Genomic DNA, 68,683 nt, shown 5'->3' with positions numbered 1-68,683 from the left:
GATGAAGGGATGGATGGAGGGAGGGGTGACGGGTAGAAGGGAGGAGCAAATGAGCAGGTGAGGTCAGAGGAGAGGCCCCAGTCCTAGTGCCAGTCAACTGGCTGTCTTGGCAGCCCCACACGGGGGCCTCTGGTAGTCGTGGTGGGTGGCTCTCCAAAGCTGAGGTGCTCAGGCTCCTGGCCCCGGAGACTGGCCGAGGTCATGGTGGTCTTGTGGCAGGCAGCCCAGGGCTTCTTCCCGAAGGACGGAAAAGAAAGCAGAGCTGATGGGGGTTTTGAGGCCACTGTTGTCTGAGCAGGAGCCAAAGAGGGAGGAGACAGCGGGGAGTGTCAGCAGAGCACCCTGTCTTCCTAGTGCTCGGGCCCTCTCTTCCTTTGCTCTTCTTCATCCTGGGCTCCTCTTCATGCTCCCCCTCCTCCTCCCATGTCCTGATCCCCAGCCAGCAGAGCGGCCTCCCAGGGCCCCTGCTCTCCTCAAGCTCTCCCTGTGCTTCTTGCCTGCTTTTCACCTCTCCCATGTCTGTAATCACTGGGGCTTTGGACTTGGACTAGGTATGCTCTGGGCCTAAGGTCTCAGTGGGTCCCCTTTGCAGGACTGGATCTTGTGGCAACACAGTGTCTCTGTCCCTGCCTCCCGGCAGGTCAGTAGGTGTGTCTCCCTCTGCCTTTTCTTTCTTCTTGTTCCTGACTTGCCTTGTCCTTCTGTTTCCTTTTCTTGCCAAAACGGTCATCCTGACTGGCCCAGGGTGCCCTCGGTCCGAGTCCGAGGTGAGCGGCAGTTGAAATCACTAGATGTGTTCGGGAGGGCAGGGGAGGGCACGGTGGTGCTGGGGAGGAGTGTGCCCTGGGGGTGCTTGCGTCCAGACAGGGCTTGGAAGCCAGTGGTGAAAGTCACTGCTGGGTGACGGGTGTCTGGGGGCTTGCTCGGGTCTCATCCTGTCATGTGGTCTCCCACACGCAACCTCTCAGCTCTTTCGTGCTTACCTGTGAGGGACAGGTGGCGGGAGAGGGTCGTGCCGGAGGGAGGAGCTGTGGGAAGGGGAAGGGGGTGGGGTGAGCGTGAGCTGTGTTCTCCACAGGGTGTCACAGGGTGCTGGCTCTGGTGGCCATCCTTAGCTAGGAGGTGTGGTGTGGTGAGGTGTGGTGTGGTGTGGTGTGGTGTGGTGTGGTGTGGTGTGGTCCAGGTCCAGGTCCATCCAGGTCCAGGGCGCCCACTCCACCAGCCCTGAACAGGTCCCTGCATCCAGGCAGTCACTATTGGACACCGTGCGGCAATCCTGAAGCCACGGGTGGCTGAGGAAGCCCTAGGCTGGGGAAAGGGGTGCTCCCGCTGAGCCTGCGGGCCCCCTCCCCCTTGAGGAGGTGTGGAGAAGTAGCAACTGTCAGGGCAGAGGGCTGGTGGAGAGAGTTTGAGGTCGTGCAGTTGGTGGGTCCTCCCTGGCAGCGAAGAAGGGCCAAGGTGGCTGTGAAGCAGCAGCAGCAGCAGCAGCAGCAGCAGCAGCAGCAGCAGCAGCAGCAGCAGCAGCAGCGTCGGCGCGTGCGGGAAGGGCCGGGTGCTCGGTGGCCGGAAGGCGGGCTGCGAAGTGGGTGGGTGTGGAGGGCGAGAGAGGGCAGGAGCAGGAGGAGCAGCGAGGAGAGACGGGCGCTGGGCGAGCCGAGGTGCTGCAGGGTGGCAGAGGGTTGGGGACGGAGTGGGCTCTAGGTGGACAGGCGAGGGGAGGGGCGGGGAGGGAGGGAAGGGAAGGGGAGAGGAGAGGAGGGAGGCCAGTGTCCGGGCAGCGGGCGGCGGGCGGCGGGCGGCGGGCGGCGGGCGGCGGGCGGCGGGCGGCGGGCGGCGGGCGGCGGGCGGCGGGCGGCGGGCGGCGGGCGGCGGGCGGCGGGCGGCGGGCGGCGGGCGCGGGTCCCGCCTGAAACGGCGGCGGCGGCGAGTGTGAGTTGGCGATGGGAGCGGGCGGCGGGGGTCGTTCGCGCGCCAGCGTCCGGGTGGGGCGAGGCATTGAGCGCAGAAGCGGTGCAGGTGCGGCGGCCGAGGCATCGGCGGTGGTGTTGGTGCGTCGGTGCGTCTGGGTGTATTGCGAGAGGAGGCGAAGGCTGTCGGAAGAGGGCCGGAGGCGGGTGGTGGTGTGTCGTCATGGCGCGGTAGGTTCGAGTAGGGCTTTGTCGGCGGCAGCTTTCGCCGGTTGTGGTGGCGCACACCGGTAGGATTTGCTGAAGGAGGCAGAGGCAGGAGGATCACGAGTTCGAGGCCAGCCTGGGCTACACAGTTTTTGCTCGGCCTCCGAACCTCCTTCTGCCTTGCCCCTCTTTTCCAACTCCCCGCCCGCCACCTTTTGCTTCTGCCCCTTCTCCAGGCCCACCCTCCTCCCTCGCCACCCCCTTCCTACCCTCTCCACCTCCTCAGTCCACCCTGCCCGACTCTCACACCCCACCGTGCTTTGCTCTTCTACCTTCGCCCTCCCTCGCCTGCCTCCCTCCCTCCCTCCCTCCCTCCCTCCCTCCCTCCCTCCCTCCCTCCCTCCTTCCCTCCCTCCACCACCAAGCAAACCCTCTCGCACCCATCCCCCTCCAAACACACACACACACACACACACACACACACACACACACACACACACCAATGCCAGGCCACGCCTTCTCCTCACACAGGCCCCTCTGAACCCCTTCGCCCACCTGGGCGGCTGGCAGCTCCCTTGCCCAGAAAGGTGCCAAGACGGAACCTTTCCCACCGCCCCAAACCCCTTCTTTGCCCCGTCTTGGAAGACGCCCTGACCCGCCCTGACCCGCCCCCTGGGTCCTCCTCTCCACCTCCTTTGGGCTCTGGCTTTGCTCTCCTTGGGGTCTCCCTTTCAAGCCCGGCAGCCCCGAGCTCGGAGGCAACAGGGAGACCCTCGCCCTACTTTTCTTCCACCTTCTTTCTCTCTCTTTTGAAAGGGAACAAGGTTCCTTCTCAGACTTTGCCGGTTGGAGGCGAGTGGCAGCTTGGAACGGTGCCTTCTCGGCCTTGCATCTCTAGAGTGTCCCAGCGACCAGAGGAAGAAAGTCGGTAGAAGGAGCGGAGCGATCGACCCGATTTACAAGGGGGACTCGCTGATCACATCAGAACCTCATTCCGTCACCGCTAACCGGGACCGGGACCGGCTAACAGGACTTTGAACACGGAGTCAAGTCAGAGAGAGCTTTGGGTCAGTTGGGTGGGTGGTTCGTGGTTGGGTGGGTGGATAGGTTGGGGGGGGGTGGATAGGAGGGGGGGGGGGCAGGGGGAGGGTCGGCTGGTTGTTTTCCTTTCCTTCCAAACCAAAAGGCCTTGGCTCAAATTCCCCGGGTGGATGTTCACTTCAGCTGGCCGTGGAAATTCGACAGTCCCAGGGCCCACACTCGCTGAAGCTGACCAAGCAGCCTGTGGTGTGTCTTCTGCTCTGCACTAGCCCGGCTGGGCCGTGGGATACCCTTCCTTAGTCGCTGTTCCTTCCCTGCATCACTTGGAGGATTGAGGGCCATGGGGGACGGAGGGGGAGGCCGGGAGGGGGACAGGGAGGGGCTCGAGTCCCTGGCCCTGCAGGACCCAGCCATTTCCCACACGCCCTCCCGACCCAGGTCCTTTCCTGCCCTCGGTCCGTGGGTTCGTCCTCCTGTCCCCAGTGCATGCTGTGGAGGAGTAGACACGGTGGAGTATACAGTGTACTGTGTAGACTGGTGTAGACTGTCCACCTGGCTTCACCTTTCTCCTACTGCATGCATTTTCCAGGTGAGAATCTGCCACTGCCCCTGTTGCTGCTGCTGCTGCTGCTCCTCCTAAGTTCCTGCTGCTCTCGTCCCCTGGGCTGCTGCTAGAGCTGCCCTTCCTTCTGCTGCCGGCCTCCTGCTGCTGCTGTCCCTGCTGCTCTTGCTGCTGTTCCTCCTGCTGCTATGCCTGATGCTCCAGCCTCTCCTTTCCCGCCGGCCTCCTGCTGGGGCTGTTCCTCCACCTCCCGGTCCTGCAACTAACGCTGCTCTCCTCCCTTGGGAAAGCACCTTTGGTGTCTCACCCAGCTCCCCCTATGGGGACGAGGAGAGGAGGTTCCCAAGCGTGTCCTTCCCCTGCCCTCAGCTGGGCTGTTGTACTCAGCTGAACTGGCCATCAGCAGATGGGCAGCTCAGGGAGCCCTCTCTGTCAGCCATAAGTGTCAAGAGGGTCCGGGGCACCCAGGCAGCCTGGGGTGGTGGGGTGGGGTGGTGGTGGTGGGGGTGGTGGTGGTGGTGGTGGTGGCTGGCAATCGGTCTCGTCCTAGGCAGCAGTGGTCTGGTCTGCTCTGCTCAGAGAGCTGAGTCGCCCGAGGGCTGGATTGGCCTATCTGGCAGGCCTTCTCCTTAGCCTCCCTCTTAGAGAGTCTCCCTAGCCAAACTGGGTGGTGGTGATCGAGGGTGACCCCGGCTTCCTGTGTGTGTGTGTGTGTGTGTGTGTGTGTGTTAGTGTCCACGTGTGGACCTCACCATTCACACGTCCACTTCAGGGTGTGCTTTGGGCCTCTAGCACGGCTTCCGATTGCACCGAGAGCAGCAGGACCCTTGGTCCTGCTCTCTCAAGCCACGGTGGAGCCCGGTCCCAGGCTCACAGCCTAAGCCGCTCCCGAGCCCCTCTGGCACCGTGGCCTGCTGCTCCTGCCCCTCTGCTCCCCCGCAGGCTGTCAGACGCCACACGGGTGCGTGAACACCCTTTCTGCTCCCCACCTGTGAGTCCTTTAGGTCCGATCCAATCCCCTTGCTCCCTGGTCCCTGGGTCCTCCCCCAGGGCCCTGGGTCCTCCCGCCAGCTGCTGGCCCATGGGTTGGACACGAGACCCTGCCAGCCTTTCTCGGCCGGCTTCTTGGCCTACTTCCCTCTTGCACAGAGCCTGGGCCCCTTGGCTCTTGCAGGCTGCTGGCGGGACAAGTTTCTACCAGCTTCGGGACCTCTCAAGCCTCGGGAGCCTCTGCCCCCTCAATCCCTTGCAGACCACTGCAGCCCTGGCCGCACAGCCAGGCCCTCTAAAGCGGCGGTGGTGGGGTGGCGGTGACCACCACACCTGGACACACACAGAGAGGGGTCAACTCCTAGCTGCAGGCCCGAGAGCAGCGGTCCGGGCTGAGGAGGCCAGCGGACCTGGCTGTCCGGGTCCTGCCAGGGACAGGCCTATCCCAGATGCTTGGTGCAATCGGAAGCCGTGCTAGAGGCCCACAGCACACCCTGAAGTGGACGTGTGAAGGGTGAGGTCCACACGTGGACACTAACACACATACACACACATACACACACACACACACACACACACACACACACACACACACACACCTGTACGGTGTGCCAAGAGCTCCATACCTTCCATGGCACAACCCTGTTGCTTGAATTCTATGTGTCTTGTTCAAAGTGCTTCTGACCTGTCTTGGGAAAGCCGAGACAGAAGAGTGGAAACGCATGGGCAGGCAAAGGGACCTTCACGCCCCCAGGATTCACCATGAAAGTCATGGAAGCAGCTTTCAACAGAAGGTTACCTGGAAGGATGGATGGATGGATGGGTGGATGGATGGATGGATGGATGGATGATTGGATGGATGGATGGATGGATGGACAGATGTGTGGATGGATGGATGGATGGATGGATAGATGAAGGGATGGATGGAGGGAGGGGTGACGGGTAGAAGGGAGGAGCAAATGAGCAGGTGAGGTCAGAGGAGAGGCCCCAGTCCTAGTGCCAGTCAACTGGCTGTCTTGGCAGCCCCACACGGGGGCCTCTGGTAGTCGTGGTGGGTGGCTCTCCAAAGCTGAGGTGCTCAGGCTCCTGGCCCCGGAGACTGGCCGAGGTCATGGTGGTCTTGTGGCAGGCAGCCCAGGGCTTCTTCCCGAAGGACGGAAAAGAAAGCAGAGCTGATGGGGGTTTTGAGGCCACTGTTGTCTGAGCAGGAGCCAAAGAGGGAGGAGACAGCGGGGAGTGTCAGCAGAGCACCCTGTCTTCCTAGTGCTCGGGCCCTCTCTTCCTTTGCTCTTCTTCATCCTGGGCTCCTCTTCATGCTCCCCCTCCTCCTCCCATGTCCTGATCCCCAGCCAGCAGAGCGGCCTCCCAGGGCCCCTGCTCTCCTCAAGCTCTCCCTGTGCTTCTTGCCTGCTTTTCACCTCTCCCATGTCTGTAATCACTGGGGCTTTGGACTTGGACTAGGTATGCTCTGGGCCTAAGGTCTCAGTGGGTCCCCTTTGCAGGACTGGATCTTGTGGCAACACAGTGTCTCTGTCCCTGCCTCCCGGCAGGTCAGTAGGTGTGTCTCCCTCTGCCTTTTCTTTCTTCTTGTTCCTGACTTGCCTTGTCCTTCTGTTTCCTTTTCTTGCCAAAACGGTCATCCTGACTGGCCCAGGGTGCCCTCGGTCCGAGTCCGAGGTGAGCGGCAGTTGAAATCACTAGATGTGTTCGGGAGGGCAGGGGAGGGCACGGTGGTGCTGGGGAGGAGTGTGCCCTGGGGGTGCTTGCGTCCAGACAGGGCTTGGAAGCCAGTGGTGAAAGTCACTGCTGGGTGACGGGTGTCTGGGGGCTTGCTCGGGTCTCATCCTGTCATGTGGTCTCCCACACGCAACCTCTCAGCTCTTTCGTGCTTACCTGTGAGGGACAGGTGGCGGGAGAGGGTCGTGCCGGAGGGAGGAGCTGTGGGAAGGGGAAGGGGGTGGGGTGAGCGTGAGCTGTGTTCTCCACAGGGTGTCACAGGGTGCTGGCTCTGGTGGCCATCCTTAGCTAGGAGGTGTGGTGTGGTGAGGTGTGGTGTGGTGTGGTGTGGTGTGGTGTGGTGTGGTGTGGTCCAGGTCCAGGTCCATCCAGGTCCAGGGCGCCCACTCCACCAGCCCTGAACAGGTCCCTGCATCCAGGCAGTCACTATTGGACACCGTGCGGCAATCCTGAAGCCACGGGTGGCTGAGGAAGCCCTAGGCTGGGGAAAGGGGTGCTCCCGCTGAGCCTGCGGGCCCCCTCCCCCTTGAGGAGGTGTGGAGAAGTAGCAACTGTCAGGGCAGAGGGCTGGTGGAGAGAGTTTGAGGTCGTGCAGTTGGTGGGTCCTCCCTGGCAGCGAAGAAGGGCCAAGGTGGCTGTGAAGCAGCAGCAGCAGCAGCAGCAGCAGCAGCAGCAGCAGCAGCAGCAGCAGCAGCAGCGTCGGCGCGTGCGGGAAGGGCCGGGTGCTCGGTGGCCGGAAGGCGGGCTGCGAAGTGGGTGGGTGTGGAGGGCGAGAGAGGGCAGGAGCAGGAGGAGCAGCGAGGAGAGACGGGCGCTGGGCGAGCCGAGGTGCTGCAGGGTGGCAGAGGGTTGGGGACGGAGTGGGCTCTAGGTGGACAGGCGAGGGGAGGGGCGGGGAGGGAGGGAAGGGAAGGGGAGAGGAGAGGAGGGAGGCCAGTGTCCGGGCAGCGGGCGGCGGGCGGCGGGCGGCGGGCGGCGGGCGGCGGGCGGCGGGCGGCGGGCGGCGGGCGGCGGGCGGCGGGCGGCGGGCGGCGGGCGGCGGGCGGCGGGCGGCGGGCGGCGGGCGGCGGGCGGCGGGCGCGGGTCCCGCCTGAAACGGCGGCGGCGGCGAGTGTGAGTTGGCGATGGGAGCGGGCGGCGGGGGTCGTTCGCGCGCCAGCGTCCGGGTGGGGCGAGGCATTGAGCGCAGAAGCGGTGCAGGTGCGGCGGCCGAGGCATCGGCGGTGGTGTTGGTGCGTCGGTGCGTCTGGGTGTATTGCGAGAGGAGGCGAAGGCTGTCGGAAGAGGGCCGGAGGCGGGTGGTGGTGTGTCGTCATGGCGCGGTAGGTTCGAGTAGGGCTTTGTCGGCGGCAGCTTTCGCCGGTTGTGGTGGCGCACACCGGTAGGATTTGCTGAAGGAGGCAGAGGCAGGAGGATCACGAGTTCGAGGCCAGCCTGGGCTACACAGTTTTTGCTCGGCCTCCGAACCTCCTTCTGCCTTGCCCCTCTTTTCCAACTCCCCGCCCGCCACCTTTTGCTTCTGCCCCTTCTCCAGGCCCACCCTCCTCCCTCGCCACCCCCTTCCTACCCTCTCCACCTCCTCAGTCCACCCTGCCCGACTCTCACACCCCACCGTGCTTTGCTCTTCTACCTTCGCCCTCCCTCGCCTGCCTCCCTCCCTCCCTCCCTCCCTCCCTCCCTCCTTCCCTCCCTCCACCACCAAGCAAACCCTCTCGCACCCATCCCCCTCCAAACACACACACACACACACACACACACACACACACACACACACACACACCAATGCCAGGCCACGCCTTCTCCTCACACAGGCCCCTCTGAACCCCTTCGCCCACCTGGGCGGCTGGCAGCTCCCTTGCCCAGAAAGGTGCCAAGACGGAACCTTTCCCACCGCCCCAAACCCCTTCTTTGCCCCGTCTTGGAAGACGCCCTGACCCGCCCTGACCCGCCCCCTGGGTCCTCCTCTCCACCTCCTTTGGGCTCTGGCTTTGCTCTCCTTGGGGTCTCCCTTTCAAGCCCGGCAGCCCCGAGCTCGGAGGCAACAGGGAGACCCTCGCCCTACTTTTCTTCCACCTTCTTTCTCTCTCTTTTGAAAGGGAACAAGGTTCCTTCTCAGACTTTGCCGGTTGGAGGCGAGTGGCAGCTTGGAACGGTGCCTTCTCGGCCTTGCATCTCTAGAGTGTCCCAGCGACCAGAGGAAGAAAGTCGGTAGAAGGAGCGGAGCGATCGACCCGATTTACAAGGGGGACTCGCTGATCACATCAGAACCTCATTCCGTCACCGCTAACCGGGACCGGGACCGGCTAACAGGACTTTGAACACGGAGTCAAGTCAGAGAGAGCTTTGGGTCAGTTGGGTGGGTGGTTCGTGGTTGGGTGGGTGGATAGGTTGGGGGGGGGTGGATAGGAGGGGGGGGGGGCAGGGGGAGGGTCGGCTGGTTGTTTTCCTTTCCTTCCAAACCAAAAGGCCTTGGCTCAAATTCCCCGGGTGGATGTTCACTTCAGCTGGCCGTGGAAATTCGACAGTCCCAGGGCCCACACTCGCTGAAGCTGACCAAGCAGCCTGTGGTGTGTCTTCTGCTCTGCACTAGCCCGGCTGGGCCGTGGGATACCCTTCCTTAGTCGCTGTTCCTTCCCTGCATCACTTGGAGGATTGAGGGCCATGGGGGACGGAGGGGGAGGCCGGGAGGGGGACAGGGAGGGGCTCGAGTCCCTGGCCCTGCAGGACCCAGCCATTTCCCACACGCCCTCCCGACCCAGGTCCTTTCCTGCCCTCGGTCCGTGGGTTCGTCCTCCTGTCCCCAGTGCATGCTGTGGAGGAGTAGACACGGTGGAGTATACAGTGTACTGTGTAGACTGGTGTAGACTGTCCACCTGGCTTCACCTTTCTCCTACTGCATGCATTTTCCAGGTGAGAATCTGCCACTGCCCCTGTTGCTGCTGCTGCTGCTGCTCCTCCTAAGTTCCTGCTGCTCTCGTCCCCTGGGCTGCTGCTAGAGCTGCCCTTCCTTCTGCTGCCGGCCTCCTGCTGCTGCTGTCCCTGCTGCTCTTGCTGCTGTTCCTCCTGCTGCTATGCCTGATGCTCCAGCCTCTCCTTTCCCGCCGGCCTCCTGCTGGGGCTGTTCCTCCACCTCCCGGTCCTGCAACTAACGCTGCTCTCCTCCCTTGGGAAAGCACCTTTGGTGTCTCACCCAGCTCCCCCTATGGGGACGAGGAGAGGAGGTTCCCAAGCGTGTCCTTCCCCTGCCCTCAGCTGGGCTGTTGTACTCAGCTGAACTGGCCATCAGCAGATGGGCAGCTCAGGGAGCCCTCTCTGTCAGCCATAAGTGTCAAGAGGGTCCGGGGCACCCAGGCAGCCTGGGGTGGTGGGGTGGGGTGGTGGTGGTGGGGGTGGTGGTGGTGGTGGTGGTGGCTGGCAATCGGTCTCGTCCTAGGCAGCAGTGGTCTGGTCTGCTCTGCTCAGAGAGCTGAGTCGCCCGAGGGCTGGATTGGCCTATCTGGCAGGCCTTCTCCTTAGCCTCCCTCTTAGAGAGTCTCCCTAGCCAAACTGGGTGGTGGTGATCGAGGGTGACCCCGGCTTCCTGTGTGTGTGTGTGTGTGTGTGTGTGTGTGTTAGTGTCCACGTGTGGACCTCACCATTCACACGTCCACTTCAGGGTGTGCTTTGGGCCTCTAGCACGGCTTCCGATTGCACCGAGAGCAGCAGGACCCTTGGTCCTGCTCTCTCAAGCCACGGTGGAGCCCGGTCCCAGGCTCACAGCCTAAGCCGCTCCCGAGCCCCTCTGGCACCGTGGCCTGCTGCTCCTGCCCCTCTGCTCCCCCGCAGGCTGTCAGACGCCACACGGGTGCGTGAACACCCTTTCTGCTCCCCACCTGTGAGTCCTTTAGGTCCGATCCAATCCCCTTGCTCCCTGGTCCCTGGGTCCTCCCCCAGGGCCCTGGGTCCTCCCGCCAGCTGCTGGCCCATGGGTTGGACACGAGACCCTGCCAGCCTTTCTCGGCCGGCTTCTTGGCCTACTTCCCTCTTGCACAGAGCCTGGGCCCCTTGGCTCTTGCAGGCTGCTGGCGGGACAAGTTTCTACCAGCTTCGGGACCTCTCAAGCCTCGGGAGCCTCTGCCCCCTCAATCCCTTGCAGACCACTGCAGCCCTGGCCGCACAGCCAGGCCCTCTAAAGCGGCGGTGGTGGGGTGGCGGTGACCACCACACCTGGACACACACAGAGAGGGGTCAACTCCTAGCTGCAGGCCCGAGAGCAGCGGTCCGGGCTGAGGAGGCCAGCGGACCTGGCTGTCCGGGTCCTGCCAGGGACAGGCCTATCCCAGATGCTTGGTGCAATCGGAAGCCGTGCTAGAGGCCCACAGCACACCCTGAAGTGGACGTGTGAAGGGTGAGGTCCACACGTGGACACTAACACACATACACACACATACACACACACACACACACACACACACACACACACACACACACACCTGTACGGTGTGCCAAGAGCTCCATACCTTCCATGGCACAACCCTGTTGCTTGAATTCTATGTGTCTTGTTCAAAGTGCTTCTGACCTGTCTTGGGAAAGCCGAGACAGAAGAGTGGAAACGCATGGGCAGGCAAAGGGACCTTCACGCCCCCAGGATTCACCATGAAAGTCATGGAAGCAGCTTTCAACAGAAGGTTACCTGGAAGGATGGATGGATGGATGGGTGGATGGATGGATGGATGGATGGATGATTGGATGGATGGATGGATGGATGGACAGATGTGTGGATGGATGGATGGATGGATGGATAGATGAAGGGATGGATGGAGGGAGGGGTGACGGGTAGAAGGGAGGAGCAAATGAGCAGGTGAGGTCAGAGGAGAGGCCCCAGTCCTAGTGCCAGTCAACTGGCTGTCTTGGCAGCCCCACACGGGGGCCTCTGGTAGTCGTGGTGGGTGGCTCTCCAAAGCTGAGGTGCTCAGGCTCCTGGCCCCGGAGACTGGCCGAGGTCATGGTGGTCTTGTGGCAGGCAGCCCAGGGCTTCTTCCCGAAGGACGGAAAAGAAAGCAGAGCTGATGGGGGTTTTGAGGCCACTGTTGTCTGAGCAGGAGCCAAAGAGGGAGGAGACAGCGGGGAGTGTCAGCAGAGCACCCTGTCTTCCTAGTGCTCGGGCCCTCTCTTCCTTTGCTCTTCTTCATCCTGGGCTCCTCTTCATGCTCCCCCTCCTCCTCCCATGTCCTGATCCCCAGCCAGCAGAGCGGCCTCCCAGGGCCCCTGCTCTCCTCAAGCTCTCCCTGTGCTTCTTGCCTGCTTTTCACCTCTCCCATGTCTGTAATCACTGGGGCTTTGGACTTGGACTAGGTATGCTCTGGGCCTAAGGTCTCAGTGGGTCCCCTTTGCAGGACTGGATCTTGTGGCAACACAGTGTCTCTGTCCCTGCCTCCCGGCAGGTCAGTAGGTGTGTCTCCCTCTGCCTTTTCTTTCTTCTTGTTCCTGACTTGCCTTGTCCTTCTGTTTCCTTTTCTTGCCAAAACGGTCATCCTGACTGGCCCAGGGTGCCCTCGGTCCGAGTCCGAGGTGAGCGGCAGTTGAAATCACTAGATGTGTTCGGGAGGGCAGGGGAGGGCACGGTGGTGCTGGGGAGGAGTGTGCCCTGGGGGTGCTTGCGTCCAGACAGGGCTTGGAAGCCAGTGGTGAAAGTCACTGCTGGGTGACGGGTGTCTGGGGGCTTGCTCGGGTCTCATCCTGTCATGTGGTCTCCCACACGCAACCTCTCAGCTCTTTCGTGCTTACCTGTGAGGGACAGGTGGCGGGAGAGGGTCGTGCCGGAGGGAGGAGCTGTGGGAAGGGGAAGGGGGTGGGGTGAGCGTGAGCTGTGTTCTCCACAGGGTGTCACAGGGTGCTGGCTCTGGTGGCCATCCTTAGCTAGGAGGTGTGGTGTGGTGAGGTGTGGTGTGGTGTGGTGTGGTGTGGTGTGGTGTGGTGTGGTCCAGGTCCAGGTCCATCCAGGTCCAGGGCGCCCACTCCACCAGCCCTGAACAGGTCCCTGCATCCAGGCAGTCACTATTGGACACCGTGCGGCAATCCTGAAGCCACGGGTGGCTGAGGAAGCCCTAGGCTGGGGAAAGGGGTGCTCCCGCTGAGCCTGCGGGCCCCCTCCCCCTTGAGGAGGTGTGGAGAAGTAGCAACTGTCAGGGCAGAGGGCTGGTGGAGAGAGTTTGAGGTCGTGCAGTTGGTGGGTCCTCCCTGGCAGCGAAGAAGGGCCAAGGTGGCTGTGAAGCAGCAGCAGCAGCAGCAGCAGCAGCAGCAGCAGCAGCAGCAGCAGCAGCAGCAGCAGCAGCAGCAGCAGCAGCGTCGGCGCGTGCGGGAAGGGCCGGGTGCTCGGTGGCCGGAAGGCGGGCTGCGAAGTGGGTGGGTGTGGAGGGCGAGAGAGGGCAGGAGCAGGAGGAGCAGCGATGAGAGACGGGCGCTGGGCGAGCCGAGGTGCTGCAGGGTGGCAGAGGGTTGGGGACGGAGTGGGCTCTAGGTGGACAGGCGAGGGGAGGGGCGGGGAGGGAGGGAAGGGAAGGGGAGAGGAGAGGAGGGAGGCCAGTGTCCGGGCAGCGGGCGGCGGGCGGCGGGCGGCGGGCGGCGGGCGGCGGGCGGCGGGCGCGGGTCCCGCCTGAAACGGCGGCGGCGGCGAGTGTGAGTTGGCGATGGGAGCGGGCGGCGGGGGTCGTTCGCGCGCCAGCGTCCGGGTGGGGCGAGGCATTGAGCGCAGAAGCGGTGCAGGTGCGGCGGCCGAGGCATCGGCGGTGGTGTTGGTGCGTCGGTGCGTCTGGGTGTATTGCGAGAGGAGGCGAAGGCTGTCGGAAGAGGGCCGGAGGCGGGTGGTGGTGTGTCGTCATGGCGCGGTAGGTTCGAGTAGGGCTTTGTCGGCGGCAGCTTTCGCCGGTTGTGGTGGCGCACACCGGTAGGATTTGCTGAAGGAGGCAGAGGCAGGAGGATCACGAGTTCGAGGCCAGCCTGGGCTACACAGTTTTTGCTCGGCCTCCGAACCTCCTTCTGCCTTGCCCCTCTTTTCCAACTCCCCGCCCGCCACCTTTTGCTTCTGCCCCTTCTCCAGGCCCACCCTCCTCCCTCGCCACCCCCTTCCTACCCTCTCCACCTCCTCAGTCCACCCTGCCCGACTCTCACACCCCACCGTGCTTTGCTCTTCTACCTTCGCCCTCCCTCGCCTGCCTCCCTCCCTCCCTCCCTCCCTCCCTCCCTCCCTCCCTCCCTCCCTCCCTCCCTCCCTCCACCACCAAGCAAACCCTCTCGCACCCATCCCCCTCCAAACACACACACACACACACACACACACACACACACACACACCAATGCCAGGCCACGCCTTCTCCTCACACAGGCCCCTCTGACCCCCTTCGCCCACCTGGGCGGCTGGCAGCTCCCTTGCCCAGAAAGGTGCCAAGACGGAACCTTTCCCACCGCCCCAAACCCCTCCTTTGCCCCGTCTTGGAAGACGCCCTGCCCCGCCCTGCCCCGCCCCCTGGGTCCTCCTCTCCACCTCCTTTGGGCTCTGGCTTTGCTCTCCTTGGGGTCTCCCTTTCAAGCCCGGCAGCCCCGAGCTCGGAGGCAAAAGGGAGACCCTCGCCCTACTTTTCTTCCTCCTTCTTTCCCTCTCTTTTGAAAGGGAACAAGGTTCCTTCTCAGACTTTGCCGGTTGGAGGCGAGTGGCAGCTTGGAACGGTGCCTTCTCGGCCTTGCATCTCTAGAGTGTCCCAGCGACCAGAGGAAGAAAGTCGGTAGAAGGAGCGGAGCGATCGACCCGATTTACAAGGGGGACTCGCTGATCACATCAGAACCTCATTCCGTCACCGCTAACCGGGACCGGGACCGGCTAACAGGACTTTGAACACGGAGTCAAGTCAGAGAGAGCTTTGGGTCAGTTGGGTGGGTGGTTCGTGGTTGGGTGGGTGGATAGGTTGGGGGGGGGGTGGATAGGAGGGGGGGGGGCAGGGGGAGGGTCGGCTGGTTGTTTTCCTTTCCTTCCAAACCAAAAGGCCTTGGCTCAAATTCCCCGGGTGGATGTTCACTTCAGCTGGCCGTGGAAATTCGACAGTCCCAGGGCCCACACTCGCTGAAGCTGACCAAGCAGCCTGTGGTGTGTCTTCTGCTCTGCACTAGCCCGGCTGGGCCGTGGGATACCCTTCCTTAGTCGCTGTTCCTTCCCTGCATCACTTGGAGGATTGAGGGCCATGGGGGACGGAGGGGGAGGCCGGGAGGGGGACAGGGAGGGGCTCGAGTCCCTGGCCCTGCAGGACCCAGCCATTTCCCACACGCCCTCCCGACCCAGGTCCTTTCCTGCCCTCGGTCCGTGGGTTCGTCCTCCTGTCCCCAGTGCATGCTGTGGAGGAGTAGACACGGTGGAGTATACAGTGTACTGTGTAGACTGGTGTAGACTGTCCACCTGGCTTCACCTTTCTCCTACTGCATGCATTTTCCAGGTGAGAATCTGCCACTGCCCCTGTTGCTGCTGCTGCTGCTGCTCCTCCTAAGTTCCTGCTGCTCTCGTCCCCTGGGCTGCTGCTAGAGCTGCCCTTCCTTCTGCTGCCGGCCTCCTGCTGCTGCTGTCCCTGCTGCTCTTGCTGCTGTTCCTCCTGCTGCTATGCCTGATGCTCCAGCCTCTCCTTTCCCGCCGGCCTCCTGCTGGGGCTGTTCCTCCACCTCCCGGTCCTGCAACTAACGCTGCTCTCCTCCCTTGGGAAAGCACCTTTGGTGTCTCACCCAGCTCCCCCTATGGGGACGAGGAGAGGAGGTTCCCAAGCGTGTCCTTCCCCTGCCCTCAGCTGGGCTGTTGTACTCAGCTGAACTGGCCATCAGCAGATGGGCAGCTCAGGGAGCCCTCTCTGTCAGCCATAAGTGTCAAGAGGGTCCGGGGCACCCAGGCAGCCTGGGGTGGTGGGGTGGGGTGGTGGTGGTGGGGGTGGTGGTGGTGGTGGTGGTGGCTGGCAATCGGTCTCGTCCTAGGCAGCAGTGGTCTGGTCTGCTCTGCTCAGAGAGCTGAGTCGCCCGAGGGCTGGATTGGCCTATCTGGCAGGCCTTCTCCTTAGCCTCCCTCTTAGAGAGTCTCCCTAGCCAAACTGGGTGGTGGTGATCGAGGGTGACCCCGGCTTCCTGTGTGTGTGTGTGTGTGTGTGTGTGTGTGTGTGTGTTAGTGTCCACGTGTGGACCTCACCCTTCACACGTCCACTTCAGGGTGTGCTTTGGGCCTCTAGCACGGCTTCCGATTGCACCGAGAGCAGCAGGACCCTTGGTCCTGCTCTCTCAAGCCACGGTGGAGCCCGGTCCCAGGCTCACAGCCTAAGCCGCTCCCGAGCCCCTCTGGCACCGTGGCCTGCTGCTCCTGCCCCTCTGCTCCCCCGCAGGCTGTCAGACGCCACACGGGTGCGTGAACACCCTTTCTGCTCCCCACCTGTGAGTCCTTTAGGTCCGATCCGATCCCCTTGCTCCCTGGTCCCTGGGTCCTCCCCCAGGGCCCTGGGTCCTCCCGCCAGCTGCTGGCCCATGGGTTGGACACGAGACCCTGCCAGCCTTTCTCGGCCGGCTTCTTGGCCTACTTCCCTCTTGCACAGAGCCTGGGCCCCTTGGCTCTTGCAGGCTGCTGGCGGGACAAGTTTCTACCAGCTTCGGGACCTCTCAAGCCTCGGGAGCCTCTGCCCCCTCAATCCCTTGCAGACCACTGCAGCCCTGGCCGCACAGCCAGGCCCTCTAAAGCAGCGGTGGTGGGGTGGTGGTGACCACCACACCTGGACACACACAGAGAGGGGTCAACTCCTAGCTGCAGGCCCGAGAGCAGCGGTCCGGGCTGAGGAGGCCAGCGGACCTGGCTGTCCGGGTCCTGCCAGGGACAGGCCTATCCCAGATGCTTGGTGCAATCGGAAGCCGTGCTAGAGGCCCACAGCACACCCTGAAGTGGACGTGTGAAGGGTGAGGTCCACACGTGGACACTAACACACATACACACACATACACACACACACACACACACACACACACACACCTGTACGGTGTGCCAAGAGCTCCATACCTTCCATGGCACAACCCTGTTGCTTGAATTCTATGTGTCTTGTTCAAAGTGCTTCTGACCTGTCTTGGGAAAGCCGAGACAGAAGAGTGGAAACGCATGGGCAGGCAAAGGGACCTTCACGCCCCCAGGATTCACCATGAAAGTCATGGAAGCAGCTTTCAACAGAAGGTTACCTGGAAGGATGGATGGATGGATGGGTGGATGGATGGATGGATGGATGGATGATTGGATGGATGGATGGATGGATGGATGGACAGATGTGTGGATGGATGGATGGATGGATGGATAGATGAAGGGATGGATGGAGGGAGGGGTGACGGGTAGAAGGGAGGAGCAAATGAGCAGGTGAGGTCAGAGGAGAGGCCCCAGTCCTAGTGCCAGTCAACTGGCTGTCTTGGCAGCCCCACACGGGGGCCTCTGGTAGTCGTGGTGGGTGGCTCTCCAAAGCTGAGGTGCTCAGGCTCCTGGCCCCGGAGACTGGCCGAGGTCATGGTGGTCTTGTGGCAGGCAGCCCAGGGCTTCTTCCCGAAGGACGGAAAAGAAAGCAGAGCTGATGGGGGTTTTGAGGCCACTGTTGTCTGAGCAGGAGCCAAAGAGGGAGGAGACAGCGGGGAGTGTCAGCAGAGCACCCTGTCTTCCTAGTGCTCGGGCCCTCTCTTCCTTTGCTCTTCTTCATCCTGGGCTCCTCTTCATGCTCCCCCTCCTCCTCCCATGTCCTGATCCCCAGCCAGCAGAGCGGCCTCCCAGGGCCCCTGCTCTCCTCAAGCTCTCCCTGTGCTTCTTGCCTGCTTTTCACCTCTCCCATGTCTGTAATCACTGGGGCTTTGGACTTGGACTAGGTATGCTCTGGGCCTAAGGTCTCAGTGGGTCCCCTTTGCAGGACTGGATCTTGTGGCAACACAGTGTCTCTGTCCCTGCCTCCCGGCAGGTCAGTAGGTGTGTCTCCCTCTGCCTTTTCTTTCTTCTTGTTCCTGACTTGCCTTGTCCTTCTGTTTCCTTTTCTTGCCAAAACGGTCATCCTGACTGGCCCAGGGTGCCCTCGGTCCGAGTCCGAGGTGAGCGGCAGTTGAAATCACTAGATGTGTTCGGGAGGGCAGGGGAGGGCACGGTGGTGCTGGGGAGGAGTGTGCCCTGGGGGTGCTTGCGTCCAGACAGGGCTTGGAAGCCAGTGGTGAAAGTCACTGCTGGGTGACGGGTGTCTGGGGGCTTGCTCGGGTCTCATCCTGTCATGTGGTCTCCCACACGCAACCTCTCAGCTCTTTCGTGCTTACCTGTGAGGGACAGGTGGCGGGAGAGGGTCGTGCCGGAGGGAGGAGCTGTGGGAAGGGGAAGGGGGTGGGGTGAGCGTGAGCTGTGTTCTCCACAGGGTGTCACAGGGTGCTGGCTCTGGTGGCCATCCTTAGCTAGGAGGTGTGGTGTGGTGAGGTGTGGTGTGGTGTGGTGTGGTGTGGTGTGGTGTGGTGTGGTCCAGGTCCAGGTCCATCCAGGTCCAGGGCGCCCACTCCACCAGCCCTGAACAGGTCCCTGCATCCAGGCAGTCACTATTGGACACCGTGCGGCAATCCTGAAGCCACGGGTGGCTGAGGAAGCCCTAGGCTGGGGAAAGGGGTGCTCCCGCTGAGCCTGCGGGCCCCCTCCCCCTTGAGGAGGTGTGGAGAAGTAGCAACTGTCAGGGCAGAGGGCTGGTGGAGAGAGTTTGAGGTCGTGCAGTTGGTGGGTCCTCCCTGGCAGCGAAGAAGGGCCAAGGTGGCTGTGAAGCAGCAGCAGCAGCAGCAGCAGCAGCAGCAGCAGCAGCAGCAGCAGCAGCAGCAGCAGCAGCAGCAGCGTCGGCGCGTGCGGGAAGGGCCGGGTGCTCGGTGGCCGGAAGGCGGGCTGCGAAGTGGGTGGGTGTGGAGGGCGAGAGAGGGCAGGAGCAGGAGGAGCAGCGATGAGAGACGGGCGCTGGGCGAGCCGAGGTGCTGCAGGGTGGCAGAGGGTTGGGGACGGAGTGGGCTCTAGGTGGACAGGCGAGGGGAGGGGCGGGGAGGGAGGGAAGGGAAGGGGAGAGGAGAGGAGGGAGGCCAGTGTCCGGGCAGCGGGCGGCGGGCGGCGGGCGGCGGGCGGCGGGCGGCGGGCGGCGGGCGGCGGGCGCGGGTCCCGCCTGAAACGGCGGCGGCGGCGAGTGTGAGTTGGCGATGGGAGCGGGCGGCGGGGGGTCGTTCGCGCGCCAGCGTCCGGGTGGGGCGAGGCATTGAGCGCAGAAGCGGTGCAGGTGCGGCGGCCGAGGCATCGGCGGTGGTGTTGGTGCGTCGGTGCGTCTGGGTGTATTGCGAGAGGAGGCGAAGGCTGTGGGAAGAGGGCCGGAGGCGGGTGGTGGTGTGTCGTCATGGCGCGGTAGGTTCGAGTAGGGCTTTGTCGGCGGCAGCTTCCGCCGGTTGTGGTGGCGCACACCGGTAGGATTTGCTGAAGGAGGCAGAGGCAGGAGGATCACGAGTTCGAGGCCAGCCTGGGCAACACAGTTTTTGCTTGGCCTCCGAACCTCCTTCTGCCTTGCCCCTCTTTTCCAACTCCCCGCCCGCCACCTTTTGCTTCTGCCCCTTCTCCAGGCCCGCCCTCCTCCCTCGCCACCCCCTTCCTACCCTCTCCACCTCCTCAGTCCACCCTGCCCGACTCTCACACCCCACCGTGCTTTGCTCTTCTACCTTCGCCCTCCCTCGCCTGCCTCCCTCCCTCCCTCCCTCCCTCCCTCCCTCCCTCCCTCCCTCCCTCCCTCCCTCCACCACCAAGCAAACCCTCTCGCACCCATCCCCCTCCAAACACACACACACACACACACACACACACACACACACACACCAATGCCAGGCCACGCCTTCTCCTCACACAGGCCCCTCTGACCCCCTTCGCCCACCTGGGCGGCTGGCAGCTCCCTTGCCCAGAAAGGTGCCAAGACGGAACCTTTCCCACCGCCCCAAACCCCTCCTTTGCCCCGTCTTGGAAGACGCCCTGCCCCGCCCTGCCCCGCCCCCTGGGTCCTCCTCTCCACCTCCTTTGGGCTCTGGCTTTGCTCTCCTTGGGGTCTCCCTTTCAAGCCCGGCAGCCCCGAGCTCGGAGGCAAAAGGGAGACCCTCGCCCTACTTTTCTTCCTCCTTCTTTCCCTCTCTTTTGAAAGGGAACAAGGTTCCTTCTCAGACTTTGCCGGTTGGAGGCGAGTGGCAGCTTGGAACGGTGCCTTCTCGGCCTTGCATCTCTAGAGTGTCCCAGCGACCAGAGGAAGAAAGTCGGTAGAAGGAGCGGAGCGATCGACCCGATTTACAAGGGGGACTCGCTGATCACATCAGAACCTCATTCCGTCACCGCTAACCGGGACCGGGACCGGCTAACAGGACTTTGAACACGGAGTCAAGTCAGAGAGAGCTTTGGGTCAGTTGGGTGGGTGGTTCGTGGTTGGGTGGGTGGATAGGTTGGGGGGGGGGGTGGATAGGAGGGGGGGGGCAGGGGGAGGGTCGGCTGGTTGTTTTCCTTTCCTTCCAAACCAAAAGGCCTTGGCTCAAATTCCCCGGGTGGATGTTCACTTCAGCTGGCCGTGGAAATTCGACAGTCCCAGGGCCCACACTCGCTGAAGCTGACCAAGCAGCCTGTGGTGTGTCTTCTGCTCTGCACTAGCCCGGCTGGGCCGTGGGATACCCTTCCTTAGTCGCTGTTCCTTCCCTGCATCACTTGGAGGATTGAGGGCCATGGGGGACGGAGGGGGAGGCCGGGAGGGGGACAGGGAGGGGCTCGAGTCCCTGGCCCTGCAGGACCCAGCCATTTCCCACACGCCCTCCCGACCCAGGTCCTTTCCTGCCCTCGGTCCGTGGGTTCGTCCTCCTGTCCCCAGTGCATGCTGTGGAGGAGTAGACACGGTGGAGTATACAGTGTACTGTGTAGACTGGTGTAGACTGTCCACCTGGCTTCACCTTTCTCCTACTGCATGCATTTTCCAGGTGAGAATCTGCCACTGCCCCTGTTGCTGCTGCTGCTGCTGCTCCTCCTAAGTTCCTGCTGCTCTCGTCCCCTGGGCTGCTGCTAGAGCTGCCCTTCCTTCTGCTGCCGGCCTCCTGCTGCTGCTGTCCCTGCTGCTCTTGCTGCTGTTCCTCCTGCTGCTATGCCTGATGCTCCAGCCTCTCCTTTCCCGCCGGCCTCCTGCTGGGGCTGTTCCTCCACCTCCCGGTCCTGCAACTAACGCTGCTCTCCTCCCTTGGGAAAGCACCTTTGGTGTCTCACCCAGCTCCCCCTATGGGGACGAGGAGAGGAGGTTCCCAAGCGTGTCCTTCCCCTGCCCTCAGCTGGGCTGTTGTACTCAGCTGAACTGGCCATCAGCAGATGGGCAGCTCAGGGAGCCCTCTCTGTCAGCCATAAGTGTCAAGAGGGTCCGGGGCACCCAGGCAGCCTGGGGTGGTGGGGTGGGGTGGTGGTGGTGGGGGTGGTGGTGGTGGTGGTGGTGGCTGGCAATCGGTCTCGTCCTAGGCAGCAGTGGTCTGGTCTGCTCTGCTCAGAGAGCTGAGTCGCCCGAGGGCTGGATTGGCCTATCTGGCAGGCCTTCTCCTTAGCCTCCCTCTTAGAGAGTCTCCCTAGCCAAACTGGGTGGTGGTGATCGAGGGTGACCCCGGCTTCCTGTGTGTGTGTGTGTGTGTGTGTGTGTGTGTGTGTGTGTGTTAGTGTCCACGTGTGGACCTCACCCTTCACACGTCCACTTCAGGGTGTGCTTTGGGCCTCTAGCACGGCTTCCGATTGCACCGAGAGCAGCAGGACCCTTGGTCCTGCTCTCTCAAGCCACGGTGGAGCCCGGTCCCAGGCTCACAGCCTAAGCCGCTCCCGAGCCCCTCTGGCACCGTGGCCTGCTGCTCCTGCCCCTCTGCTCCCCCGCAGGCTGTCAGACGCCACACGGGTGCGTGAACACCCTTTCTGCTCCCCACCTGTGAGTCCTTTAGGTCCGATCCAATCCCCTTGCTCCCTGGTCCCTGGGTCCTCCCCCAGGGCCCTGGGTCCTCCCGCCAGCTGCTGGCCCATGGGTTGGACACGAGACCCTGCCAGCCTTTCTCGGCCGGCTTCTTGGCCTACTTCCCTCTTGCACAGAGCCTGGGCCCCTTGGCTCTTGCAGGCTGCTGGCGGGACAAGTTTCTACCAGCTTCGGGACCTCTCAAGCCTCGGGAGCCTCTGCCCCCTCAATCCCTTGCAGACCACTGCAGCCCTGGCCGCACAGCCAGGCCCTCTAAAGCAGCGGTGGTGGGGTGGCGGTGACCACCACACCTGGACACACACAGAGAGGGGTCAACTCCTAGCTGCAGGCCGGAGAGCAGCGGTCCGGGCTGAGGAGGCCAGCGGACCTGGCTGTCCGGGTCCTGCCAGGGACAGGCCTATCCCAGATGCTTGGTGCAATCGGAAGCCGTGCTAGAGGCCCACAGCACACCCTGAAGTGGACGTGTGAAGGGTGAGGTCCACACGTGGACACTAACACACATACACACACATACACACACACACACACACACACACACACACACACACCTGTACGGTGTGCCAAGAGCTCCATACCTTCCATGGCACAACCCTGTTGCTTGAATTCTATGTGTCTTGTTCAAAGTGCTTCTGACCTGTCTTGGGAAAGCCGAGACAGAAGAGTGGAAACGCATGGGCAGGCAAAGGGACCTTCACGCCCCCAGGATTCACCATGAAAGTCATGGAAGCAGCTTTCAACAGAAGGTTACCTGGAAGGATGGATGGATGGATGGGTGGATGGATGGATGGATGGATGGATGATTGGATGGATGGATGGATGGATGGATGGACAGATGTGTGGATGGATGGATGGATGGATGGATAGATGAAGGGATGGATGGAGGGAGGGGTGACGGGTAGAAGGGAGGAGCAAATGAGCAGGTGAGGTCAGAGGAGAGGCCCCAGTCCTAGTGCCAGTCAACTGGCTGTCTTGGCAGCCCCACACGGGGGCCTCTGGTAGTCGTGGTGGGTGGCTCTCCAAAGCTGAGGTGCTCAGGCTCCTGGCCCCGGAGACTGGCCGAGGTCATGGTGGTCTTGTGGCAGGCAGCCCAGGGCTTCTTCCCGAAGGACGGAAAAGAAAGCAGAGCTGATGGGGGTTTTGAGGCCACTGTTGTCTGAGCAGGAGCCAAAGAGGGAGGAGACAGCGGGGAGTGTCAGCAGAGCACCCTGTCTTCCTAGTGCTCGGGCCCTCTCTTCCTTTGCTCTTCTTCATCCTGGGCTCCTCTTCATGCTCCCCCTCCTCCTCCCATGTCCTGATCCCCAGCCAGCAGAGCGGCCTCCCAGGGCCCCTGCTCTCCTCAAGCTCTCCCTGTGCTTCTTGCCTGCTTTTCACCTCTCCCATGTCTGTAATCACTGGGGCTTTGGACTTGGACTAGGTATGCTCTGGGCCTAAGGTCTCAGTGGGTCCCCTTTGCAGGACTGGATCTTGTGGCAACACAGTGTCTCTGTCCCTGCCTCCCGGCAGGTCAGTAGGTGTGTCTCCCTCTGCCTTTTCTTTCTTCTTGTTCCTGACTTGCCTTGTCCTTCTGTTTCCTTTTCTTGCCAAAACGGTCATCCTGACTGGCCCAGGGTGCCCTCGGTCCGAGTCCGAGGTGAGCGGCAGTTGAAATCACTAGATGTGTTCGGGAGGGCAGGGGAGGGCACGGTGGTGCTGGGGAGGAGTGTGCCCTGGGGGTGCTTGCGTCCAGACAGGGCTTGGAAGCCAGTGGTGAAAGTCACTGCTGGGTGACGGGTGTCTGGGGGCTTGCTCGGGTCTCATCCTGTCATGTGGTCTCCCACACGCAACCTCTCAGCTCTTTCGTGCTTACCTGTGAGGGACAGGTGGCGGGAGAGGGTCGTGCCGGAGGGAGGAGCTGTGGGAAGGGGAAGGGGGTGGGGTGAGCGTGAGCTGTGTTCTCCACAGGGTGTCACAGGGTGCTGGCTCTGGTGGCCATCCTTAGCTAGGAGGTGTGGTGTGGTGAGGTGTGGTGTGGTGTGGTGTGGTGTGGTGTGGTGTGGTGTGGTCCAGGTCCAGGTCCATCCAGGTCCAGGGCGCCCACTCCACCAGCCCTGAACAGGTCCCTGCATCCAGGCAGTCACTATTGGACACCGTGCGGCAATCCTGAAGCCACGGGTGGCTGAGGAAGCCCTAGGCTGGGGAAAGGGGTGCTCCCGCTGAGCCTGCGGGCCCCCTCCCCCTTGAGGAGGTGTGGAGAAGTAGCAACTGTCAGGGCAGAGGGCCGGTGGAGAAGAAGGGCAGCGACGGTGGAGAGAGTTTGAGGTCGTGCTGTTGGTGGGTCCTCCCTGGCAGCGAGGAAGGGCCAAGGTGCGTTGGCCCCAGCAGCAGCGTCGGCGCGTGCGGGAAGGGCCGGGTGCTCGGTGGCCGGAAGGCGGGCTGCGAAGTGGGTGGGTGTGGAGGGCGAGAGAGGGCAGGAGCAGGAGGAGCAGCGAGGAGAGACGGGCGCTGGGCGAGCCGAGGTGCTGCAGGGTGGCAGAGGGTTGGGGACGGAGTGGGCTCTAGGTGGACAGGCGAGGGGAGGGGCGGGGAGGGAGGGAAGGGAAGGGGAGAGGAGAGGAGGGAGGCCAGTGTCCGGGCAGCGGGCGGCGGGCGGCGGGCGGCGGGCGGCGGGCGGCGGGCGGCGGGCGGCGGGCGGCGGGCGCGGGTCCCGCCTGAAACGGCGGCGGCGGCGAGTGTGAGTTGGCGATGGGAGCGGGCGGCGGGGGTCGTTCGCGCGCCAGCGTCCGGGTGGGGCGAGGCATTGAGCGCAGAAGCGGTGCAGGTGCGGCGGCCGAGGCATCGGCGGTGGTGTTGGTGCGTCGGTGCGTCTGGGTGTATTGCGAGAGGAGGCGAAGGCTGTCGGAAGAGGGCCGGAGGCGGGTGGTGGTGTGTCGTCATGGCGCGGTAGGTTCGAGTAGGGCTTTGTCGGCGGCAGCTTCCGACGGTTGTGGTGGCGCACACCGGTAGGATTTGCTGAAGGAGGCAGAGGCAGGAGGATCACGAGTTCGAGGCCAGCCTGGGCTACACAGTTTTTGCTTGGCCTCCGAACCTCCTTCTGCCTTGCCCCTCTTTTCCAACTCCCCGCCCGCCACCTTTTGCTTCTGCCCCTTCTCCAGGCCCGCCCTCCTCCCTCGCCACCCCCCTTCCTACCCTCTCCACCTCCTCAGTCCACCCTGCCCGACTCTCACACCCCACCGTGCTTTGCTCTTCTACCTTCGCCCTCCCTCGCCTGCCTCCCTCCCTCCCTCCCTCCCTCCCTCCCTCCCTCCCTCCCTCCCTCCCTCCACCACCAAGCAAACCCTCTCGCACCCATCCCCCTCCAAACACACACACACACACACACACACACACACACACACACACACACCAATGCCAGGCCACGCCTTCTCCTCACACAGGCCCCTCTGACCCCCTTCGCCCACCTGGGCGGCTGGCAGCTCCCTTGCCCAGAAAGGTGCCAAGACGGAACCTTTCCCACCGCCCCAAACCCCTCCTTTGCCCCGTCTTGGAAGACGCCCTGCCCCGCCCTGCCCCGCCCCCTGGGTCCTCCTCTCCACCTCCTTTGGGCTCTGGCTTTGCTCTCCTTGGGGTCTCCCTTTCAAGCCCGGCAGCCCCGAGCTCGGAGGCAAAAGGGAGACCCTCGCCCTACTTTTCTTCCTCCTTCTTTCCCTCTCTTTTGAAAGGGAACAAGGTTCCTTCTCAGACTTTGCCGGTTGGAGGCGAGTGGCAGCTTGGAACGGTGCCTTCTCGGCCTTGCATCTCTAGAGTGTCCCAGCGACCAGAGGAAGAAAGTCGGTAGAAGGAGCGGAGCGATCGACCCGATTTACAAGGGGGACTCGCTGATCACATCAGAACCTCATTCCGTCACCGCTAACCGGGACCGGGACCGGCTAACAGGACTTTGAACACGGAGTCAAGTCAGAGAGAGCTTTGGGTCAGTTGGGTGGGTGGTTCGTGGTTGGGTGGGTGGATAGGTTGGGGGGGGGTGGATAGGAGGGGGGGGGGCAGGGGGAGGGTCGGCTGGTTGTTTTCCTTTCCTTCCAAACCAAAAGGCCTTGGCTCAAATTCCCCGGGTGGATGTTCACTTCAGCTGGCCGTGGAAATTCGACAGTCCCAGGGCCCACACTCGCTGAAGCTGACCAAGCAGCCTGTGGTGTGTCTTCTGCTCTGCACTAGCCCGGCTGGGCCGTGGGATACCCTTCCTTAGTCGCTGTTCCTTCCCTGCATCACTTGGAGGATTGAGGGCCATGGGGGACGGAGGGGGAGGCCGGGAGGGGGACAGGGAGGGGCTCGAGTCCCTGGCCCTGCAGGACCCAGCCATTTCCCACACGCCCTCCCGACCCAGGTCCTTTCCTGCCCTCGGTCCGTGGGTTCGTCCTCCTGTCCCCAGTGCATGCTGTGGAGGAGTAGACACGGTGGAGTATACAGTGTACTGTGTAGACTGGTGTAGACTGTCCACCTGGCTTCACCTTTCTCCTACTGCATGCATTTTCCAGGTGAGATTCTGCCACTGCCCCTGTTGCTGCTGCTGCTGCTGCTCCTCCTAAGTTCCTGCTGCTCTCGTCCCCTGGGCTGCTGCTAGAGCTGCCCTTCCTTCTGCTGCCGGCCTCCTGCTGCTGCTGTCCCTGCTGCTCTTGCTGCTGTTCCTCCTGCTGCTATGCCTGATGCTCCAGCCTCTCCTTTCCCGCCGGCCTCCTGCTGGGGCTGTTCCTCCACCTCCCGGTCCTGCAACTAACGCTGCTCTCCTCCCTTGGGAAAGCACCTTTGGTGTCTCACCCAGCTCCCCCTATGGGGACGAGGAGAGGAGGTTCCCAAGCGTGTCCTTCCCCTGCCCTCAGCTGGGCTGTTGTACTCAGCTGAACTGGCCATCAGCAGATGGGCAGCTCAGGGAGCCCTCTCTGTCAGCCATAAGTGTCAAGAGGGTCCGGGGCACCCAGGCAGCCTGGGGTGGTGGGGTGGGGTGGTGGTGGTGGGGGTGGTGGTGGTGGTGGTGGTGGCTGGCAATCGGTCTCGTCCTAGGCAGCAGTGGTCTGGTCTGCTCTGCTCAGAGAGCTGAGTCGCCCGAGGGCTGGATTGGCCTATCTGGCAGGCCTTCTCCTTAGCCTCCCTCTTAGAGAGTCTCCCTAGCCAAACTGGGTGGTGGTGATCGAGGGTGACCCCGGCTTCCTGTGTGTGTGTGTGTGTGTGTGTGTGTGTGTGTGTGTTAGTGTCCACGTGTGGACCTCACCCTTCACACGTCCACTTCAGGGTGTGCTTTGGGCCTCTAGCACGGCTTCCGATTGCACCGAGAGCAGCAGGACCCTTGGTCCTGCTCTCTCAAGCCACGGTGGAGCCCGGTCCCAGGCTCACAGCCTAAGCCGCTCCCGAGCCCCTCTGGCACCGTGGCCTGCTGCTCCTGCCCCTCTGCTCCCCCGCAGGCTGTCAGACGCCACACGGGTGCGTGAACACCCTTTCTGCTCCCCACCTGTGAGTCCTTTAGGTCCGATCCAATCCCCTTGCTCCCTGGTCCCTGGGTCCTCCCCCAGGGCCCTGGGTCCTCCCGCCAGCTGCTGGCCCATGGGTTGGACACGAGACCCTGCCAGCCTTTCTCGGCCGGCTTCTTGGCCTACTTCCCTCTTGCACAGAGCCTGGGCCCCTTGGCTCTTGCAGGCTGCTGGCGGGACAAGTTTCTACCAGCTTCGGGACCTCTCAAGCCTCGGGAGCCTCTGCCCCCTCAATCCCTTGCAGACCACTGCAGCCCTGGCCGCACAGCCAGGCCCTCTAAAGCAGCGGTGGTGGGGTGGTGGTGACCACCACACCTGGACACACACAGAGAGGGGTCAACTCCTAGCTGCAGGCCCGAGAGCAGCGGTCCGGGCTGAGGAGGCCAGCGGACCTGGCTGTCCGGGTCCTGCCAGGGACAGGCCTATCCCAGATGCTTGGTGCAATCGGAAGCCGTGCTAGAGGCCCACAGCACACCCTGAAGTGGACGTGTGAAGGGTGAGGTCCACACGTGGACACTAACACACATACACACACATACACACACACACACACACACACACACACACACACACCTGTACGGTGTGCCAAGAGCTCCATACCTTCCATGGCACAACCCTGTTGCTTGAATTCTATGTGTCTTGTTCAAAGTGCTTCTGACCTGTCTTGGGAAAGCCGAGACAGAAGAGTGGAAACGCATGGGCAGGCAAAGGGACCTTCACGCCCCCAGGATTCACCATGAAAGTCATGGAAGCAGCTTTCAACAGAAGGTTACCTGGAAGGATGGATGGATGGATGGGTGGATGGATGGATGGATGGATGGATGATTGGATGGATGGATGGATGGATGGATGGACAGATGTGTGGATGGATGGATGGATGGATGGATAGATGAAGGGATGGATGGAGGGAGGGGTGACGGGTAGAAGGGAGGAGCAAATGAGCAGGTGAGGTCAGAGGAGAGGCCCCAGTCCTAGTGCCAGTCAACTGGCTGTCTTGGCAGCCCCACACGGGGGCCTCTGGTAGTCGTGGTGGGTGGCTCTCCAAAGCTGAGGTGCTCAGGCTCCTGGCCCCGGAGACTGGCCGAGGTCATGGTGGTCTTGTGGCAGGCAGCCCAGGGCTTCTTCCCGAAGGACGGAAAAGAAAGCAGAGCTGATGGGGGTTTTGAGGCCACTGTTGTCTGAGCAGGAGCCAAAGAGGGAGGAGACAGCGGGGAGTGTCAGCAGAGCACCCTGTCTTCCTAGTGCTCGGGCCCTCTCTTCCTTTGCTCTTCTTCATCCTGGGCTCCTCTTCATGCTCCCCCTCCTCCTCCCATGTCCTGATCCCCAGCCAGCAGAGCGGCCTCCCAGGGCCCCTGCTCTCCTCAAGCTCTCCCTGTGCTTCTTGCCTGCTTTTCACCTCTCCCATGTCTGTAATCACTGGGGCTTTGGACTTGGACTAGGTATGCTCTGGGCCTAAGGTCTCAGTGGGTCCCCTTTGCAGGACTGGATCTTGTGGCAACACAGTGTCTCTGTCCCTGCCTCCCGGCAGGTCAGTAGGTGTGTCTCCCTCTGCCTTTTCTTTCTTCTTGTTCCTGACTTGCCTTGTCCTTCTGTTTCCTTTTCTTGCCAAAACGGTCATCCTGACTGGCCCAGGGTGCCCTCGGTCCGAGTCCGAGGTGAGCGGCAGTTGAAATCACTAGATGTGTTCGGGAGGGCAGGGGAGGGCACGGTGGTGCTGGGGAGGAGTGTGCCCTGGGGGTGCTTGCGTCCAGACAGGGCTTGGAAGCCAGTGGTGAAAGTCACTGCTGGGTGACGGGTGTCTGGGGGCTTGCTCGGGTCTCATCCTGTCATGTGGTCTCCCACACGCAACCTCTCAGCTCTTTCGTGCTTACCTGTGAGGGACAGGTGGCGGGAGAGGGTCGTGCCGGAGGGAGGAGCTGTGGGAAGGGGAAGGGGGTGGGGTGAGCGTGAGCTGTGTTCTCCACAGGGTGTCACAGGGTGCTGGCTCTGGTGGCCATCCTTAGCTAGGAGGTGTGGTGTGGTGAGGTGTGGTGTGGTGTGGTGTGGTGTGGTGTGGTGTGGTGTGGTCCAGGTCCAGGTCCATCCAGGTCCAGGGCGCCCACTCCACCAGCCCTGAACAGGTCCCTGCATCCAGGCAGTCACTATTGGACACCGTGCGGCAATCCTGAAGCCACGGGTGGCTGAGGAAGCCCTAGGCTGGGGAAAGGGGTGCTCCCGCTGAGCCTGCGGGCCCCCTCCCCCTTGAGGAGGTGTGGAGAAGTAGCAACTGTCAGGGCAGAGGGCCGGTGGAGAAGAAGGGCAGCGACGGTGGAGAGAGTTTGAGGTCGTGCTGTTGGTGGGTCCTCCCTGGCAGCGAGGAAGGGCCAAGGTGCGTTGGCCCCAGCAGCAGCGTCGGCGCGTGCGGGAAGGGCCGGGTGCTCGGTGGCCGGAAGGCGGGCTGCGAAGTGGGTGGGTGTGGAGGGCGAGAGAGGGCAGGAGCAGGAGGAGCAGCGAGGAGAGACGGGCGCTGGGCGAGCCGAGGTGCTGCAGGGTGGCAGAGGGTTGGGGACGGAGTGGGCTCTAGGTGGACAGGCGAGGGGAGGGGCGGGGAGGGAGGGAAGGGAAGGGGAGAGGAGAGGAGGGAGGCCAGTGTCCGGGCAGCGGGCGGCGGGCGGCGGGCGGCGGGCGGCGGGCGGCGGGCGGCGGGCGGCGGGCGGCGGGCGGCGGGCGCGGGTCCCGCCTGAAACGGCGGCGGCGGCGAGTGTGAGTTGGCGATGGGAGCGGGCGGCGGGGGTCGTTCGCGCGCCAGCGTCCGGGTGGGGCGAGGCATTGAGCGCAGAAGCGGTGCAGGTGCGGCGGCCGAGGCATCGGCGGTGGTGTTGGTGCGTCGGTGCGTCTGGGTGTATTGCGAGAGGAGGCGAAGGCTGTCGGAAGAGGGCCGGAGGCGGGTGGTGGTGTGTCGTCATGGCGCGGTAGGTTCGAGTAGGGCTTTGTCGGCGGCAGCTTCCGACGGTTGTGGTGGCGCACACCGGTAGGATTTGCTGAAGGAGGCAGAGGCAGGAGGATCACGAGTTCGAGGCCAGCCTGGGCTACACAGTTTTTGCTCGGCCTCCGAACCTCCTTCTGCCTTGCCCCTCTTTTCCAACTCCCCGCCCGCCACCTTTTGCTTCTGCCCCTTCTCCAGGCCCGCCCTCCTCCCTCGCCACCCCCTTCCTACCCTCTCCACCTCCTCAGTCCACCCTGCCCGACTCTCACACCCCACCGTGCTTTGCTCTTCTACCTTCGCCCTCCCTCGCCTGCCTCCCTCCCTCCCTCCCTCCCTCCCTCCCTCCCTCCCTCCCTCCCTCCCTCCCTCCACCACCAAGCAAACCCTCTCGCACCCATCCCCCTCCAAACACACACACACACACACACACACACACACACACACACCAATGCCAGGCCACGCCTTCTCCTCACACAGGCCCCTCTGACCCCCTTCGCCCACCTGGGCGGCTGGCAGCTCCCTTGCCCAGAAAGGTGCCAAGACGGAACCTTTCCCACCGCCCCAAACCCCTCCTTTGCCCCGTCTTGGAAGACGCCCTGCCCCGCCCTGCCCCGCCCCCTGGGTCCTCCTCTCCACCTCCTTTGGGCTCTGGCTTTGCTCTCCTTGGGGTCTCCCTTTCAAGCCCGGCAGCCCCGAGCTCGGAGGCAAAAGGGAGACCCTCGCCCTACTTTTCTTCCTCCTTCTTTCCCTCTCTTTTGAAAGGGAACAAGGTTCCTTCTCAGACTTTGCCGGTTGGAGGCGAGTGGCAGCTTGGAACGGTGCCTTCTCGGCCTTGCATCTCTAGAGTGTCCCAGCGACCAGAGGAAGAAAGTCGGTAGAAGGAGCGGAGCGATCGACCCGATTTACAAGGGGGACTCGCTGATCACATCAGAACCTCATTCCGTCACCGCTAACCGGGACCGGGACCGGCTAACAGGACTTTGAACACGGAGTCAAGTCAGAGAGAGCTTTGGGTCAGTTGGGTGGGTGGTTCGTGGTTGGGTGGGTGGATAGGTTGGGGGGGGGGTGGATAGGAGGGGGGGGGGCAGGGGGAGGGTCGGCTGGTTGTTTTCCTTTCCTTCCAAACCAAAAGGCCTTGGCTCAAATTCCCCGGGTGGATGTTCACTTCAGCTGGCCGTGGAAATTCGACAGTCCCAGGGCCCACACTCGCTGAAGCTGACCAAGCAGCCTGTGGTGTGTCTTCTGCTCTGCACTAGCCCGGCTGGGCCGTGGGATACCCTTCCTTAGTCGCTGTTCCTTCCCTGCATCACTTGGAGGATTGAGGGCCATGGGGGACGGAGGGGGAGGCCGGGAGGGGGACAGGGAGGGGCTCGAGTCCCTGGCCCTGCAGGACCCAGCCATTTCCCACACGCCCTCCCGACCCAGGTCCTTTCCTGCCCTCGGTCCGTGGGTTCGTCCTCCTGTCCCCAGTGCATGCTGTGGAGGAGTAGACACGGTGGAGTATACAGTGTACTGTGTAGACTGGTGTAGACTGTCCACCTGGCTTCACCTTTCTCCTACTGCATGCATTTTCCAGGTGAGAATCTGCCACTGCCCCTGTTGCTGCTGCTGCTGCTGCTCCTCCTAAGTTCCTGCTGCTCTCGTCCCCTGGGCTGCTGCTAGAGCTGCCCTTCCTTCTGCTGCCGGCCTCCTGCTGCTGCTGTCCCTGCTGCTCTTGCTGCTGTTCCTCCTGCTGCTATGCCTGATGCTCCAGCCTCTCCTTTCCCGCCGGCCTCCTGCTGGGGCTGTTCCTCCACCTCCCGGTCCTGCAACTAACGCTGCTCTCCTCCCTTGGGAAAGCACCTTTGGTGTCTCACCCAGCTCCCCCTATGGGGACGAGGAGAGGAGGTTCCCAAGCGTGTCCTTCCCCTGCCCTCAGCTGGGCTGTTGTACTCAGCTGAACTGGCCATCAGCAGATGGGCAGCTCAGGGAGCCCTCTCTGTCAGCCATAAGTGTCAAGAGGGTCCGGGGCACCCAGGCAGCCTGGGGTGGTGGGGTGGGGTGGTGGTGGTGGGGGTGGTGGTGGTGGTGGTGGTGGCTGGCAATCGGTCTCGTCCTAGGCAGCAGTGGTCTGGTCTGCTCTGCTCAGAGAGCTGAGTCGCCCGAGGGCTGGATTGGCCTATCTGGCAGGCCTTCTCCTTAGCCTCCCTCTTAGAGAGTCTCCCTAGCCAAACTGGGTGGTGGTGATCGAGGGTGACCCCGGCTTCCTGTGTGTGTGTGTGTGTGTGTGTGTGTGTGTGTGTGTTAGTGTCCACGTGTGGACCTCACCCTTCACACGTCCACTTCAGGGTGTGCTTTGGGCCTCTAGCACGGCTTCCGATTGCACCGAGAGCAGCAGGACCCTTGGTCCTGCTCTCTCAAGCCACGGTGGAGCCCGGTCCCAGGCTCACAGCCTAAGCCGCTCCCGAGCCCCTCTGGCACCGTGGCCTGCTGCTCCTGCCCCTCTGCTCCCCCGCAGGCTGTCAGACGCCACACGGGTGCGTGAACACCCTTTCTGCTCCCCACCTGTGAGTCCTTTAGGTCCGATCCAATCCCCTTGCTCCCTGGTCCCTGGGTCCTCCCCCAGGGCCCTGGGTCCTCCCGCCAGCTGCTGGCCCATGGGTTGGACACGAGACCCTGCCAGCCTTTCTCGGCCGGCTTCTTGGCCTACTTCCCTCTTGCACAGAGCCTGGGCCCCTTGGCTCTTGCAGGCTGCTGGCGGGACAAGTTTCTACCAGCTTCGGGACCTCTCAAGCCTCGGGAGCCTCTGCCCCCTCAATCCCTTGCAGACCACTGCAGCCCTGGCCGCACAGCCAGGCCCTCTAAAGCAGCGGTGGTGGGGTGGTGGTGACCACCACACCTGGACACACACAGAGAGGGGTCAACTCCTAGCTGCAGGCCCGAGAGCAGCGGTCCGGGCTGAGGAGGCCAGCGGACCTGGCTGTCCGGGTCCTGCCAGGGACAGGCCTATCCCAGATGCTTGGTGCAATCGGAAGCCGTGCTAGAGGCCCACAGCACACCCTGAAGTGGACGTGTGAAGGGTGAGGTCCACACGTGGACACTAACACACATACACACACATACACACACACACACACACACACACACACACACCTGTACGGTGTGCCAAGAGCTCCATACCTTCCATGGCACAACCCTGTTGCTTGAATTCTATGTGTCTTGTTCAAAGTGCTTCTGACCTGTCTTGGGAAAGCCGAGACAGAAGAGTGGAAACGCATGGGCAGGCAAAGGGACCTTCACGCCCCCAGGATTCACCATGAAAGTCATGGAAGCAGCTTTCAACAGAAGGTTACCTGGAAGGATGGATGGATGGATGGGTGGATGGATGGATGGATGGATGGATGATTGGATGGATGGATGGATGGATGGATGGACAGATGTGTGGATGGATGGATGGATGGATGGATAGATGAAGGGATGGATGGAGGGAGGGGTGACGGGTAGAAGGGAGGAGCAAATGAGCAGGTGAGGTCAGAGGAGAGGCCCCAGTCCTAGTGCCAGTCAACTGGCTGTCTTGGCAGCCCCACACGGGGGCCTCTGGTAGTCGTGGTGGGTGGCTCTCCAAAGCTGAGGTGCTCAGGCTCCTGGCCCCGGAGACTGGCCGAGGTCATGGTGGTCTTGTGGCAGGCAGCCCAGGGCTTCTTCCCGAAGGACGGAAAAGAAAGCAGAGCTGATGGGGGTTTTGAGGCCACTGTTGTCTGAGCAGGAGCCAAAGAGGGAGGAGACAGCGGGGAGTGTCAGCAGAGCACCCTGTCTTCCTAGTGCTCGGGCCCTCTCTTCCTTTGCTCTTCTTCATCCTGGGCTCCTCTTCATGCTCCCCCTCCTCCTCCCATGTCCTGATCCCCAGCCAGCAGAGCGGCCTCCCAGGGCCCCTGCTCTCCTCAAGCTCTCCCTGTGCTTCTTGCCTGCTTTTCACCTCTCCCATGTCTGTAATCACTGGGGCTTTGGACTTGGACTAGGTATGCTCTGGGCCTAAGGTCTCAGTGGGTCCCCTTTGCAGGACTGGATCTTGTGGCAACACAGTGTCTCTGTCCCTGCCTCCCGGCAGGTCAGTAGGTGTGTCTCCCTCTGCCTTTTCTTTCTTCTTGTTCCTGACTTGCCTTGTCCTTCTGTTTCCTTTTCTTGCCAAAACGGTCATCCTGACTGGCCCAGGGTGCCCTCGGTCCGAGTCCGAGGTGAGCGGCAGTTGAAATCACTAGATGTGTTCGGGAGGGCAGGGGAGGGCACGGTGGTGCTGGGGAGGAGTGTGCCCTGGGGGTGCTTGCGTCCAGACAGGGCTTGGAAGCCAGTGGTGAAAGTCACTGCTGGGTGACGGGTGTCTGGGGGCTTGCTCGGGTCTCATCCTGTCATGTGGTCTCCCACACGCAACCTCTCAGCTCTTTCGTGCTTACCTGTGAGGGACAGGTGGCGGGAGAGGGTCGTGCCGGAGGGAGGAGCTGTGGGAAGGGGAAGGGGGTGGGGGTGAGCGTGAGCTGTGTTCTCCACAGGGTGTCACAGGGTGCTGGCTCTGGTGGCCATCCTTAGCTAGGAGGTGTGGTGTGGTGAGGTGTGGTGTGGTGTGGTGTGGTGTGGTGTGGTGTGGTGTGGTCCAGGTCCAGGTCCATCCAGGTCCAGGGCGCCCACTCCACCAGCCCTGAACAGGTCCCTGCATCCAGGCAGTCACTATTGGACACCGTGCGGCAATCCTGAAGCCACGGGTGGCTGAGGAAGCCCTAGGCTGGGGAAAGGGGTGCTCCCGCTGAGCCTGCGGGCCCCCTCCCCCTTGAGGAGGTGTGGAGAAGTAGCAACTGTCAGGGCAGAGGGCTGGTGGAGAGAGTTTGAGGTCGTGCAGTTGGTGGGTCCTCCCTGGCAGCGAAGAAGGGCCAAGGTGGCTGTGAAGCAGCAGCAGCAGCAGCAGCAGCAGCAGCAGCAGCAGCAGCAGCAGCAGCAGCAGCAGCAGCAGCAGCGTCGGCGCGTGCGGGAAGGGCCGGGTGCTCGGTGGCCGGAAGGCGGGCTGCGAAGTGGGTGGGTGTGGAGGGCGAGAGAGGGCAGGAGCAGGAGGAGCAGCGAGGAGAGACGGGCGCTGGGCGAGCCGAGGTGCTGCAGGGTGGCAGAGGGTTGGGGACGGAGTGGGCTCTAGGTGGACAGGCGAGGGGAGGGGCGGGGAGGGAGGGAAGGGAAGGGGAGAGGAGAGGAGGGAGGCCAGTGTCCGGGCAGCGGGCGGCGGGCGGCGGGCGGCGGGCGGCGGGCGGCGGGCGGCGGGCGGCGGGCGGCGGGCGGCGGGCGGCGGGCGGCGGGCGGCGGGCGGCGGGCGGCGGGCGGCGGGCGCGGGTCCCGCCTGAAACGGCGGCGGCGGCGAGTGTGAGTTGGCGATGGGAGCGGGCGGCGGGGGTCGTTCGCGCGCCAGCGTCCGGGTGGGGCGAGGCATTGAGCGCAGAAGCGGTGCAGGTGCGGCGGCCGAGGCATCGGCGGTGGTGTTGGTGCGTCGGTGCGTCTCGGTGTATTGCGAGAGGAGGCGAAGGCTGTCGGAAGAGGGCCGGAGGCGGGTGGTGGTGTGTCGTCATGGCGCGGTAGGTTCGAGTAGGGCTTTGTCGGCGGCAGCTTTCGCCGGTTGTGGTGGCGCACACCGGTAGGATTTGCTGAAGGAGGCAGAGGCAGGAGGATCACGAGTTCGAGGCCAGCCTGGGCTACACAGTTTTTGCTCGGCCTCCGAACCTCCTTCTGCCTTGCCCCTCTTTTCCAACTCCCCGCCCGCCACCTTTTGCTTCTGCCCCTTCTCCAGGCCCACCCTCCTCCCTCGCCACCCCCTTCCTACCCTCTCCACCTCCTCAGTCCACCCTGCCCGACTCTCACACCCCACCGTGCTTTGCTCTTCTACCTTCGCCCTCCCTCGCCTGCCTCCCTCCCTCCCTCCCTCCCTCCCTCCCTCCCTCCCTCCCTCCCTCCTTCCCTCCCTCCACCACCAAGCAAACCCTCTCGCACCCATCCCCCTCCAAACACACACACACACACACACACACACACACACACACACACACACACACCAATGCCAGGCCACGCCTTCTCCTCACACAGGCCCCTCTGAACCCCTTCGCCCACCTGGGCGGCTGGCAGCTCCCTTGCCCAGAAAGGTGCCAAGACGGAACCTTTCCCACCGCCCCAAACAACTTCTTTGCCCCGTCTTGGAAGACGCCCTGACCCGCCCTGACCCGCCCCCTGGGTCCTCCTCTCCACCTCCTTTGGGCTCTGGCTTTGCTCTCCTTGGGGTCTCCCTTTCAAGCCCGGCAGCCCCGAGCTCGGAGGCAACAGGGAGACCCTCGCCCTACTTTTCTTCCACCTTCTTTCTCTCTCTTTTGAAAGGGAACAAGGTTCCTTCTCAGACTTTGCCGGTTGGAGGCGAGTGGCAGCTTGGAACGGTGCCTTCTCGGCCTTGCATCTCTAGAGTGTCCCAGCGACCAGAGGAAGAAAGTCGGTAGAAGGAGCGGAGCGATCGACCCGATTTACAAGGGGGACTCGCTGATCACATCAGAACCTCATTCCGTCACCGCTAACCGGGACCGGGACCGGGACCGGCTAACAGGACTTTGAACACGGAGTCAAGTCAGAGAGAGCTTTGGGTCAGTTGGGTGGGTGGTTCGTGGTTGGGTGGGTGGATAGGTTGGGGGGGGTGGATAGGAGGGGGGGGGGGCAGGGGGAGGGTCGGCTGGTTGTTTTCCTTTCCTTCCAAACCAAAAGGCCTTGGCTCAAATTCCCCGGGTGGATGTTCACTTCAGCTGGCCGTGGAAATTCGACAGTCCCAGGGCCCACACTCGCTGAAGCTGACCAAGCAGCCTGTGGTGTGTCTTCTGCTCTGCACTAGCCCGGCTGGGCCGTGGGATACCCTTCCTTAGTCGCTGTTCCTTCCCTGCATCACTTGGAGGATTGAGGGCCATGGGGGACGGAGGGGGGAGGCCGGGAGGGGGACAGGGAGGGGCTCGAGTCCCTGGCCCTGCAGGACCCAGCCATTTCCCACACGCCCTCCCGACCCAGGTCCTTTCCTGCCCTCGGTCCGTGGGTTCGTCCTCCTGTCCCCAGTGCATGCTGTGGAGGAGTAGACACGGTGGAGTATACAGTGTACTGTGTAGACTGGTGTAGACTGTCCACCTGGCTTCACCTTTCTCCTACTGCATGCATTTTCCAGGTGAGAATCTGCCACTGCCCCTGTTGCTGCTGCTGCTGCTGCTCCTCCTAAGTTCCTGCTGCTCTCGTCCCCTGGGCTGCTGCTAGAGCTGCCCTTCCTTCTGCTGCCGGCCTCCTGCTGCTGCTGTCCCTGCTGCTCTTGCTGCTGTTCCTCCTGCTGCTATGCCTGATGCTCCAGCCTCTCCTTTCCCGCCGGCCTCCTGCTGGGGCTGTTCCTCCACCTCCCGGTCCTGCAACTAACGCTGCTCTCCTCCCTTGGGAAAGCACCTTTGGTGTCTCACCCAGCTCCCCCTATGGGGACGAGGAGAGGAGGTTCCCAAGCGTGTCCTTCCCCTGCCCTCAGCTGGGCTGTTGTACTCAGCTGAACTGGCCATCAGCAGATGGGCAGCTCAGGGAGCCCTCTCTGTCAGCCATAAGTGTCAAGAGGGTCCGGGGCACCCAGGCAGCCTGGGGTGGTGGGGTGGGGTGGTGGTGGTGGGGGTGGTGGTGGTGGTGGTGGTGGCTGGCAATCGGTCTCGTCCTAGGCAGCAGTGGTCTGGTCTGCTCTGCTCAGAGAGCTGAGTCGCCCGAGGGCTGGATTGGCCTATCTGGCAGGCCTTCTCCTTAGCCTCCCTCTTAGAGAGTCTCCCTAGCCAAACTGGGTGGTGGTGATCGAGGGTGACCCCGGCTTCCTGTGTGTGTGTGTGTGTGTGTGTGTGTGTGTGTTAGTGTCCACGTGTGGACCTCACCCTTCACACGTCCACTTCAGGGTGTGCTTTGGGCCTCTAGCACGGCTTCCGATTGCACCGAGAGCAGCAGGACCCTTGGTCCTGCTCTCTCAAGCCACGGTGGAGCCCGGTCCCAGGCTCACAGCCTAAGCCGCTCCCGAGCCCCTCTGGCACCGTGGCCTGCTGCTCCTGCCCCTCTGCTCCCCCGCAGGCTGTCAGACGCCACACGGGTGCGTGAACACCCTTTCTGCTCCCCACCTGTGAGTCCTTTAGGTCCGATCCAATCCCCTTGCTCCCTGGTCCCTGGGTCCTCCCCCAGGGCCCTGGGTCCTCCCGCCAGCTGCTGGCCCATGGGTTGGACACGAGACCCTGCCAGCCTTTCTCGGCCGGCTTCTTGGCCTACTTCCCTCTTGCACAGAGCCTGGGCCCCTTGGCTCTTGCAGGCTGCTGGCGGGACAAGTTTCTACCAGCTTCGGGACCTCTCAAGCCTCGGGAGCCTCTGCCCCCTCAATCCCTTGCAGACCACTGCAGCCCTGGCCGCACAGCCAGGCCCTCTAAAGCGGCGGTGGTGGGGTGGCGGTGACCACCACACCTGGACACACACAGAGAGGGGTCAACTCCTAGCTGCAGGCCCGAGAGCAGCGGTCCGGGCTGAGGAGGCCAGCGGACCTGGCTGTCCGGGTCCTGCCAGGGACAGGCCTATCCCAGATGCTTGGTGCAATCGGAAGCCGTGCTAGAGGCCCACAGCACACCCTGAAGTGGACGTGTGAAGGGTGAGGTCCACACGTGGACACTAACACACATACACACACATACACACACACACACACACACACACACACACACACACACACCTGTACGGTGTGCCAAGAGCTCCATACCTTCCATGGCACAACCCTGTTGCTTGAATTCTATGTGTCTTGTTCAAAGTGCTTCTGACCTGTCTTGGGAAAGCCGAGACAGAAGAGTGGAAACGCATGGGCAGGCAAAGGGACCTTCACGCCCCCAGGATTCACCATGAAAGTCATGGAAGCAGCTTTCAACAGAAGGTTACCTGGAAGGATGGATGGATGGATGGGTGGATGGATGGATGGATGGATGGATGATTGGATGGATGGATGGATGGATGGACAGATGTGTGGATGGATGGATGGATGGATAGATGAAGGGATGGATGGAGGGAGGGGTGACGGGTAGAAGGGAGGAGCAAATGAGCAGGTGAGGTCAGAGGAGAGGCCCCAGTCCTAGTGCCAGTCAACTGGCTGTCTTGGCAGCCCCACACGGGGGCCTCTGGTAGTCGTGGTGGGTGGCTCTCCAAAGCTGAGGTGCTCAGGCTCCTGGCCCCGGAGACTGGCCGAGGTCATGGTGGTCTTGTGGCAGGCAGCCCAGGGCTTCTTCCCGAAGGACGGAAAAGAAAGCAGAGCTGATGGGGGTTTTGAGGCCACTGTTGTCTGAGCAGGAGCCAAAGAGGGAGGAGACAGCGGGGAGTGTCAGCAGAGCACCCTGTCTTCCTAGTGCTCGGGCCCTCTCTTCCTTTGCTCTTCTTCATCCTGGGCTCCTCTTCATGCTCCCCCTCCTCCTCCCATGTCCTGATCCCCAGCCAGCAGAGCGGCCTCCCAGGGCCCCTGCTCTCCTCAAGCTCTCCCTGTGCTTCTTGCCTGCTTTTCACCTCTCCCATGTCTGTAATCACTGGGGCTTTGGACTTGGACTAGGTATGCTCTGGGCCTAAGGTCTCAGTGGGTCCCCTTTGCAGGACTGGATCTTGTGGCAACACAGTGTCTCTGTCCCTGCCTCCCGGCAGGTCAGTAGGTGTGTCTCCCTCTGCCTTTTCTTTCTTCTTGTTCCTGACTTGCCTTGTCCTTCTGTTTCCTTTTCTTGCCAAAACGGTCATCCTGACTGGCCCAGGGTGCCCTCGGTCCGAGTCCGAGGTGAGCGGCAGTTGAAATCACTAGATGTGTTCGGGAGGGCAGGGGAGGGCACGGTGGTGCTGGGGAGGAGTGTGCCCTGGGGGTGCTTGCGTCCAGACAGGGCTTGGAAGCCAGTGGTGAAAGTCACTGCTGGGTGACGGGTGTCTGGGGGCTTGCTCGGGTCTCATCCTGTCATGTGGTCTCCCACACGCAACCTCTCAGCTCTTTCGTGCTTACCTGTGAGGGACAGGTGGCGGGAGAGGGTCGTGCCGGAGGGAGGAGCTGTGGGAAGGGGAAGGGGGTGGGGGTGAGCGTGAGCTGTGTTCTCCACAGGGTGTCACAGGGTGCTGGCTCTGGTGGCCATCCTTAGCTAGGAGGTGTGGTGTGGTGAGGTGTGGTGTGGTGTGGTGTGGTGTGGTGTGGTGTGGTGTGGTGTGGTCCAGGTCCAGGTCCATCCAGGTCCAGGGCGCCCACTCCACCAGCCCTGAACAGGTCCCTGCATCCAGGCAGTCACTATTGGACACCGTGCGGCAATCCTGAAGCCACGGGTGGCTGAGGAAGCCCTAGGCTGGGGAAAGGGGTGCTCCCGCTGAGCCTGCGGGCCCCCTCCCCCTTGAGGAGGTGTGGAGAAGTAGCAACTGTCAGGGCAGAGGGCTGGTGGAGAGAGTTTGAGGTCGTGCAGTTGGTGGGTCCTCCCTGGCAGCGAAGAAGGGCCAAGGTGGCTGTGAAGCAGCAGCAGCAGCAGCAGCAGCAGCAGCAGCAGCAGCAGCAGCAGCAGCAGCAGCAGCAGCGTCGGCGCGTGCGGGAAGGGCCGGGTGCTCGGTGGCCGGAAGGCGGGCTGCGAAGTGGGTGGGTGTGGAGGGCGAGAGAGGGCAGGAGCAGGAGGAGCAGCGATGAGAGACGGGCGCTGGGCGAGCCGAGGTGCTGCAGGGTGGCAGAGGGTTGGGGACGGAGTGGGCTCTAGGTGGACAGGCGAGGGGAGGGGCGGGGAGGGAGGGAAGGGAAGGGGAGAGGAGAGGAGGGAGGCCAGTGTCCGGGCAGCGGGCGGCGGGCGGCGGGCGGCGGGCGGCGGGCGGCGGGCGGCGGGCGGCGGGCGCGGGTCCCGCCTGAAACGGCGGCGGCGGCGAGTGTGAGTTGGCGATGGGAGCGGGCGGCGGGGGTCGTTCGCGCGCCAGCGTCCGGGTGGGGCGAGGCATTGAGCGCAGAAGCGGTGCAGGTGCGGCGGCCGAGGCATCGGCGGTGGTGTTGGTGCGTCGGTGCGTCTGGGTGTATTGCGAGAGGAGGCGAAGGCTGTCGGAAGAGGGCCGGAGGCGGGTGGTGGTGTGTCGTCATGGCGCGGTAGGTTCGAGTAGGGCTTTGTCGGCGGCAGCTTTCGCCGGTTGTGGTGGCGCACACCGGTAGGATTTGCTGAAGGAGGCAGAGGCAGGAGGATCACGAGTTCGAGGCCAGCCTGGGCTACACAGTTTTTGCTTGGCCTCCGAACCTCCTTCTGCCTTGCCCCTCTTTTCCAACTCCCCGCCCGCCACCTTTTGCTTCTGCCCCTTCTCCAGGCCCGCCCTCCTCCCTCGCCACCCCCCTTCCTACCCTCTCCACCTCCTCAGTCCACCCTGCCCGACTCTCACACCCCACCGTGCTTTGCTCTTCTACCTTCGCCCTCCCTCGCCTGCCTCCCTCCCTCCCTCCCTCCCTCCCTCCCTCCCTCCCTCCCTCCCTCCTTCCCTCCCTCCACCACCAAGCAAACCCTCTCGCACCCATCCCCCTCCAAACACACACACACACACACACACACACACACACACACACACCAATGCCAGGCCACGCCTTCTCCTCACACAGGCCCCTCTGACCCCCTTCGCCCCCCTGGGCGGCTGGCAGCTCCCTTGCCCAGAAAGGCGCCAAGACGGAACCTTTCCCACCGCCCCAAACCCCTCCTTTGCCCCGTCTTGGAAGACGCCCTGCCCCGCCCTGCCCCGCCCCCTGGGTCCTCCTCTCCACCTCCTTTGGGCTCTGGCTTTGCTCTCCTTGGGGTCTCCCTTTCAAGCCCGGCAGCCCCGAGCTCGGAGGCAAAAGGGAGACCCTCGCCCTACTTTTCTTCCTCCTTCTTTCCCTCTCTTTTGAAAGGGAACAAGGTTCCTTCTCAGACTTTGCCGGTTGGAGGCGAGTGGCAGCTTGGAACGGTGCCTTCTCGGCCTTGCATCTCTAGAGTGTCCCAGCGACCAGAGGAAGAAAGTCGGTAGAAGGAGCGGAGCGATCGACCCGATTTACAAGGGGGACTCGCTGATCACATCAGAACCTCATTGCGTCACCGCTAACCGGGACCGGGACCGGCTAACAGGAGTTTGAACACGGAGTCAAGTCAGAGAGAGCTTTGGGTCAGTTGGGTGGGTGGTTCGTGGTTGGGTGGGTGGATAGGTTGGGGGGGGTGGATAGGAGGGGGGGGGGCAGGGGGAGGGTCGGCTGGTTGTTTTCCTTTCCTTCCAAACCAAAAGGCCTTGGCTCAAATTCCCCGGGTGGATGTTCACTTCAGCTGGCCGTGGAAATTCGACAGTCCCAGGGCCCACACTCGCTGAAGCTGACCAAGCAGCCTGTGGTGTGTCTTCTGCTCTGCACTAGCCCGGCTGGGCCGTGGGATACCCTTCCTTAGTCGCTGTTCCTTCCCTGCATCACTTGGAGGATTGAGGGCCATGGGGGACGGAGGGGGAGGTCGGGAGGGGGACAGGGAGGGGCTCAAGTCCCTGGCCCTGCAGGACCCAGCCATTTCCCACACGCCCTCCCGACCCAGGTCCTTTCCTGCCCTCGGTCCGTGGGTTCGTCCTCCTGTCCCCAGTGCATGCTGTGGAGGAGTAGACACGGTGGAGTATACAGTGTACTGTGTAGACTGGTGTAGACTGTCCACCTGGCTTCACCTTTCTCCTACTGCATGCATTTTCCAGGTGAGAATCTGCCACTGCCCCTGTTGCTGCTGCTGCTGCTGCTCCTCCTAAGTTCCTGCTGCTCTCATTCCCCTGGGCTGCTGCTAGAGCTGCCCTTCTTTCTGCTGCCGGCCTCCTGCTGCTGCTGTCCCTGCTGCTCTTGCTGCTGTTCCTCCTGCTGCTATGCCTGATGCTCCAGCCTCTCCTTTCCCGCCGGCCTCCTGCTGGGGCTGTTCCTCCACCTCCCGGTCCTGCAACTAACGCTGCTCTCCTCCCTTGGGAAAGCACCTTTGGTGTCTCACCCAGCTCCCCCTATGGGGACGAGGAGAGGAGGTTCCCAAGCGTGTCCTTCCCCTGCCCTCAGCTGGGCTGTTGTACTCAGCTGAACTGGCCATCAGCAGATGGGCAGCTCAGGGAGCCCTCTCTGTCAGCCATAAGTGTCAAGAGGGTCCGGGGCACCCAGGCAGCCTGGGGTGGTGGGGTGGGGTGGTGGTGGTGGGGGTGGTGGTGGTGGTGGTGGTGGCTGGCAATCGGTCTCGTCCTAGGCAGCAGTGGTCTGGTCTGCTCTGCTCAGAGAGCTGAGTCGCCCGAGGGCTGGATTGGCCTATCTGGCAGGCCTTCTCCTTAGCCTCCCTCTTAGAGAGTCTCCCTAGCCAAACTGGGTGGTGGTGATCGAGGGTGACCCCGGCTTCCTGTGTGTGTGTGTGTGTGTGTGTGTGTGTGTGTGTTAGTGTCCACGTGTGGACCTCACCCTTCACACGTCCACTTCAGGGTGTGCTTTGGGCCTCTAGCACGGCTTCCGATTGCACCGAGAGCAGCAGGACCCTTGGTCCTGCTCTCTCAAGCCACGGTGGAGCCCGGTCCCAGGCTCACAGCCTAAGCCGCTCCCGAGCCCCTCTGGCACCGTGGCCTGCTGCTCCTGCCCCTCTGCTCCCCCGCAGGCTGTCAGACGCCACACGGGTGCGTGAACACCCTTTCTGCTCCCCACCTGTGAGTCCTTTAGGTCCGATCCAATCCCCTTGCTCCCTGGTCCCTGGGTCCTCCCCCAGGGCCCTGGGTCCTCCCGCCAGCTGCTGGCCCATGGGTTGGACACGAGACCCTGCCAGCCTTTCTCGGCCGGCTTCTTGGCCTACTTCCCTCTTGCACAGAGCCTGGGCCCCTTGGCTCTTGCAGGCTGCTGGCGGGACAAGTTTCTACCAGCTTCGGGACCTCTCAAGCCTCGGGAGCCTCTGCCCCCTCAATCCCTTGCAGACCACTGCAGCCCTGGCCGCACAGCCAGGCCCTCTAAAGCGGCGGTGGTGGGGGTGGCGGTGACCACCACACCTGGACACACACAGAGAGGGGTCAACTCCTAGCTGCAGGCCCGAGAGCAGCGGTCCGGGCTGAGGAGGCCAGCGGACCTGGCTGTCCGGGTCCTGCCAGGGACAGGCCTATCCCAGATGCTTGGTGCAATCGGAAGCCGTGCTAGAGGCCCACAGCACACCCTGAAGTGGACGTGTGAAGGGTGAGGTCCACACGTGGACACTAACACACATACACACACATACACACACACACACACACACACACACACACACCTGTACGGTGTGCCAAGAGCTCCATACCTTCCATGGCACAACCCTGTTGCTTGAATTCTATGTGTCTTGTTCAAAGTGCTTCTGACCTGTCTTGGGAAAGCCGAGACAGAAGAGTGGAAACGCATGGGCAGGCAAAGGGACCTTCACGCCCCCAGGATTCACCATGAAAGTCATGGAAGCAGCTTTCAACAGAAGGTTACCTGGAAGGATGGATGGATGGATGGGTGGATGGATGGATGGATGGATGGATGGATGGATGGACAGATGTGTGGATGGATGGATGGATGGATAGATGAAGGGATGGATGGAGGGAGGGGTGACGGGTAGAAGGGAGGAGCAAATGAGCAGGTGAGGTCAGAGGAGAGGCCCCAGTCCTAGTGCCAGTCAACTGGCTGTCTTGGCAGCCCCACACGGGGGCCTCTGGTAGTCGTGGTGGGTGGCTCTCCAAAGCTGAGGTGCTCAGGCTCCTGGCCCCGGAGACTGGCCGAGGTCATGGTGGTCTTGTGGCAGGCAGCCCAGGGCTTCTTCCCGAAGGACGGAAAAGAAAGCAGAGCTGATGGGGGTTTTGAGGCCACTGTTGTCTGAGCAGGAGCCAAAGAGGGAGGAGACAGCGGGGAGTGTCAGCAGAGCACCCTGTCTTCCTAGTGCTCGGGCCCTCTCTTCCTTTGCTCTTCTTCATCCTGGGCTCCTCTTCATGCTCCCCCTCCTCCTCCCATGTCCTGATCCCCAGCCAGCAGAGCGGCCTCCCAGGGCCCCTGCTCTCCTCAAGCTCTCCCTGTGCTTCTTGCCTGCTTTTCACCTCTCCCATGTCTGTAATCACTGGGGCTTTGGACTTGGACTAGGTATGCTCTGGGCCTAAGGTCTCAGTGGGTCCCCTTTGCAGGACTGGATCTTGTGGCAACACAGTGTCTCTGTCCCTGCCTCCCGGCAGGTCAGTAGGTGTGTCTCCCTCTGCCTTTTCTTTCTTCTTGTTCCTGACTTGCCTTGTCCTTCTGTTTCCTTTTCTTGCCAAAACGGTCATCCTGACTGGCCCAGGGTGCCCTCGGTCCGAGTCCGAGGTGAGCGGCAGTTGAAATCACTAGATGTGTTCGGGAGGGCAGGGGAGGGCACGGTGGTGCTGGGGAGGAGTGTGCCCTGGGGGTGCTTGCGTCCAGACAGGGCTTGGAAGCCAGTGGTGAAAGTCACTGCTGGGTGACGGGTGTCTGGGGGCTTGCTCGGGTCTCATCCTGTCATGTGGTCTCCCACACGCAACCTCTCAGCTCTTTCGTGCTTACCTGTGAGGGACAGGTGGCGGGAGAGGGTCGTGCCGGAGGGAGGAGCTGTGGGAAGGGGAAGGGGGTGGGGTGAGCGTGAGCTGTGTTCTCCACAGGGTGTCACAGGGTGCTGGCTCTGGTGGCCATCCTTAGCTAGGAGGTGTGGTGTGGTGAGGTGTGGTGTGGTGTGGTGTGGTGTGGTGTGGTGTGGTGTGGTGTGGTGTGGTGTGGTCCAGGTCCAGGTCCATCCAGGTCCAGGGCGCCCACTCCACCAGCCCTGAACAGGTCCCTGCATCCAGGCAGTCACTATTGGACACTGTGCGGCAATCCTGAAGCCACGGGTGGCTGAGGAAGCCCTAGGCTGGGGAAAGGGGTGCTCCCGCTGAGCCTGCGGGCCCCCTCCCCCTTGAGGAGGTGTGGAGAAGTAGCAACTGTCAGGGCAGAGGGCTGGTGGAGAGAGTTTGAGGTCGTGCAGTTGGTGGGTCCTCCCTGGCAGCGAAGAAGGGCCAAGGTGGCTGTGAAGCAGCAGCAGCAGCAGCAGCAGCAGCAGCAGCAGCAGCAGCAGCAGCAGCAGCAGCAGCAGCGTCGGCGCGTGCGGGAAGGGCCGGGTGCTCGGTGGCCGGAAGGCGGGCTGCGAAGTGGGTGGGTGTGGAGGGCGAGAGAGGGCAGGAGCAGGAGGAGCAGCGAGGAGAGACGGGCGCTGGGCGAGCCGAGGTGCTGCAGGGTGGCAGAGGGTTGGGGACGGAGTGGGCTCTAGGTGGACAGGCGAGGGGAGGGGCGGGGAGGGAGGGAAGGGAAGGGGAGAGGAGAGGAGGGAGGCCAGTGTCCGGGCGGCGGGCGGCGGGCGGCGGGCGGCGGGCGGCGGGCGGCGGGCGCGGGTCCCGCCTGAAACGGCGGCGGCGGCGAGTGTGAGTTGGCGATGGGAGCGGGCGGCGGGGGTCGTTCGCGCGCCAGCGTCCGGGTGGGGCGAGGCATTGAGCGCAGAAGCGGTGCAGGTGCGGCGGCCGAGGCATCGGCGGTGGTGTTGGTGCGTCGGTGCGTCTGGGTGTATTGCGAGAGGAGGCGAAGGCTGTCGGAAGAGGGCCGGAGGCGGGTGGTGGTGTGTCGTCATGGCGCGGTAGGTTCGAGTAGGGCTTTGTCGGCGGCAGCTTTCGCCGGTTGTGGTGGCGCACACCGGTAGGATTTGCTGAAGGAGGCAGAGGCAGGAGGATCACGAGTTCGAGGCCAGCCTGGGCTACACAGTTTTTGCTTGGCCTCCGAACCTCCTTCTGCCTTGCCCCTCTTTTCCAACTCCCCGCCCGCCACCTTTTGCTTCTGCCCCTTCTCCAGGCCCGCCCTCCTCCCTCGCCACCCCTTTCCTACCCTCTCCACCTCCTCAGTCCACCCTGCCCGACTCTCACACCCCACCGTGCTTTGCTCTTCTACCTTCGCCCTCCCTCGCCTGCCTCCCTCCCTCCCTCCCTCCCTCCCTCCCTCCCTCCCTCCCTCCCTCCCTCCTTCCCTCCCTCCACCACCAAGCAAACCCTCTCGCACCCATCCCCCTCCAAACACACACACACACACACACACACACACACACACACACACACCAATGCCAGGCCACGCCTTCTCCTCACACAGGCCCCTCTGACCCCCTTCGCCCACCTGGGCGGCTGGCAGCTCCCTTGCCCAGAAAGGTGCCAAGACGGAACCTTTCCCACCGCCCCAAACCCCTCCTTTGCCCCGTCTTGGAAGACGCCCTGCCCCGCCCTGCCCCGCCCCCTGGGTCCTCCTCTCCACCTCCTTTGGGCTCTGGCTTTGCTCTCCTTGGGGTCTCCCTTTCAAGCCCGGCAGCCCCGAGCTCGGAGGCAAAAGGGAGACCCTCGCCCTACTTTTCTTCCTCCTTCTTTCCCTCTCTTTTGAAAGGGAACAAGGTTCCTTCTCAGACTTTGCCGGTTGGAGGCGAGTGGCAGCTTGGAACGGTGCCTTCTCGGCCTTGCATCTCTAGAGTGTCCCAGCGACCAGAGGAAGAAAGTCGGTAGAAGGAGCGGAGCGATCGACCCGATTTACAAGGGGGACTCGCTGATCACATCAGAACCTCATTCCGTCACCGCTAACCGGGACCGGGACCGGCTAACAGGACTTTGAACACGGAGTCAAGTCAGAGAGAGCTTTGGGTCAGTTGGGTGGGTGGTTCGTGGTTGGGTGGGTGGATAGGTTGGGGGGGGGGTGGATAGGAGGGGGGGGGGGCAGGGGGAGGGTCGGCTGGTTGTTTTCCTTTCCTTCCAAACCAAAAGGCCTTGGCTCAAATTCCCCGGGTGGATGTTCACTTCAGCTGGCCGTGGAAATTCGACAGTCCCAGGGCCCACACTCGCTGAAGCTGACCAAGCAGCCTGTGGTGTGTCTTCTGCTCTGCACTAGCCCGGCTGGGCCGTGGGATACCCTTCCTTAGTCGCTGTTCCTTCCCTGCATCACTTGGAGGATTGAGGGCCATGGGGGACGGAGGGGGAGGCCGGGAGGGGGACAGGGAGGGGCTCGAGTCCCTGGCCCTGCAGGACCCAGCCATTTCCCACACGCCCTCCCGACCCAGGTCCTTTCCTGCCCTCGGTCCGTGGGTTCGTCCTCCTGTCCCCAGTGCATGCTGTGGAGGAGTAGACACGGTGGAGTATACAGTGTACTGTGTAGACTGGTGTAGACTGTCCACCTGGCTTCACCTTTCTCCTACTGCATGCATTTTCCAGGTGAGAATCTGCCACTGCCCCTGTTGCTGCTGCTGCTGCTGCTCCTCCTAAGTTCCTGCTGCTCTCGTCCCCTGGGCTGCTGCTAGAGCTGCCCTTCCTTCTGCTGCCGGCCTCCTGCTGCTGCTGTCCCTGCTGCTCTTGCTGCTGTTCCTCCTGCTGCTATGCCTGATGCTCCAGCCTCTCCTTTCCCGCCGGCCTCCTGCTGGGGCTGTTCCTCCACCTCCCGGTCCTGCAACTAACGCTGCTCTCCTCCCTTGGGAAAGCACCTTTGGTGTCTCACCCAGCTCCCCCTATGGGGACGAGGAGAGGAGGTTCCCAAGCGTGTCCTTCCCCTGCCCTCAGCTGGGCTGTTGTACTCAGCTGAACTGGCCATCAGCAGATGGGCAGCTCAGGGAGCCCTCTCTGTCAGCCATAAGTGTCAAGAGGGTCCGGGGCACCCAGGCAGCCTGGGGTGGTGGGGTGGGGTGGTGGTGGTGGGGGTGGTGGTGGTGGTGGTGGTGGCTGGCAATCGGTCTCGTCCTAGGCAGCAGTGGTCTGGTCTGCTCTGCTCAGAGAGCTGAGTCGCCCGAGGGCTGGATTGGCCTATCTGGCAGGCCTTCTCCTTAGCCTCCCTCTTAGAGAGTCTCCCTAGCCAAACTGGGTGGTGGTGATCGAGGGTGACCCCGGCTTCCTGTGTGTGTGTGTGTGTGTGTGTGTGTGTGTGTTAGTGTCCACGTGTGGACCTCACCCTTCACACGTCCACTTCAGGGTGTGCTTTGGGCCTCTAGCACGGCTTCCGATTGCACCGAGAGCAGCAGGACCCTTGGTCCTGCTCTCTCAAGCCACGGTGGAGCCCGGTCCCAGGCTCACAGCCTAAGCCGCTCCCGAGCCCCTCTGGCACCGTGGCCTGCTGCTCCTGCCCCTCTGCTCCCCCGCAGGCTGTCAGACGCCACACGGGTGCGTGAACACCCTTTCTGCTCCCCACCTGTGAGTCCTTTAGGTCCGATCCAATCCCCTTGCTCCCTGGTCCCTGGGTCCTCCCCCAGGGCCCTGGGTCCTCCCGCCAGCTGCTGGCCCATGGGTTGGACACGAGACCCTGCCAGCCTTTCTCGGCCGGCTTCTTGGCCTACTTCCCTCTTGCACAGAGCCTGGGCCCCTTGGCTCTTGCAGGCTGCTGGCGGGACAAGTTTCTACCAGCTTCGGGACCTCTCAAGCCTCGGGAGCCTCTGCCCCCTCAATCCCTTGCAGACCACTGCAGCCCTGGCCGCACAGCCAGGCCCTCTAAAGCGGCGGTGGTGGGGTGGCGGTGACCACCACACCTGGACACACACAGAGAGGGGTCAACTCCTAGCTGCAGGCCCGAGAGCAGCGGTCCGGGCTGAGGAGGCCAGCGGACCTGGCTGTCCGGGTCCTGCCAGGGACAGGCCTATCCCAGATGCTTGGTGCAATCGGAAGCCGTGCTAGAGGCCCACAGCACACCCTGAAGTGGACGTGTGAAGGGTGAGGTCCACACGTGGACACTAACACACATACACACACATACACACACACACACACACACACACACACACACACACACCTGTACGGTGTGCCAAGAGCTCCATACCTTCCATGGCACAACCCTGTTGCTTGAATTCTATGTGTCTTGTTCAAAGTGCTTCTGACCTGTCTTGGGAAAGCCGAGACAGAAGAGTGGAAACGCATGGGCAGGCAAAGGGACCTTCACGCCCCCAGGATTCACCATGAAAGTCATGGAAGCAGCTTTCAACAGAAGGTTACCTGGAAGGATGGATGGATGGATGGGTGGATGGATGGATGGATGGATGGATGATTGGATGGATGGATGGATGGATGGACAGATGTGTGGATGGATGGATGGATGGATAGATGAAGGGATGGATGGAGGGAGGGGTGACGGGTAGAAGGGAGGAGCAAATGAGCAGGTGAGGTCAGAGGAGAGGCCCCAGTCCTAGTGCCAGTCAACTGGCTGTCTTGGCAGCCCCACACGGGGGCCTCTGGTAGTCGTGGTGGGTGGCTCTCCAAAGCTGAGGTGCTCAGGCTCCTGGCCCCGGAGACTGGCCGAGGTCATGGTGGTCTTGTGGCAGGCAGCCCAGGGCTTCTTCCCGAAGGACGGAAAAGAAAGCAGAGCTGATGGGGGTTTTGAGGCCACTGTTGTCTGAGCAGGAGCCAAAGAGGGAGGAGACAGCGGGGAGTGTCAGCAGAGCACCCTGTCTTCCTAGTGCTCGGGCCCTCTCTTCCTTTGCTCTTCTTCATCCTGGGCTCCTCTTCATGCTCCCCCTCCTCCTCCCATGTCCTGATCCCCAGCCAGCAGAGCGGCCTCCCAGGGCCCCTGCTCTCCTCAAGCTCTCCCTGTGCTTCTTGCCTGCTTTTCACCTCTCCCATGTCTGTAATCACTGGGGCTTTGGACTTGGACTAGGTATGCTCTGGGCCTAAGGTCTCAGTGGGTCCCCTTTGCAGGACTGGATCTTGTGGCAACACAGTGTCTCTGTCCCTGCCTCCCGGCAGGTCAGTAGGTGTGTCTCCCTCTGCCTTTTCTTTCTTCTTGTTCCTGACTTGCCTTGTCCTTCTGTTTCCTTTTCTTGCCAAAACGGTCATCCTGACTGGCCCAGGGTGCCCTCGGTCCGAGTCCGAGGTGAGCGGCAGTTGAAATCACTAGATGTGTTCGGGAGGGCAGGGGAGGGCACGGTGGTGCTGGGGAGGAGTGTGCCCTGGGGGTGCTTGCGTCCAGACAGGGCTTGGAAGCCAGTGGTGAAAGTCACTGCTGGGTGACGGGTGTCTGGGGGCTTGCTCGGGTCTCATCCTGTCATGTGGTCTCCCACACGCAACCTCTCAGCTCTTTCGTGCTTACCTGTGAGGGACAGGTGGCGGGAGAGGGTCGTGCCGGAGGGAGGAGCTGTGGGAAGGGGAAGGGGGTGGGGTGAGCGTGAGCTGTGTTCTCCACAGGGTGTCACAGGGTGCTGGCTCTGGTGGCCATCCTTAGCTAGGAGGTGTGGTGTGGTGAGGTGTGGTGTGGTGTGGTGTGGTGTGGTGTGGTGTGGTGTGGTGTGGTCCAGGTCCAGGTCCATCCAGGTCCAGGGCGCCCACTCCACCAGCCCTGAACAGGTCCCTGCATCCAGGCAGTCACTATTGGACACCGTGCGGCAATCCTGAAGCCACGGGTGGCTGAGGAAGCCCTAGGCTGGGGAAAGGGGTGCTCCCGCTGAGCCTGCGGGCCCCCTCCCCCTTGAGGAGGTGTGGAGAAGTAGCAACTGTCAGGGCAGAGGGCTGGTGGAGAGAGTTTGAGGTCGTGCAGTTGGTGGGTCCTCCCTGGCAGCGAAGAAGGGCCAAGGTGGCTGTGAAGCAGCAGCAGCAGCAGCAGCAGCAGCAGCAGCAGCAGCAGCAGCAGCAGCAGCAGCGTCGGCGCGTGCGGGAAGGGCCGGGTGCTCGGTGGCCGGAAGGCGGGCTGCGAAGTGGGTGGGTGTGGAGGGCGAGAGAGGGCAGGAGCAGGAGGAGCAGCGATGAGAGACGGGCGCTGGGCGAGCCGAGGTGCTGCAGGGTGGCAGAGGGTTGGGGACGGAGTGGGCTCTAGGTGGACAGGCGAGGGGAGGGGCGGGGAGGGAGGGAAGGGAAGGGGAGAGGAGAGGAGGGAGGCCAGTGTCCGGGCAGCGGGCGGCGGGCGGCGGGCGGCGGGCGGCGGGCGGCGGGCGGCGGGCGGCGGGCGCGGGTCCCGCCTGAAACGGCGGCGGCGGCGAGTGTGAGTTGGCGATGGGAGCGGGCGGCGGGGGTCGTTCGCGCGCCAGCGTCCGGGTGGGGCGAGGCATTGAGCGCAGAAGCGGTGCAGGTGCGGCGGCCGAGGCATCGGCGGTGGTGTTGGTGCGTCGGTGCGTCTGGGTGTATTGCGAGAGGAGGCGAAGGCTGTCGGAAGAGGGCCGGAGGCGGGTGGTGGTGTGTCGTCATGGCGCGGTAGGTTCGAGTAGGGCTTTGTCGGCGGCAGCTTTCGCCGGTTGTGGTGGCGCACACCGGTAGGATTTGCTGAAGGAGGCAGAGGCAGGAGGATCACGAGTTCGAGGCCAGCCTGGGCTACACAGTTTTTGCTTGGCCTCCGAACCTCCTTCTGCCTTGCCCCTCTTTTCCAACTCCCCGCCCGCCACCTTTTGCTTCTGCCCCTTCTCCAGGCCCGCCCTCCTCCCTCGCCACCCCCCTTCCTACCCTCTCCACCTCCTCAGTCCACCCTGCCCGACTCTCACACCCCCACCGTGCTTTGCTCTTCTACCTTCGCCCTCCCTCGCCTGCCTCCCTCCCTCCCTCCCTCCCTCCCTCCCTCCCTCCCTCCCTCCCTCCCTCCCTCCTTCCCTCCCTCCACCACCAAGCAAACCCTCTCGCACCCATCCCCCTCCAAACACACACACACACACACACACACACACACACACACACACACCAATGCCAGGCCACGCCTTCTCCTCACACAGGCCCCTCTGACCCCCTTCGCCCCCCTGGGCGGCTGGCAGCTCCCTTGCCCAGAAAGGTGCCAAGACGGAACCTTTCCCACCGCCCCAAACCCCTCCTTTGCCCCGTCTTGGAAGACGCCCTGCCCCGCCCTGCCCCGCCCCCTGGGTCCTCCTCTCCACCTCCTTTGGGCTCTGGCTTTGCTCTCCTTGGGGTCTCCCTTTCAAGCCCGGCAGCCCCGAGCTCGGAGGCAAAAGGGAGACCCTCGCCCTACTTTTCTTCCTCCTTCTTTCCCTCTCTTTTGAAAGGGAACAAGGTTCCTTCTCAGACTTTGCCGGTTGGAGGCGAGTGGCAGCTTGGAACGGTGCCTTCTCGGCCTTGCATCTCTAGAGTGTCCCAGCGACCAGAGGAAGAAAGTCGGTAGAAGGAGCGGAGCGATCGACCCGATTTACAAGGGGGACTCGCTGATCACATCAGAACCTCATTCCGTCACCGCTAACCGGGACCGGGACCGGCTAACAGGACTTTGAACACGGAGTCAAGTCAGAGAGAGCTTTGGGTCAGTTGGGTGGGTGGTTCGTGGTTGGGTGGGTGGATAGGTTGGGGGGGGGTGGATAGGAGGGGGGGGGCAGGGGGAGGGTCGGCTGGTTGTTTTCCTTTCCTTCCAAACCAAAAGGCCTTGGCTCAAATTCCCCGGGTGGATGTTCACTTCAGCTGGCCGTGGAAATTCGACAGTCCCAGGGCCCACACTCGCTGAAGCTGACCAAGCAGCCTGTGGTGTGTCTTCTGCTCTGCACTAGCCCGGCTGGGCCGTGGGATACCCTTCCTTAGTCGCTGTTCCTTCCCTGCATCACTTGGAGGATTGAGGGCCATGGGGGACGGAGGGGGAGGCCGGGAGGGGGACAGGGAGGGGCTCGAGTCCCTGGCCCTGCAGGACCCAGCCATTTCCCACACGCCCTCCCGACCCAGGTCCTTTCCTGCCCTCGGTCCGTGGGTTCGTCCTCCTGTCCCCAGTGCATGCTGTGGAGGAGTAGACACGGTGGAGTATACAGTGTACTGTGTAGACTGGTGTAGACTGTCCACCTGGCTTCACCTTTCTCCTACTGCATGCATTTTCCAGGTGAGAATCTGCCACTGCCCCTGTTGCTGCTGCTGCTGCTGCTCCTCCTAAGTTCCTGCTGCTCTCGTCCCCTGGGCTGCTGCTAGAGCTGCCCTTCCTTCTGCTGCCGGCCTCCTGCTGCTGCTGTCCCTGCTGCTCTTGCTGCTGTTCCTCCTGCTGCTATGCCTGATGCTCCAGCCTCTCCTTTCCCGCCGGCCTCCTGCTGGGGCTGTTCCTCCACCTCCCGGTCCTGCAACTAACTCTGCTCTCCTCCCTTGGGAAAGCACCTTTGGTGTCTCACCCAGCTCCCCCTATGGGGACGAGGAGAGGAGGTTCCCAAGCGTGTCCTTCCCCTGCCCTCAGCTGGGCTGTTGTACTCAGCTGAACTGGCCATCAGCAGATGGGCAGCTCAGGGAGCCCTCTCTGTCAGCCATAAGTGTCAAGAGGGTCCGGGGCACCCAGGCAGCCTGGGGTGGTGGGGTGGGGTGGTGGTGGTGGGGGTGGTGGTGGTGGTGGTGGTGGCTGGCAATCGGTCTCGTCCTAGGCAGCAGTGGTCTGGTCTGCTCTGCTCAGAGAGCTGAGTCGCCCGAGGGCTGGATTGGCCTATCTGGCAGGCCTTCTCCTTAGCCTCCCTCTTAGAGAGTCTCCCTAGCCAAACTGGGTGGTGGTGATCGAGGGTGACCCCGGCTTCCTGTGTGTGTGTGTGTGTGTGTGTGTGTGTGTGTGTGTGTTAGTGTCCACGTGTGGACCTCACCCTTCACACGTCCACTTCAGGGTGTGCTTTGGGCCTCTAGCACGGCTTCCGATTGCACCGAGAGCAGCAGGACCCTTGGTCCTGCTCTCTCAAGCCACGGTGGAGCCCGGTCCCAGGCTCACAGCCTAAGCCGCTCCCGAGCCCCTCTGGCACCGTGGCCTGCTGCTCCTGCCCCTCTGCTCCCCCGCAGGCTGTCAGACGCCACACGGGTGCGTGAACACCCTTTCTGCTCCCCACCTGTGAGTCCTTTAGGCCCGATCCGATCCCCTTGCCCCCTGGTCCCTGGGTCCTCCCCCGGGGCCCTGGGTCCTCCCGCCAGCTGCTGGCCCATGGGTTGGACACGAGACCCTGCCAGCCTTTCTCGGCCGGCTTCTTGGCCTACTTCCCTCTTGCACAGAGCCTGGGCCCCTTGGCTCTTGCAGGCTGCTGGCGGGACAAGTTTCTACCAGCTTCGGGACCTCTCAAGCCTCGGGAGCCTCTGCCCCCTCAATCCCTTGCAGACCACTGCAGCCCTGGCCGCACAGCCAGGCCCTCTAAAGCGGCGGTGGTGGGGTGGCGGTGACCACCACACCTGGACACACACAGAGAGGGGTCAACTCCTAGCTGCAGGCCCGAGAGCAGCGGTCCGGGCTGAGGAGGCCAGCGGACCTGGCTGTCCGGGTCCTGCCAGGGACAGGCCTATCCCAGATGCTTGGTGCAATCGGAAGCCGTGCTAGAGGCCCACAGCACACCCTGAAGTGGACGTGTGAAGGGTGAGGTCCACACGTGGACACTAACACACATACACACACATACACACACACACACACACACACACACACACACACACACACACACCTGTACGGTGTGCCAAGAGCTCCATACCTTCCATGGCACAACCCTGTTGCTTGAATTCTATGTGTCTTGTTCAAAGTGCTTCTGACCTGTCTTGGGAAAGCCGAGACAGAAGAGTGGAAACGCATGGGCAGGCAAAGGGACCTTCACGCCCCCAGGATTCACCATGAAAGTCATGGAAGCAGCTTTCAACAGAAGGTTACCTGGAAGGATGGATGGATGGATGGGTGGATGGATGGATGGATGGATGGATGATTGGATGGATGGATGGATGGATGGATGGATGGACAGATGTGTGGATGGATGGATGGATGGATGGATAGATGAAGGGATGGATGGAGGGAGGGGTGACGGGTAGAAGGGAGGAGCAAATGAGCAGGTGAGGTCAGAGGAGAGGCCCCAGTCCTAGTGCCAGTCAACTGGCTGTCTTGGCAGCCCCACACGGGGGCCTCTGGTAGTCGTGGTGGGTGGCTCTCCAAAGCTGAGGTGTTCAGGCTCCTGGCCCCGGAGACTGGCCGAGGTCATGGTGGTCTTGTGGCAGGCAGCCCAGGGCTTCTTCCCGAAGGACGGAAAAGAAAGCAGAGCTGATGGGGGTTTTGAGGCCACTGTTGTCTGAGCAGGAGCCAAAGAGGGAGGAGACAGCGGGGAGTGTCAGCAGAGCACCCTGTCTTCCTAGTGCTCGGGCCCTCTCTTCCTTTGCTCTTCTTCATCCTGGGCTCCTCTTCATGCTCCCCCTCCTCCTCCCATGTCCTGATCCCCAGCCAGCAGAGCGGCCTCCCAGGGCCCCTGCTCTCCTCAAGCTCTCCCTGTGCTTCTTGCCTGCTTTTCACCTCTCCCATGTCTGTAATCACTGGGGCTTTGGACTTGGACTAGGTATGCTCTGGGCCTAAGGTCTCAGTGGGTCCCCTTTGCAGGACTGGATCTTGTGGCAACACAGTGTCTCTGTCCCTGCCTCCCGGCAGGTCAGTAGGTGTGTCTCCCTCTGCCTTTTCTTTCTTCTTGTTCCTGACTTGCCTTGTCCTTCTGTTTCCTTTTCTTGCCAAAACGGTCATCCTGACTGGCCCAGGGTGCCCTCGGTCCGAGTCCGAGGTGAGCGGCAGTTGAAATCACTAGATGTGTTCGGGAGGGCAGGGGAGGGCACGGTGGTGCTGGGGAGGAGTGTGCCCTGGGGGTGCTTGCGTCCAGACAGGGCTTGGAAGCCAGTGGTGAAAGTCACTGCTGGGTGACGGGTGTCTGGGGGCTTGCTCGGGTCTCATCCTGTCATGTGGTCTCCCACACGCAACCTCTCAGCTCTTTCGTGCTTACCTGTGAGGGACAGGTGGCGGGAGAGGGTCGTGCCGGAGGGAGGAGTTGTGGGAAGGGGAAGGGGGTGGGGTGAGCGTGAGCTGTGTTCTCCACAGGGTGTCACAGGGTGCTGGCTCTGGTGGCCATCCTTAGCTAGGAGGTGTGGTGTGGTGAGGTGTGGTGTGGTGTGGTGTGGTGTGGTGTGGTGTGGTGTGGTCCAGGTCCAGGTCCATCCAGGTCCAGGGCGCCCACTCCACCAGCCCTGAACAGGTCCCTGCATCCAGGCAGTCACTATTGGACACCGTGCGGCAATCCTGAAGCCACGGGTGGCTGAGGAAGCCCTAGGCTGGGGAAAGGGGTGCTCCCGCTGAGCCTGCGGGCCCCCTCCCCCTTGAGGAGGTGTGGAGAAGTAGCAACTGTCAGGGCAGAGGGCTGGTGGAGAGAGTTTGAGGTCGTGCAGTTGGTGGGTCCTCCCTGGCAGCGAAGAAGGGCCAAGGTGGCTGTGAAGCAGCAGCAGCAGCAGCAGCAGCAGCAGCAGCAGCAGCAGCAGCAGCAGCGTCGGCGCGTGCGGGAAGGGCCGGGTGCTCGGTGGCCGGAAGGCGGGCTGCGAAGTGGGTGGGTGTGGAGGGCGAGAGAGGGCAGGAGCAGGAGGAGCAGCGAGGAGAGACGGGCGCTGGGCGAGCCGAGGTGCTGCAGGGTGGCAGAGGGTTGGGGACGGAGTGGGCTCTAGGTGGACAGGCGAGGGGAGGGGCGGGGAGGGAGGGAAGGGAAGGGGAGAGGAGAGGAGGGAGGCCAGTGTCCGGGCGGCGGGCGGCGGGCGGCGGGCGGCGGGCGGCGGGCGGCGGGCGGCGGGCGGCGGGCGCGGGTCCCGCCTGAAACGGCGGCGGCGGCGAGTGTGAGTTGGCGATGGGAGCGGGCGGCGGGGGTCGTTCGCGCGCCAGCGTCCGGGTGGGGCGAGGCATTGAGCGCAGAAGCGGTGCAGGTGCGGCGGCCGAGGCATCGGCGGTGGTGTTGGTGCGTCGGTGCGTCTGGGTGTATTGCGAGAGGAGGCGAAGGCTGTCGGAAGAGGGCCGGAGGCGGGTGGTGGTGTGTCGTCATGGCGCGGTAGGTTCGAGTAGGGCTTTGTCGGCGGCAGCTTTCGCCGGTTGTGGTGGCGCACACCGGTAGGATTTGCTGAAGGAGGCAGAGGCAGGAGGATCACGAGTTCGAGGCCAGCCTGGGCTACACAGTTTTTGCTTGGCCTCCGAACCTCCTTCTGCCTTGCCCCTCTTTTCCAACTCCCCGCCCGCCACCTTTTGCTTCTGCCCCTTCTCCAGGCCCGCCCTCCTCCCTCGCCACCCCCTTCCTACCCTCTCCACCTCCTCAGTCCACCCTGCCCGACTCTCACACCCCACCGTGCTTTGCTCTTCTACCTTCGCCCTCCCTCGCCTGCCTCCCTCCCTCCCTCCCTCCCTCCCTCCCTCCCTCCCTCCCTCCCTCCCTCCCTCCACCACCAAGCAAACCCTCTCGCACCCATCCCCCTCCAAACACACACACACACACACACACACACACACACACACACACACCAATGCCAGGCCACGCCTTCTCCTCACACAGGCCCCTCTGACCCCCTTCGCCCACCTGGGCGGCTGGCAGCTCCCTTGCCCAGAAAGGTGCCAAGACGGAACCTTTCCCACCGCCCCAAACCCCTCCTTTGCCCCGTCTTGGAAGACGCCCTGCCCCGCCCTGCCCCGCCCCCTGGGTCCTCCTCTCCACCTCCTTTGGGCTCTGGCTTTGCTCTCCTTGGGGTCTCCCTTTCAAGCCCGGCAGCCCCGAGCTCGGAGGCAAAAGGGAGACCCTCGCCCTACTTTTCTTCCTCCTTCTTTCCCTCTCTTTTGAAAGGGAACAAGGTTCCTTCTCAGACTTTGCCGGTTGGAGGCGAGTGGCAGCTTGGAACGGTGCCTTCTCGGCCTTGCATCTCTAGAGTGTCCCAGCGACCAGAGGAAGAAAGTCGGTAGAAGGAGCGGAGCGATCGACCCGATTTACAAGGGGGACTCGCTGATCACATCAGAACCTCATTCCGTCACCGCTAACCGGGACCGGGACCGGCTAACAGGAGTTTGAACACGGAGTCAAGTCAGAGAGAGCTTTGGGTCAGTTGGATGGGTGGTTCGTGGTTGGGTGGGTGGATAGGTTGGGGGGGGGGTGGATAGGAGGGGGGGGGGGCAGGGGGAGGGTCGGCTGGTTGTTTTCCTTTCCTTCCAAACCAAAAGGCCTTGGCTCAAATTCCCCGGGTGGATGTTCACTTCAGCTGGCCGTGGAAATTCGACAGTCCCAGGGCCCACACTCGCTGAAGCTGACCAAGCAGCCTGTGGTGTGTCTTCTGCTCTGCACTAGCCCGGCTGGGCCGTGGGATACCCTTCCTTAGTCGCTGTTCCTTCCCTGCATCACTTGGAGGATTGAGGGCCATGGGGGACGGAGGGGGAGGCCGGGAGGGGGACAGGGAGGGGCTCGAGTCCCTGGCCCTGCAGGACCCAGCCATTTCCCACACGCCCTCCCGACCCAGGTCCTTTCCTGCCCTCGGTCCGTGGGTTCGTCCTCCTGTCCCCAGTGCATGCTGTGGAGGAGTAGACACGGTGGAGTATACAGTGTACTGTGTAGACTGGTGTAGACTGTCCACCTGGCTTCACCTTTCTCCTACTGCATGCATTTTCCAGGTGAGAATCTGCCACTGCCCCTGTTGCTGCTGCTGCTGCTGCTCCTCCTAAGTTCCTGCTGCTCTCGTCCCCTGGGCTGCTGCTAGAGCTGCCCTTCCTTCTGCTGCCGGCCTCCTGCTGCTGCTGTCCCTGCTGCTCTTGCTGCTGTTCCTCCTGCTGCTATGCCTGATGCTCCAGCCTCTCCTTTCCCGCCGGCCTCCTGCTGGGGCTGTTCCTCCACCTCCCGGTCCTGCAACTAACGCTGCTCTCCTCCCTTGGGAAAGCACCTTTGGTGTCTCACCCAGCTCCCCCTATGGGGACGAGGAGAGGAGGTTCCCAAGCGTGTCCTTCCCCTGCCCTCAGCTGGGCTGTTGTACTCAGCTGAACTGGCCATCAGCAGATGGGCAGCTCAGGGAGCCCTCTCTGTCAGCCATAAGTGTCAAGAGGGTCCGGGGCACCCAGGCAGCCTGGGGTGGTGGGGTGGGGTGGTGGTGGTGGGGGTGGTGGTGGTGGTGGTGGTGGCTGGCAATCGGTCTCGTCCTAGGCAGCAGTGGTCTGGTCTGCTCTGCTCAGAGAGCTGAGTCGCCCGAGGGCTGGATTGGCCTATCTGGCAGGCCTTCTCCTTAGCCTCCCTCTTAGAGAGTCTCCCTAGCCAAACTGGGTGGTGGTGATCGAGGGTGACCCCGGCTTCCTGTGTGTGTGTGTGTGTGTGTGTGTGTGTGTGTTAGTGTCCACGTGTGGACCTCACCCTTCACACGTCCACTTCAGGGTGTGCTTTGGGCCTCTAGCACGGCTTCCGATTGCACCGAGAGCAGCAGGACCCTTGGTCCTGCTCTCTCAAGCCACGGTGGAGCCCGGTCCCAGGCTCACAGCCTAAGCCGCTCCCGAGCCCCTCTGGCACCGTGGCCTGCTGCTCCTGCCCCTCTGCTCCCCCGCAGGCTGTCAGACGCCACACGGGTGCGTGAACACCCTTTCTGCTCCCCACCTGTGAGTCCTTTAGGTCCGATCCAATCCCCTTGCTCCCTGGTCCCTGGGTCCTCCCCCAGGGCCCTGGGTCCTCCCGCCAGCTGCTGGCCCATGGGTTGGACACGAGACCCTGCCAGCCTTTCTCGGCCGGTTTCTTGGCCTACTTCCCTCTTGCACAGAGCCTGGGCCCCTTGGCTCTTGCAGGCTGCTGGCGGGACAAGTTTCTACCAGCTTCGGGACCTCTCAAGCCTCGGGAGCCTCTGCCCCCTCAATCCCTTGCAGACCACTGCAGCCCTGGCCGCACAGCCAGGCCCTCTAAAGCAGCGGTGGTGGGGTGGCGGTGACCACCACACCTGGACACACACAGAGAGGGGTCAACTCCTAGCTGCAGGCCCGAGAGCAGCGGTCCGGGCTGAGGAGGCCAGCGGACCTGGCTGTCCGGGTCCTGCCAGGGACAGGCCTATCCCAGATGCTTGGTGCAATCGGAAGCCGTGCTAGAGGCCCACAGCACACCCTGAAGTGGACGTGTGAAGGGTGAGGTCCACACGTGGACACTAACACACATACACACACATACACACACACACACACACACACACACACACACCTGTACGGTGTGCCAAGAGCTCCATACCTTCCATGGCACAACCCTGTTGCTTGAATTCTATGTGTCTTGTTCAAAGTGCTTCTGACCTGTCTTGGGAAAGCCGAGACAGAAGAGTGGAAACGCATGGGCAGGCAAAGGGACCTTCACGCCCCCAGGATTCACCATGAAAGTCATGGAAGCAGCTTTCAACAGAAGGTTACCTGGAAGGATGGATGGATGGATGGGTGGATGGATGGATGGATGGATGGATGATTGGATGGATGGATGGATGGATGGATGGATGGACAGATGTGTGGATGGATGGATGGATGGATAGATGAAGGGATGGATGGAGGGAGGGGTGACGGGTAGAAGGGAGGAGCAAATGAGCAGGTGAGGTCAGAGGAGAGGCCCCAGTCCTAGTGCCAGTCAACTGGCTGTCTTGGCAGCCCCACACGGGGGCCTCTGGTAGTCGTGGTGGGTGGCTCTCCAAAGCTGAGGTGCTCAGGCTCCTGGCCCCGGAGACTGGCCGAGGTCATGGTGGTCTTGTGGCAGGCAGCCCAGGGCTTCTTCCCGAAGGACGGAAAAGAAAGCAGAGCTGATGGGGGTTTTGAGGCCACTGTTGTCTGAGCAGGAGCCAAAGAGGGAGGAGACAGCGGGGAGTGTCAGCAGAGCACCCTGTCTTCCTAGTGCTCGGGCCCTCTCTTCCTTTGCTCTTCTTCATCCTGGGCTCCTCTTCATGCTCCCCCTCCTCCTCCCATGTCCTGATCCCCAGCCAGCAGAGCGGCCTCCCAGGGCCCCTGCTCTCCTCAAGCTCTCCCTGTGCTTCTTGCCTGCTTTTCACCTCTCCCATGTCTGTAATCACTGGGGCTTTGGACTTGGACTAGGTATGCTCTGGGCCTAAGGTCTCAGTGGGTCCCCTTTGCAGGACTGGATCTTGTGGCAACACAGTGTCTCTGTCCCTGCCTCCCGGCAGGTCAGTAGGTGTGTCTCCCTCTGCCTTTTCTTTCTTCTTGTTCCTGACTTGCCTTGTCCTTCTGTTTCCTTTTCTTGCCAAAACGGTCATCCTGACTGGCCCAGGGTGCCCTCGGTCCGAGTCCGAGGTGAGCGGCAGTTGAAATCACTAGATGTGTTCGGGAGGGCAGGGGAGGGCACGGTGGTGCTGGGGAGGAGTGTGCCCTGGGGGTGCTTGCGTCCAGACAGGGCTTGGAAGCCAGTGGTGAAAGTCACTGCTGGGTGACGGGTGTCTGGGGGCTTGCTCGGGTCTCATCCTGTCATGTGGTCTCCCACACGCAACCTCTCAGCTCTTTCGTGCTTACCTGTGAGGGACAGGTGGCGGGAGAGGGTCGTGCGGGAGGGAGGAGCTGTGGGAAGGGGAAGGGGGTGGGGTGAGCGTGAGCTGTGTTCTCCACAGGGTGTCACAGGGTGCTGGCTCTGGTGGCCATCCTTAGCTAGGAGGTGTGGTGTGGTGAGGTGTGGTGTGGTGTGGTGTGGTGTGGTGTGGTGTGGTGTGGTCCAGGTCCAGGTCCATCCAGGTCCAGGGCGCCCACTCCACCAGCCCTGAACAGGTCCCTGCATCCAGGCAGTCACTATTGGACACCGTGCGGCAATCCTGAAGCCACGGGTGGCTGAGGAAGCCCTAGGCTGGGGAAAGGGGTGCTCCCGCTGAGCCTGCGGGCCCCCTCCCCCTTGAGGAGGTGTGGAGAAGTAGCAACTGTCAGGGCAGAGGGCTGGTGGAGAGAGTTTGAGGTCGTGCAGTTGGTGGGTCCTCCCTGGCAGCGAAGAAGGGCCAAGGTGGCTGTGAAGCAGCAGCAGCAGCAGCAGCAGCAGCAGCAGCAGCAGCAGCAGCAGCAGCAGCAGCAGCGTCGGCGCGTGCGGGAAGGGCCGGGTGCTCGGTGGCCGGAAGGCGGGCTGCGAAGTGGGTGGGTGTGGAGGGCGAGAGAGGGCAGGAGCAGGAGGAGCAGCGAGGAGAGACGGGCGCTGGGCGAGCCGAGGTGCTGCAGGGTGGCAGAGGGTTGGGGACGGAGTGGGCTCTAGGTGGACAGGCGAGGGGAGGGGCGGGGAGGGAGGGAAGGGAAGGGGAGAGGAGAGGAGGGAGGCCAGTGTCCGGGCAGCGGGCGGCGGGCGGCGGGCGGCGGGCGGCGGGCGGCGGGCGGCGGGCGGCGGGCGGCGGGCGCGGGTCCCGCCTGAAACGGCGGCGGCGGCGAGTGTGAGTTGGCGATGGGAGCGGGCGGCGGGGGTCGTTCGCGCGCCAGCGTCCGGGTGGGGCGAGGCATTGAGCGCAGAAGCGGTGCAGGTGCGGCGGCCGAGGCATCGGCGGTGGTGTTGGTGCGTCGGTGCGTCTGGGTGTATTGCGAGAGGAGGCGAAGGCTGTCGGAAGAGGGCCGGAGGCGGGTGGTGGTGTGTCGTCATGGCGCGGTAGGTTCGAGTAGGGCTTTGTCGGCGGCAGCTTTCGCCGGTTGTGGTGGCGCACACCGGTAGGATTTGCTGAAGGAGGCAGAGGCAGGAGGATCACGAGTTCGAGGCCAGCCTGGGCTACACAGTTTTTGCTCGGCCTCCGAACCTCCTTCTGCCTTGCCCCTCTTTTCCAACTCCCCGCCCGCCACCTTTTGCTTCTGCCCCTTCTCCAGGCCCACCCTCCTCCCTCGCCACCCCCTTCCTACCCTCTCCACCTCCTCAGTCCACCCTGCCCGACTCTCACACCCCACCGTGCTTTGCTCTTCTACCTTCGCCCTCCCTCGCCTGCCTCCCTCCCTCCCTCCCTCCCTCCCTCCCTCCCTCCCTCCCTCCCTCCCTCCTTCCCTCCCTCCACCACCAAGCAAACCCTCTCGCACCCATCCCCCTCCAAACACACACACACACACACACACACACACACACACACACCAATGCCAGGCCACGCCTTCTCCTCACACAGGCCCCTCTGAACCCCTTCGCCCACCTGGGCGGCTGGCAGCTCCCTTGCCCAGAAAGGTGCCAAGACGGAACCTTTCCCACCGCCCCAAACCCCTTCTTTGCCCCGTCTTGGAAGACGCCCTGACCCGCCCTGACCCGCCCCCTGGGTCCTCCTCTCCACCTCCTTTGGGCTCTGGCTTTGCTCTCCTTGGGGTCTCCCTTTCAAGCCCGGCAGCCCCGAGCTCGGAGGCAACAGGGAGACCCTCGCCCTACTTTTCTTCCACCTTCTTTCTCTCTCTTTTGAAAGGGAACAAGGTTCCTTCTCAGACTTTGCCGGTTGGAGGCGAGTGGCAGCTTGGAACGGTGCCTTCTCGGCCTTGCATCTCTAGAGTGTCCCAGCGACCAGAGGAAGAAAGTCGGTAGAAGGAGCGGAGCGATCGACCCGATTTACAAGGGGGACTCGCTGATCACATCAGAACCTCATTCCGTCACCGCTAACCGGGACCGGGACCGGGACCGGCTAACAGGACTTTGAACACGGAGTCAAGTCAGAGAGAGCTTTGGGTCAGTTGGGTGGGTGGTTCGTGGTTGGGTGGGTGGATAGGTTGGGGGGGGGTGGATAGGAGGGGGGTGGCAGGGGGAGGGTCGGCTGGTTGTTTTCCTTTCCTTCCAAACCAAAAGGCCTTGGCTCAAATTCCCCGGGTGGATGTTCACTTCAGCTGGCCGTGGAAATTCGACAGTCCCAGGGCCCACACTCGCTGAAGCTGACCAAGCAGCCTGTGGTGTGTCTTCTGCTCTGCACTAGCCCGGCTGGGCCGTGGGATACCCTTCCTTAGTCGCTGTTCCTTCCCTGCATCACTTGGAGGATTGAGGGCCATGGGGGACGGAGGGGGAGGTCGGGAGGGGGACAGGGAGGGGCTCGAGTCCCTGGCCCTGCAGGACCCAGCCATTTCCCACACGCCCTCCCGACCCAGGTCCTTTCCTGCCCTCGGTCCGTGGGTTCGTCCTCCTGTCCCCAGTGCATGCTGTGGAGGAGTAGACACGGTGGAGTATACAGTGTACTGTGTAGACTGGTGTAGACTGTCCACCTGGCTTCACCTTTCTCCTACTGCATGCATTTTCCAGGTGAGAATCTGCCACTGCCCCTGTTGCTGCTGCTGCTGCTGCTCCTCCTAAGTTCCTGCTGCTCTCGTCCCCTGGGCTGCTGCTAGAGCTGCCCTTCCTTCTGCTGCCGGCCTCCTGCTGCTGCTGTCCCTGCTGCTCTTGCTGCTGTTCCTCCTGCTGCTATGCCTGATGCTCCAGCCTCTCCTTTCCCGCCGGCCTCCTGCTGGGGCTGTTCCTCCACCTCCCGGTCCTGCAACTAACGCTGCTCTCCTCCCTTGGGAAAGCACCTTTGGTGTCTCACCCAGCTCCCCCTATGGGGACGAGGAGAGGAGGTTCCCAAGCGTGTCCTTCCCCTGCCCTCAGCTGGGCTGTTGTACTCAGCTGAACTGGCCATCAGCAGATGGGCAGCTCAGGGAGCCCTCTCTGTCAGCCATAAGTGTCAAGAGGGTCCGGGGCACCCAGGCAGCCTGGGGTGGTGGGGTGGGGTGGTGGTGGTGGGGGTGGTGGTGGTGGTGGTGGTGGCTGGCAATCGGTCTCGTCCTAGGCAGCAGTGGTCTGGTCTGCTCTGCTCAGAGAGCTGAGTCGCCCGAGGGCTGGATTGGCCTATCTGGCAGGCCTTCTCCTTAGCCTCCCTCTTAGAGAGTCTCCCTAGCCAAACTGGGTGGTGGTGATCGAGGGTGACCCCGGCTTCCTGTGTGTGTGTGTGTGTGTGTGTGTGTGTGTGTTAGTGTCCACGTGTGGACCTCACCCTTCACACGTCCACTTCAGGGTGTGCTTTGGGCCTCTAGCACGGCTTCCGATTGCACCGAGAGCAGCAGGACCCTTGGTCCTGCTCTCTCAAGCCACGGTGGAGCCCGGTCCCAGGCTCACAGCCTAAGCCGCTCCCGAGCCCCTCTGGCACCGTGGCCTGCTGCTCCTGCCCCTCTGCTCCCCCGCAGGCTGTCAGACGCCACACGGGTGCGTGAACACCCTTTCTGCTCCCCACCTGTGAGTCCTTTAGGCCCGATCCGATCCCCTTGCCCCCTGGTCCCTGGGTCCTCCCCCGGGGCCCTGGGTCCTCCCGCCAGCTGCTGGCCCATGGGTTGGACACGAGACCCTGCCAGCCTTTCTCGGCCGGCTTCTTGGCCTACTTCCCTCTTGCACAGAGCCTGGGCCCCTTGGCTCTTGCAGGCTGCTGGCGGGACAAGTTTCTACCAGCTTCGGGACCTCTCAAGCCTCGGGAGCCTCTGCCCCCTCAATCCCTTGCAGACCACTGCAGCCCTGGCCGCACAGCCAGGCCCTCTAAAGCGGCGGTGGTGGGGTGGCGGTGACCACCACACCTGGACACACACAGAGAGGGGTCAACTCCTAGCTGCAGGCCCGAGAGCAGCGGTCCGGGCTGAGGAGGCCAGCGGACCTGGCTGTCCGGGTCCTGCCAGGGACAGGCCTATCCCAGATGCTTGGTGCAATCGGAAGCCGTGCTAGAGGCCCACAGCACACCCTGAAGTGGACGTGTGAAGGGTGAGGTCCACACGTGGACACTAACACACATACACACACATACACACACACACACACACACACACACACACACACACACACACACACCTGTACGGTGTGCCAAGAGCTCCATACCTTCCATGGCACAACCCTGTTGCTTGAATTCTATGTGTCTTGTTCAAAGTGCTTCTGACCTGTCTTGGGAAAGCCGAGACAGAAGAGTGGAAACGCATGGGCAGGCAAAGGGACCTTCACGCCCCCAGGATTCACCATGAAAGTCATGGAAGCAGCTTTCAACAGAAGGTTACCTGGAAGGATGGATGGATGGATGGGTGGATGGATGGATGGATGGATGGATGATTGGATGGATGGATGGATGGATGGATGGATGGACAGATGTGTGGATGGATGGATGGATGGATAGATGAAGGGATGGATGGAGGGAGGGGTGACGGGTAGAAGGGAGGAGCAAATGAGCAGGTGAGGTCAGAGGAGAGGCCCCAGTCCTAGTGCCAGTCAACTGGCTGTCTTGGCAGCCCCACACGGGGGCCTCTGGTAGTCGTGGTGGGTGGCTCTCCAAAGCTGAGGTGCTCAGGCTCCTGGCCCCGGAGACTGGCCGAGGTCATGGTGGTCTTGTGGCAGGCAGCCCAGGGCTTCTTCCCGAAGGACGGAAAAGAAAGCAGAGCTGATGGGGGTTTTGAGGCCACTGTTGTCTGAGCAGGAGCCAAAGAGGGAGGAGACAGCGGGGAGTGTCAGCAGAGCACCCTGTCTTCCTAGTGCTCGGGCCCTCTCTTCCTTTGCTCTTCTTCATCCTGGGCTCCTCTTCATGCTCCCCCTCCTCCTCCCATGTCCTGATCCCCAGCCAGCAGAGCGGCCTCCCAGGGCCCCTGCTCTCCTCAAGCTCTCCCTGTGCTTCTTGCCTGCTTTTCACCTCTCCCATGTCTGTAATCACTGGGGCTTTGGACTTGGACTAGGTATGCTCTGGGCCTAAGGTCTCAGTGGGTCCCCTTTGCAGGACTGGATCTTGTGGCAACACAGTGTCTCTGTCCCTGCCTCCCGGCAGGTCAGTAGGTGTGTCTCCCTCTGCCTTTTCTTTCTTCTTGTTCCTGACTTGCCTTGTCCTTCTGTTTCCTTTTCTTGCCAAAACGGTCATCCTGACTGGCCCAGGGTGCCCTCGGTCCGAGTCCGAGGTGAGCGGCAGTTGAAATCACTAGATGTGTTCGGGAGGGCAGGGGAGGGCACGGTGGTGCTGGGGAGGAGTGTGCCCTGGGGGTGCTTGCGTCCAGACAGGGCTTGGAAGCCAGTGGTGAAAGTCACTGCTGGGTGACGGGTGTCTGGGGGCTTGCTCGGGTCTCATCCTGTCATGTGGTCTCCCACACGCAACCTCTCAGCTCTTTCGTGCTTACCTGTGAGGGACAGGTGGCGGGAGAGGGTCGTGCCGGAGGGAGGAGCTGTGGGAAGGGGAAGGGGGTGGGGTGAGCGTGAGCTGTGTTCTCCACAGGGTGTCACAGGGTGCTGGCTCTGGTGGCCATCCTTAGCTAGGAGGTGTGGTGTGGTGAGGTGTGGTGTGGTGTGGTGTGGTGTGGTGTGGTGTGGTGTGGTGTGGTCCAGGTCCAGGTCCATCCAGGTCCAGGGCGCCCACTCCACCAGCCCTGAACAGGTCCCTGCATCCAGGCAGTCACTATTGGACACCGTGCGGCAATCCTGAAGCCACGGGTGGCTGAGGAAGCCCTAGGCTGGGGAAAGGGGTGCTCCCGCTGAGCCTGCGGGCCCCCTCCCCCTTGAGGAGGTGTGGAGAAGTAGCAACTGTCAGGGCAGAGGGCTGGTGGAGAGAGTTTGAGGTCGTGCAGTTGGTGGGTCCTCCCTGGCAGCGAAGAAGGGCCAAGGTGGCTGTGAAGCAGCAGCAGCAGCAGCAGCAGCAGCAGCAGCAGCAGCAGCAGCAGCAGCAGCAGCAGCAGCAGCGTCGGCGCGTGCGGGAAGGGCCGGGTGCTCGGTGGCCGGAAGGCGGGCTGCGAAGTGGGTGGGTGTGGAGGGCGAGAGAGGGCAGGAGCAGGAGGAGCAGCGAGGAGAGACGGGCGCTGGGCGAGCCGAGGTGCTGCAGGGTGGCAGAGGGTTGGGGACGGAGTGGGCTCTAGGTGGACAGGCGAGGGGAGGGGCGGGGAGGGAGGGAAGGGAAGGGGAGAGGAGAGGAGGGAGGCCAGTGTCCGGGCAGCGGGCGGCGGGCGGCGGGCGGCGGGCGGCGGGCGGCGGGCGGCGGGCGCGGGTCCCGCCTGAAACGGCGGCGGCGGCGAGTGTGAGTTGGCGATGGGAGCGGGCGGCGGGGGTCGTTCGCGCGCCAGCGTCCGGGTGGGGCGAGGCATTGAGCGCAGA

The sequence above is a fragment of the Meriones unguiculatus genome, chromosome 3 (genome assembly GCF_030254825.1).
Source record: "Meriones unguiculatus strain TT.TT164.6M chromosome 3, Bangor_MerUng_6.1, whole genome shotgun sequence".
NCBI lineage: Eukaryota > Metazoa > Chordata > Mammalia > Rodentia > Muridae > Meriones > Meriones unguiculatus.
The sequence above is the reverse complement of the archived record's forward strand: the minus strand, read 5'-3'. Positions refer to the sequence as shown.